A 61,551-nucleotide genomic window follows, 5' to 3' on the forward strand; every position below is an offset into this window, starting at 1 on the left:
CGATATTTATGTATGTATGTATGTAGGTATGTATGTATGTATGTATGTATGTATGTATGTATGTATTACCAGGTGCTGTGAGCTTTTCTTTCTGCAGCTCGGCAGGGGGCGCTATTTCCCCACATATTTCTAAAAATATCCTTGTATCTCCAACTAGATTTTTTTAAATTCTCACACATAGCAACTATGGAGGATATTCCATGCCAAAATTAAAAACAAATAAATAAACAAATAAATAAATAGCTATACTGACATTTATTTGTTTATTTCAATATTTATTTAATTAATTTATGTATTAATAAATAAATATCGAAATAAATAGATACCTAAATAATTATCAAAATAAACAAATAAATAAAGGAATAATTAAATATTGAAATAAGCACATATTATTTGTTGTTGTTAATGTTCTGCGTGTGTGGTGATGTATTGGTGTTTTGTTACTCGCGTGTGAAGTGTAGGTGCTTTGTTGATTATATGAGACTGCTACAGTACTTCAGATTTTCAATGTATTATGGCTGGAGCTGTCCTATGTAACAGGTGCTGAAACCACATTCGTTCATCTTCCAGGGACAGGTTTCCTGTGAGCCATTGATTAAACTGCAGGCAAATGTGCTTAATCACACTCTTAAGAACAGGTTAGAGGCTTCTATACCTGTCCTGTTCTGTGAAAAACAGGGAGTGTTCCACGCTATGGAGCCGACTGGAAACAATTTGGAAGCTACTGCTTTAACTTGCTGGGGTGACGAAACTTTTATTAGGTCATTGAGTCACACAAAGTGGCTCAAAGGACAATATAAATCAATAAGAGTCTCTCAGCCAATTAAAACGCTGAATTCATGAAGATGCCAATACATCTTTTAGGGGAATTGTTCTGATCTTTACTCATTGAAAATATTCACGGTAAGTTGAGTCAGACGAGCCTGTCTCTTATGGCATGAGAATATCTCTTTACAACCTTAAAATGAGAAAACACCAAAGAGATCAAACTGCACTACACTCTGTGACCACAAGAGAGAGAGAGAGAGTAATAAAATGATGCTCTTTAATCCAGAGCAGTGGTTCTTAACCTGGGGTCCTCAGAGACAGTCCAGGGGGTCCACAGGAAAAAAAAATGGAATCTTTTCACTCAACATTAGCAATGTGCAAAATCAAAATGTTTTCTTCTTGAATGGATTTGATTTCACAAAGTTTATGATGGATCTGTTAACCTGCAGCTCTGATTTTAATATTTTACAATTAATAATTATTTATACTGTGTAACAAACCTACATAACCACAGCTGTGACTAAGATTAATTGCTTGAGAGAATGGAGAAGAGAGAGAAATAGCTGTGTTTGAACAAACTCAACACAAAGAAAACTATAAGCTATTTTTTTTGTTGGCCAGATAAAACTGTTTACTGTTTTTTTTTGTTTTGCTTGCAAGAGAAAACTTTTTTTTTCTGTTTTTCTTCTGATTTACAAAGAAACTGCATCAGCTGAAAATGAGTTTAAACTTAAGAGCACTGCTTGACTAGAAGTGGCTGCTGTGCCAAGGAAGACAATTTGCATAGAAAAGACACTTTGCATTGGCAGCACATGCTTCAGTGCTCGGGAGTGTTTATAGCCCTGTGAGTTTAACACTTCATGATTGAGAGCTGCCCTTCATGGCAACAGAATCCAGAACAACAATGACTTTTATCAGCATCTTCATCTGGGCACTTGTCATCTGCACTCAGGGTAAGAATCATTTAGAAAAACACTTTTTTAAAAAAAAATCTATTTGTTGGACAATTTTATAATAAGTATTAAAAGTAAAACATGCAAACAAGTGAAAAAGTCTTGAAATGTAATCTGTTTTCATCATTTATTTCAATCATTTACTATCATTTTCTTTTTCATGAATTATTATTTTCAGAATCCAGTGGACAGTATACTGTGACTCAGACTCCAGCAGTGAAATCTGTTCTCCCAGGAGACACAGTCGCTCTGAGCTGTAAAGTCAGCAGCGCAGTGTACAATAACAACAACCTAGCCTGGTACCAACAGAAACCTGGAGAAGCTCCCAAACTCCTGATCTATGCTGCAAGTACCCTTGAGTCTGGGATCCCAACTCGTTTCAGTGGCAGTGGATCTGGGACTGACTTCACTCTGACCATTAGTGGAGTCCAGGCTGAAGATGCAGGAGATTACTACTGTCAGAGTGCACACTACCCCAGCAGTAGATATGTGTTCACACAGTGCTACACACCCGTACAAAAACCTCCCTCAGCAGGACTGCAGGTGAACATTTTTCATTTTTGGATACTTGAAAACCAGCTTAAAAATAAAGTAAACCAAACATTGTGCTTCTCTTTCAGTAAATATATATAAATAAATAAATTGCATATTTAACTTGAAATTGCATTATTTACTTTTTTTCATTTTACTCTTTTAATGATTCCACTTCATCAGCAACACATTCTATATACAAACAGAATGATGTTTATTTTTTAAAACAATTGAACTGTATGCATATTGAGATTGATTTATTTATGATCCACTGGACAACAAGCCCAGTATTGCAGTGATGTGTAGTTACACTGTCTGTCTCTGTGGAGTCCAGCTGGATATTTTTCATTGTGTCAATCTGATGTGTTTTAATGTATTTTCAAAACTAATATTAATACATAAGTTAATAACATCGAATTTTAACATATTGTTGGGATGAAAATCAAGACACAAATTACAATGAACAAACGATGTCTTCTTTTGAAATAGAATTTTACACTTTATTCTTAATTACTGAAATAAATGTTCATGCTAGATTGATATACCTCAGATTATAACTTATTATAATAAAAAATAATGTATCTAACTTTAAATAAAAATAAATAAATAAATAAATATATACATTTCTGAGTGAATTCTTATTTTTTATTAAGGAGCAGCACATCAGCGTTATTGAAGGCAGTTTATTCTTCATTGTATTGCCTCCTGTGTCATCCTTGTTACCCACCTGGTCTCCTTCATTCCTTATGTGTGCAGCAGCTCCCTGGCAGACATGTCTCAACACTTATGGGCCAGTTCATTCTGAACAGACAGATTTCTAATGCCCCTCTTAGAGAGCAGGAAAGCACTGAGAGGCTAAACATAAAACTACAGGAAGGATAATCTAACTGTACTGTGAGTCACCCAACCCTATCAAGTCCCACCTGTGTTCACAGCTCAGATCTCATAGAACTGTCTGTGACACTTATTGAAACAGAAGTGTAGCGCTTAGAACACATATAGAAATAAAACTAATCCACTCTTCTATTAAACTGTGAATTTAGTGTTTGATTGAATCCCTCTCTGTGTTTGTATAGCCTGGAAACAGGCATCAGTGCCCTGCCAAGCTGCACACACTGCCATCATTCACACTGACCACAAGAGGGAGCCAGAGCACCACTGCTGTCCATAATGTAACAACACAGTAATAAGACAATTGAAATAGGCAGCAGTTACCTCCCCAGTCAGCCCAGTTCTCTCATTGTTAACACAAGGCTCCTCACACCCAATCATCTAAACACTACAGTGTGGTCTGTGTCTGGAAGAAGGAGCTGCTCACAGTGATGCATGCTGGGAAACACTGACTCTAATATCTCAACATCTGCAGCTTCCACCCCTGCCAGTGAATATTAAAGAATGTTAAAATGTCCCTTTAGCAGGCCAGCATTTTAAACACAATTATTCTCCCCTTGCTCTCCTCTCTGAGAGTTGCTGTAAGCTGTCTGTCCCACACCCCAGTTATTCCTGCAGACTCACATCAGTGTGTGTCAGTATTGAGGTTACAGATTTGGTTGATGTTATCTGTAGACATGGTGTCAATTTTCATTGCTATTCAGATGATACTCAATTATATTCATGCCTTAAACAAGGTGACACCTCAATTGTAAATATCCTTACTATCTGTCTTGCCGACATTGGGCAATGGATGTCAAGGAACTATCTGTTGTTGAACTCTGATAAAACAGAGGTAATGTTATTGGGATCAAAAATCAATTCAACAATACAAATTCAGATGTTATTGCAGTTGACAGCTTTCCATTTAAGTTGAGATCTGAAGTGAGAAATCTGGGTGTAAGGTTTTAAAAAAAAAAATTCTAAATTGCCAATTATTTTTACTCCCATTTTTCTCCATATCTGGAATATCCTTTGTTTTTTAAAGCCCTTGTCTCACCGCTGCAACCCCCGCAGTGACTCATGCTCTGTCAAGCTGACCTCTATTTTTCACACTGCAAGCCCATAGCTAAGCAAGCAGACCTATCGCGTCGGAGGACAACGCAGTCCGGTGACAGCACAGCCGGCTCGCAGGCGCCCGGCCACCCACAGGAGGCGCTGGTGCGCTGTGAGACAAGGATTACTCAGCCGACTCGAACCCTCCCCGTCCGGGCGGCGCACAATTTGCCGAGCTGGGTGTAACCTTTGACCCATCTCTCTCATTCGAACCTCATATTAGAAAAATTAACTGAAGTGTCATTTTTTCATTTGAGAAATATTACTAAGCTAAGGCGCTTTCTTTCCATGGAAGATGCAGAGAGGGTGATGCATGCTTTCATAACATCCAGACTAGATTATTGCAATGCTCTTTCCTCTGGTATTCCCAGATCTGTTTTATCCCGACTGCAGCTTGTGCAAAACGCTGCTGCCAGGGTTTGAACAGGAAGTAGAAGACATGACCACAGTACACTGGTATTGCCAGCCCTGCACTGGCTTCCTGTAAGGGTCAGGGTGGATTTTAAGGTCATGCTTATTACTTACAAAACATTAAACAGTTTGGCTCCCTCCTATCTAAATGATATTTTGATCCCATATATACCTAGATGACTACTGCGGTCCCAGGACTGTCCCTCAGATTTTTTAAAGAACGCAGGTGCGAGAGCATTTGGTTTTAGGGCCCCCGAACTATGGAATCGACTGCCTGTTTCTGTAAGGTAGGCACCAACTGTTGCAGTTTCTAAAACCCGATTAAAGACACACTTTTATAATTTATCATTCACATCTTAATATTAATTATTGTCTGTACTGTACTGCATTTTAATTTATCTCTATATTGAATATTTTTATTATTTGTTATTGCCTGTATGATTATTGACTGATTTGATTTATTTATTCATTTATTTATTTATTACTAAACAAAAATGACTGTTTTGTTACACTTTGTTACACACTGCCTTGAGACGATGTATTGTGAAGTGCGCTATATCAAATAAAGATTGATTGATGGATTGATACAGCATGTCATTCCAACAGCATGGGAAGGGATTCCTATTGCAATTCCACAGCAAGAGGCACAGACTGCACTACACTCTGTGACCACAAGAGGGAGAGAGAGAGAGAGAGTAATAAAATGATGCTCTTTAATCCAGAGCAGTGGGGGGTTCTGATTTTCAGGTGAAATATTTTTCTAAATTCCTGTGAATGTTTTTTTATTTTTTATTTAATGAATAACTAATGTGAAATCGGGTAGATTTTGTAATAATTAAGAAAGAATAAATATTCAGGTAGAAATCAGGTAAAAATGTACTTAGCGTAACCAGTGCCAGCTCTTTCTGTATGCACTGCATTAGAATCAAAGACACCTGAGTGTGAGTTTATTCATATACAGTCCTGCCTATTCAGGGAGGTTTCGGGTTTAACCCTAAAGAGGAGATAAGCTTTCAGGGGAGAAGTGGGGTTAAATCGAGTAAAACCCTAAAATCAGAACCCCTATTCTTAACCTGGGGTCCTCAGAGACAGTCCAGGGGGTCCACTGGAAAAAACTGGAAACTTTTCACTCAACATTAGCAATGTGCAAAATCAAAATGTTTGCTTCTTGAATGGATTTGATTTTGATTTTACAAAGTTTATGATGGATCTGTTAACCTGCAGCTCAGATTTTAATATTTTACAATTAATAATTATTTATACTGTGTAACAAAGCTACATAATCACAGCTGTGGCTATGATGAATTGTTTGAGAGAAGAGAGAAGAGAGAGAAATAGCTGTGTTTGTACAAACTCAACAAGAAGAAAACTATAAGATTTCTTGTGCTTGATAGAAAAGACTTATTTTTTCAGTTTTTCTGAAAGGCAAAGAAACTGCATCAGCTGAAAATGAGTTTAAACTTAAGAGCACTGCTTGACTAGAAGTGGCTGCTGTGCCAAGGAAGACAATTTGCATAGAAAAGACACTTTGCATTGGCAGCACATGCTTCAGTGCTCTGGGAGTGTTTATAGCCCGTGAGTTTAACACTTCATGATTGAGAGCTGCCCTTCATGGCAACAGAATCCACAACAACAATGACTTTTATCAGCATCTTCATCTGGGCACTTGTCATCTGCACTCAGGGTAAGAATCATTTAGAAAAATATATTTAAAGAAATATTTGTTTCTGGGACAATTCTTAACCCTTTGCAGTCCATTTATTAACTGCGCGTCAGGCACGCCAGGTCTAATTAATTTTCACACGCGCAGTTAATTTTATACGCGCTGTTTAAAAGTATTTTTTTTCACAGTCAAACGGGTTTAAATGGCCCTGCATATCAACAAAGCACTCACTAGGCATCTCCAGCCCCGCCCCACCCTTTCGTTTGCTATAGCGTTCACCTATGTAAGAAATAAATAATAATAATAATAATAGTCGTACATACCGATCGATCATCTCCGGATCACTCGTTTTATCACCAAACTCCTCAATAATGCGATCCAAGTCATTATTTTATTACTATAGCATCTGAAAAAAGCTCTGCAAATGTCCATGATAGTCTCTGTGCGCTGACGCACTCAGCCAGCTTGTTTACTATGAACGCCCCATTATCTGATACCTGATACCATGTATGACTATTCATGAGATACGCTTTTTTTTTTTTTTTTTTTTTTTTTTTCCCGACTTGTCTCGGCTCCTGTCGCTCCCACTCGGCAATTGAATGGTTTTCTCTGCTTTTTCCGGAGAAAAAACAACTAAACACCCGTTTATTGCATTGCTATAATGATGTCGGACCCAGTCCGACAAAGGACCTGTGAGGAATAATTGCAATGTCGGACCCAGTCCGACAATGGACCGCAAAGGGTTAATACAAAGTAAAACAGTGAAATTAAAAAGATGAAATGAAAATGTGCTGAAATGTAATGCATTTTCATTATTTAATTCACTAATTTATTATAATTGTAAATATTTTTATTTATTGTTTTCAGAATCCAGTGGACAGTATACTGTGACTCAGACTCCAGCAGTGAAATCTGTTCTCCCAGGAGACACAGTCACTCTGAGCTGTAAAGTCAGCAGTGCAGTGTACAATAATGACCGCCTAGCCTGGTACCAACAGAAACCTGGAGAAGCTCCCAAACTCCTGATCTATAGGGCAAGTACCCTTCAGTCTGGGATCCCAACTTGTTTCAGTGGCAGTGGATCTGGGACTGACTTCACTCTGACCATCAGTGGAGTCCAGGCTGAAGATGCAGGAGATTACTACTGTCAGAGTTTCCACTACCCCAGCAGTAGATATGTGTTCACACAGTGCTACACACCCTTACAAAAACCTCCCTCAGCAGGACTGCACAGCGACTGCACTGCTGCAGCTGGGACCTACTGCAGGTGCTGAGGGTGAAGGCAATGAAATGGGACACGGCCTGTGGAGGAGCTCAACTGCACACAAACACACTGAGCTCAATAACAACACACAGTTACATGTAGGTATGGATTCAATATTAGTCTATGTAAACAAACTGATTTTGTTGTGACTACAGGGTCATCTAGTAATGTATTGATGATACCATCTATTCTAAATTCTGAAACATCATTCAGTTATTCCAAGAATTGTAAAAATGTAACTCATGTTTTTCATATCTGATTCTCATATGAAGATGTCCATGAATCCTGGGCTGGGTTGCACCAGCTGTGTGTAAGTTCTTACTTAGCTTAGTTATAGCGTAAGTCTTACTAACTTTAATTTGACACATGACTACATTGACACTAATTGCAGCAGGTCAGATAGTTCTAACACAAGGCTTAGTTGTTGTTTAAAATGTATCCATACCTTTGAGTGGGTGTAATCTATTCGTAGAATCACATTTCCAGACGGCTCTTCAGCTGTTGCTGCTTCTCTTTCATGCTGATTTTAACAGAGTTTTTCGACGTCAGCATATCTTGCGAGGCCGCATACATCCTCTTGACAGTTAAGATATTGACATTGATGCCGTTTTAGATGAGAGAATATTCTGATCACTGATTATGTGTGTGTATATAATAGGTGAAATGTGAATACAAAAAAAAATGTATTTACTGAAATGTACAATTCTTCATTCATATCACTGTCACATGTCATGTATATTTTGAACACATTCATAATATTCACTTGAATTCCCTACATCACAGACTCCCCACTAATTCAGTCTCATTCCAAATGAAAGAAAGCTGGTTTGTTCTAATCTTTCTCAAAACAACATGTCAATACAAGAGCCATGCATTTCTCAGTGAGCTGGGATTGCCATGGCAATGGAGTGTGATCAGTCACTGTGTGCACCCTTTCACACACATCAATCAATCAATCAATAAAGAAATCAATACATGAGTTTTCTACCTTTTCCCCTGGCTTGTTAAATATTAGCATGATTGAAATCATGAAAACGCACTCGTAGCAGTTCAAGGTACATCTTGGAAAGGCCTGTGAAAGACAGTGAAGTAGATGTTCCATTTAGAAGAGTAAGAAGCTGTCAAAATGAGAACAATGAAAAGAAAAATGACAGGTCCATTACTTGTACAGCAGCAGCAACACATGGGAAGGTATAACACTAGGGTTAGGGGTAGGGCACTACATACCCTTTAATTCTCAATAGGATTGAAATAATGACACAAACAGAAACATTATTGTCAGTTTAGACAGACACACAGATTAGACAGCAGTGATATACTGAGAGCTTTGACTGGGGTCAAAATAGAAGAAAACAGTAAAAGTGGCACAACCCTATGAAGCCCCACTGGTGCTCATGGCTCAGATCTCATCTAACTGCCTGGGACAGGATTTGTATAAAGGAAGGTGCTTTGCATACCTGTGCCTGTCTCACTGCTCTACACACCAACTAGAATAACTGCACTGCTCCATTGCTCAGGGTTTTTAAAGCTGACAGTTCAGCCCTTTCACAGTCACTGAGACACACAGAGAACATGGCTTCACTGGGGCTCCTCCTCTGCACACTGACACTCTGTGCTCATGGTAAGAAATCCTCATTATTATGAATTATTATTAATATCAGCGCTTCCTCAGCACACAGTGGAATGCAGTTAATGGACGAGGCTGTTGACTCGGTGGGTTGATGTTCTGTGTTTTTATTTTCAGAATCCAGCGGTCAGATTGTCCTGACTCAGAGTCCCACAGTGGAGTCTGTCTCTATAGGAGGGAGTGTCACTCTGAACTGCAGATACAGTAGCTCTGGTTTTACCAGCAGTCTAGCCTGGTATCTGCAGAAACCCGGAGGAGCTCCTAAACTCCTCTTCTCTTCACTGAATAGCCGAGTCTCTGGAGCTCCAGCTCCATTCACTGACAGCAGGTCAAGAACAAACTTCATGCTGACCATCTGTAGACTCCAGGCTGAAGATGCAGGAGATTACTACTGTCAGCAGCACTATAGCTTCCATTCATTTGACCTCCGGAGACACACTGCAGATATTAACACTAACCACAAGAGGGAGCCAGACCATTAAAATAGGCAGCAGTTGCCTCCCCAGTCAGCCCAGTTCTCCCATTGTTAACACAAGGCTCCTCACACCCAGTCATCTAAACACTACAGTGTGATCTCTGTCTATAGAAAGGAGCTGCTCACAGTGATGCATGCTGGGAAACACTTCTCTAATATCTCAACATCTGTAACTTCCACCCCTGACAGTGAATATTAAAGAATGTTAAAATGTCCCTTTATCAGGCCAGCATTTTAAACACAATGATTCTCCCCTTGCTCTCCTCTCTGAGAGTTGCTGTAAGCTGTCTGTCCCACACCCCAGTTATTCCTGCAGACTCACATCAGTGTGTGTCAGCATAGAGGTTACAGATTTGGGTGATGTTATCTGTAGACATGGCGTCAATTTTCATTGCTATTCAGATGATACTCAATTATATTCATGCCTTAAACAAGGTGACACCTCAATTGTAAATATCCTTACTATCTGTCTTGCCGACATTGGGAAATGGATGTCAAAGAACTGTCTGTTGTTGAACTCCCATAAAACGGAGGTAATGTTATTGGGATCAAAAAATCAATTAAACAATACAAATTCAGATGTTTTTGCAGTTGACAGCTTTCCATTTAAGTTGAGAACTGAAGTGAGAAATCTGGGTGTAAGGTTTTAAAAAAAAAAAATTCTAAATTGCCAATTATTTTTACTCCCATTTTTCTCCCAATTTGGATTATCCTTTGTTTTTTGAAGACCCTGTCTCACCGCTGCAACCCTCGCAGTGACTCATGCTCTGTCAAGCTGACCTCTATTTTTCACACTGCAAGCCCACAGCTAAGCAAGCAGACCTATCGCGTCGGAGGACAACGCAGTCCGGTGACAGCACAGCCGGCTCGCAGGCGCCCGGCCACCCACAGGAGGCGCTGGTGTGCGGTGAGACAAGGATTACCCAGCCGACTCAAGCCCTCCCCGTCCGGGCGGCGCACAATTTGCCGAGCTGGGTGTAACTTTCGACCCATATCTCTCATTCGAACCTCATATTAGAAAAATTAACTGAAATGTCCTTTTTTTCATTTGAGAAATATTGCTAAGCTAAGGCGCTTTCTTTCCGTGGAAGATGCAGAGAGGGTTATGTATGCTTTCATAAGATCCAGACTAGATTATTTCAATGCTCTTTTCTCTGGTATTCCCAGATCTGTGTTATCCCGACTGCAGCTTGTGCAAAACGCTGCTGCCAGGGTTTGAACAGGAAGTAGAAGACATGACCACATTACACTGGTATTGACAGCCCTGCACTGGCTTCCTGTAAGGGTCAGGGTGGATTTTAAGGTCATGCTTATTACTTACAAAGCATTAAACGGTTTGGCTCCCTCCTATCTAAATGATATTTTGATCCCATATATACCTAGATGACCACTGCGGTCCCAGGACTGTCCCTCAGATTTTTTAAAGAACGCAGGTGCTAGATATTTGGATTTAGGGCCCCCGAACTATGGAATCGACTGCCTGTTTCTGTAAGGGAGGCACCAACTGTTGCAGTTTCTAAAACCTGATTAAAGACATACTTTTATAATTTATCATTCACATCTTAATATTAATTATTGTCTGTACTGTACTGCATTTTAATTGATCTCTATATTGAAAATTTGTATTATCTGTTATTGCCTGTATGATTATTGACTGTTTTTATTAATTTATTCATTTATTTATTTATTACTAAACAAAAATGACTGCTTTGTTACACTTTGTTACACACTGCCTTGAGACGATGTATTGTGAAGTGCGCTATATCAAATAAAGATTGATTGATGGATTAATACAGCATGTCATTCCAACAGCATGGGAAGGGATTCCTATTGCAATTCCAAAGCAAGCAGCACAGACTGCACTACACTCTGTGACCACAAGAGGGAGAGAGAGAGAGTAATAAAATGATGCTCTTTAATCCAGAGCAGTGGGGGGTTCTGATTTTCAGGTGAAATATTTTTCTAAATTCGGGTGAATGTTTTTTTTTTTATTTAATGAATAAATAAGGTGAACTCGGGTAGAGTTTGTAATAATTAAGAAAGAATAAATATTCAGGTAGAAATCAGGTAAAAATGTACTTAGCGTCACCAGTGCCAGCTCTTTCTGTATGCACTGCATTTGAATCACAGATACCTGAGCGTGCGTTTATTCATATACAGTCCTGCCTATTCAGGGAGGTTTGGGGTTTAACCCTAATGCAGAGATAAGCTTTCGGGGGAGAAATCGGGTTAAATCGAGTAAAACCCTAAAATCAGAAGCCCTCTTCTTAACCTGGGGTCCTCAGAGACAGTCCAGGGGGTCCACAGGAAAAAAAAACTGGAAACTTTTCACTCAACATTAGCAATGTGCAAAATCAAAATGTTTGCTTCTTGAATGGATTTGATTTCAGAAAGTTTCTGATGTATCTGTTAACCTGCAGGTCTGATTTTAATATTTGACAATTAATAATTATTTATACTGTGTAACAAAGCTACATAATCACAGCTGTGGCTAAGATTAATTGGTTTTTTTTTCTGTTTTTTTTTCCAAGTGGCAAAGAAACTGCATCAGCTGAAAATGAGTTTAAACTTAAGAGCACTGCTTGGCTAGAAGTGGCTTCTGTGCCAAGGAAGACAATTTGCATAGAAAAGACACTTTGCATTGGCAGCACATGCTTCAGTGCTCTGGGAGTGTTTATAGCCCTGTGAGTTTAACACTTCATGATTGAGAGCTGCCCTTCATGGCAACAGAATCCACAACAACAATGACTTTTATCAGCATCTTCATCTGGGCACTTGTCATCTGCACTCAGGGTAAGAACCATTTAGAAAAACACTTTTTTAAAAAAAATCAATTTGTGGGACAATTCGTAATATGTAAGTATTGAAAGTAAAACAGACACATTAAAAAAGGCTTGAAATTTAATGTGATTTAATCATTTAATTCAATCATTTAATTTAATTTTCTATTTTATTATTTTCAGAATCCAGTGGACAGTATACTGTGACTCAGACTCCAGCAGTGAAATCTGTTCTCCCAGGAGACACAGTCGCTCTGAGCTGTAAAGTCAGCAGCGCAGTGTACAATGATGACTTCCTAGCCTGGTACCAACAGAAACCAGGAGAAGCTCCCAAACTCCTGATCTATGATGCAAGTACCCTTCAGTCTGGGATCCTAACTCGTTTCAGTGGCAGTGGATCTGGGACTGACTTCACTCTGACCATCAGTGGAGTCCAGGCTGAAGATGCAGGAGATTACTACTGTCAGAGTTACCACCAACCCAGCAGTAGAGCTGTTTTCACACAGTGCTACACACCCGTACAAAAACCTCCCTCAGCAGGACTGCAGGTGAACATTGTTCATTTTCTGATACTTAAATACAAGCTGAAAATAAAGTAAAGCAAACATTTTTCTTCTCTTTCAGTAAATGTATATAAATAAATAAATTGCATATTTAACTTGAAATTGCATTATTTACTTTTTTTTCATTTTACTCTTTTAATGATTCCACTTCATCAGCAACACATTCTATATACAAACAGAATGATGTTTATTTTTTAAAACAATTGAACTGTATGCATATTGAGATTGATTTATTTCTGATCCACTGGACAACATTAAAAAAGAAGTCCAGCAAACAGCAAAGCCCAGTATTGCAGTGATGTGTAGTTACACTTTCTGACTCTGTTGAGTCCAGCTGGATATTTTTCATTGTGTCAATCTGATGTGTTTTAATGTATTTTCAAAACTAATATTAATACATAAATGAATAACATCGAATTATAACATATTGTTAAGACGAAAATCAAGATACGAATTACTGTTAATTACAATGAACAAACCATGTCTTCTTATGAAATAGAATTTTACACTTTATTCTTAATTACTGAAAAAAACATGTTAATACTAGATTAATATACCTCAGATTATAACTTATTATTATAAAAAATAATGTGTCTAAATTGAAATAAAAATAAATAAATGAGGAATTCATACATTTCTGAGTGAATTCTTATTTTTTTATTAAGGAGCAGCACGTCAGCGTTATTGAAGGCAGTTTATTCTTCATTGTCTTGCCTCCTGTGTCATCCTTGTTACCCACCTGGTCTCCTTCATTCCTTATGTGTGCAGCAGCTCCCTGGCACACATGTCTCAACACTTATGGGCCAGTTCATTCTGAACAGGCAGATTTCTAATGCCCCTCCGAGAGAGCAGGAAAGCACTGAGAGGCTAAACATAAAACTACAGGAAGGATAATCTAACTGTACTGTGAGTCACCCAACCCTATCAAGTCCCACCTGTGTTCACAGCTCAGATCTCATAGAACTGTCTGTGACACTTATTGAAACACAAGTGCAGCACTTAGAACACATATACAAATAGAACTAATCCACTCTTCTATTAAACTGTGAACTTAGTGTTTGATTGAATCCCTCTCTGTGTTTGTATAGCCTGGAAACAGGCATCAGTGCCCTGCCAAGCTGCACACACTGCCATCATTCACACTGGCCACAAGAGGGAGGCAGAGCACCACTGCTGTCCATAATGTAATAACAGTACAGTAATAAGACAATTGAAATAGGCAGCAGTTGCCTCCCCAGTCAGCCCAGTTCTGCCATTGTTAACAAAAGGCTCCTCACACCCAGTCATCTAAACACTACAGTGTGGTCTGTGTCTGGAGGAAGGAGCTGCTCACAGTGATGCATGCTGGGAAACATTCACTCTAATATCTCAAAACTTGGGATTTCTGCTTGATTCCAGCCCTGGCAGTGAAGGATAGAAACAGATCCTCAACTTAACATGAAACTCCTTTAGCCGTTCACTTCATTTTAAACAGAGTAAATCAAACCGTGAGATACAATCCTACTTGACACACAACACAGACTGCAAATATTTACACTGACCAAAAGAGAAAGCTACAACAGCCCTCCTTTTTATAATGTAAAAACACAATAATAAGGTTATTACAGCAGAACCCCAGACTGACAGGAATCCCAGTGCCATCATGTTTTCCTGCCATTCTGACCCTTCCCATCCCAAAGGTGCCAGTGGGGCAGTAGTGCTGCCCTCAGTGCCAGTGAGAGCTCTTCAGTAACACTAGAAGGAACAGTTTGGACTCCAGACACAGTGTCTTCTACTGTTCCTGAAGGCTTTTCCTAAGTTAAAGTGAGTACTAATTATGGGATTATGAAATAGAGCTTTTGTTAAACAAAGCAAGGACCACACCAACTAGTGTTGAATAGTTACCCACAACATAGAAATGTTTGTTAATAACTACACTCGTAAATGCAGCATGGTGGAAAATAAAGCTGCCTCTTTTTGGCTAGCTCATTTCAAACAAGGAAAAATGACATTGTTTCCAGTTCATTCGTATGCACACACATTTACACAGACACAGCACAAGCACAAACATGAGGCTTCCAAATTAAAACACAGACATAACCAAACACCAACAGTGCTCTGCTTTTGACAACAAACCTGCACCCATCAAATGTTTGTACCATCAATACAGAATTAATAAGGCATGACATTTTACAGCTCTGAGATTCTGACAAACTTCCAACATGTGATGTTTATCGGTACCAGATGTTGAAATGTTGATGGTTGTGTGCAATGAGACATGGTTAAGGCTTGGTGCTCGAGGGTCGTCAGTAGGGACATTTGATACCTTGGAGTAGGGGGAGTGACAGACCCTTCACCTTCGGTTCCATGGTGTACTGGTTAGCACTCAGAACTCTGAATCCAGAGATCCCAGTTCGATTCAGGAACTGAAGCGTGCGATCGAACAAGTGAAATGAATGCAGATTTCCATGTCTGAGGTGGGAAATGCATGTTTTGTTTCATTTGCAGAAATGTCCTGTAGTTCATTTTGGAGTGGTGCATGGTATGGGAAATACATTACCATGCTGAAAGCCTCTGCTGCAGGTTTGAAGTGACGCGTGGCACCATGGCTTAGATGGGCAAAGAGTAACTGACGAAACTTAGAGCAGAAAATGTATGTTTCTTGATCTCAAACAGTACAACCTAAAGTGAGATTGGCAAACCACTGTAGTTTTACCCATGGATAATCCTAGCATGCATATATTCAAGTAAATATGACATTAGAAATAATCAGTAAATCATTTTATTAAAACAGAGACATTTTATTTGGTAACTGACGTATCATAAAATTGACATTAACAAAATAAGCCTTGTGAAATAAAGAGGCAATTATATGTTGAACTGCACAAAATAATGAACAGTGTCTGGTCCTCAAATGTAAGGAAACAATTGACACCACTCCTATTCTCCCCTATACTAGAACCCCAAACATGACGTGCCTGACATAACCAGGTCCTGTAACTGACATAGCCACTGTGAAAAATACATGGATGTGAACACAGCGCAAGCTGAAGCGCTCACACAGTGAAGTGTCTGCAGAGTTTGTAATGTTTTCTTGAAAGGCATATACTCCCCGGGTATTCACAGGTACTGGGGCATCAGTCCTTTTGAGAACAGATGAAGCAAGGCACCACGTTACATCCTTTTGTGTCGGACACTTCCAGCCCCCTTTGCATGGATGCAAAACACTGAGGAGCTCCTCTGGCAGGGCCGGTATGGTTTCTTCAGCTGTGCCAGGGGAACACTTGCCTTCATACATAACAATGCAGTACTCATTTACTGACAGTTCAAAGCTTTTGAATGGATACTTTGCCATAGCTGTTGCTTGATCCACAATGCCAAACACACTGACCACTTTCCAGTCAGGCTGAATTTCTTCTACAAATGGACCTACTTCTGCTTTTGCAGAATGCGCCTCCAAACTGCACGCTTTACTTTACCTGCAATTCCAGCAACTGGCCCTTTGCCGTGTGCTGTGGCAAAAAACCTCCAGTCAGCTCGATGCAGACTACAGTGTACATTGCTCGGCATGGTAAGGGTGTACAAGATGAATCTGTTTTTAAATTGGCTCGCAGCACCATCAGAAAAGATGTGCAAGTTAGAGATGTTGGTTGAAGTTGAGGCTTCATCAAGAATAGCCCGATTGTAGTAAACAACTGCAAATGTGTCATGTTGCCGTTCATCACTGAGCACAACATAAGAAGTACTAACAGACTGAGCTGTGAGAACTGCTGGAAACAGAGGCACTCCTTCTGTGATCCAGGGAGCTCACATTATTTCAGCTTGCTGCTTTATAGGGAAGTGTTCTGAGAAATCTTCCTGAAGTATAGCTTCACATTCATTTCAATTCATCTTCAGTGTCTTGATTTGGTGAAGTTGCACCTTGGCAATAAAACTGTGGCGCCGCAGAATGGTCCGATCTGTTTGAGCTCCTCCTTGGCATCGTGTAATGTTGACTCAAGCAGTTCCTTTTTATTGTTAGCCATCTTTTGGTAGTTGTGTACAATTGTATCATCATTATCATTGCCTTGTATTACCTGATTGATAGAGCTAGCAAGGTCTTGGCATGTGTCACACTGGCCAAGGCAGCATTTCATCTGCCAGTTGCAAAGTGACCCAATGACCAGGAGATTTCCTTTGGGGATATTTTGACAAACCTTTTTCAAGCCATCTAGTAGCATCTCTGTGTTGTCATGGTAACGACAGACAGACAGGTTGAACGTGCACAGGGCGCAATGGTGCAGACTTTTTTTGATGTTCTGATTTTTACATCAGGATATTCATTCTTGAAGAGGCGGTGAGCTTCAAGAACCGTCATCAGGAGCACTTTTTTGTGCATTCTTTTTTTTGTGCATCCTCTCTTCTGATAGTGATGCAGTCTTTTCATCCAGGCAGCTGACGGGACACACAATCAATCTCATAGAATGCACAAACCTGACATTCTGTTTCACTAACTTCAGCTCTTTGTGTGGAAGCGTGCTTATCTACCAGAGCCAAACCAGATTGAGTTGCCAGTTTCTTTCCCACGACACTTTTCTTCCTGGGGCTCTTTGGAAGTGCCCAGTTTACTCCACTTACTGCCTTCCCTAGTGACTGAGCTAAAAAGAGAACTTTTGACGGTGAGTTTCTCAAATGATTCTCATTAAGTTGTGGTTCTGGTTCATGTCATTTTGAAAGATTTCTCCTATACTTTCTCATTGTTTCTTTGCTCTTTTCTGCTTCCCTTTTCTTCCTCCCTATACTCCACTTGCATGCTTTCTGCTGCTCTCTGTTCCTCTGTTTCACCCCTACTCTTTTCTCTTCTCACATCCTTGCATGATATGCACGCATTCTTTCTGCTGCAGGTCCTGGAAGCATTTTCCAACTTTAATCTAGATAAAAGAAAAGCAGAGGGCTGATTCAGCCAATTAAAATGTTGTATTCAATATATCTTTTAGAGAAATTTTTCATGATCTTTACTTTATCTAAAATATTCACATGTTGAGACAGCTGAGCGTCTTATGGTATGAGAATTTTTTTCAGCATAGACTGCACTACATTCTGTGACCACAAGAGGGAGAGAGGGTAATAAAATGATGCTCTTTAATCCATAGCAGTGGTTCTAAACCTGGAGTACTCAAAGACAACTTTTCAATCAACATTAGCAATGTGCAAAATCAAAATGTTTGCTTCTTGAATGGATTTGATTTCACAAAGTTCATGATGGATCTGTTAACCTGCAGCTCTGATTTTAATATTTTACAATTAATAATTATTTATACTGTGTAACAAAGCTACATAATCACAGCTGTGGCTAAGATGAATTGTTTGAGAGGAGGGAGAAGAGGGAGAATTAGCTGTGTTTGTACAAACTCAACACAAAGAAAACTATAAGCTATTCTTATTCTTTTTGATTGAAAGAGAAAACATGTTTATTCTAGAATGGCAAAGAAACTGCATCAGCTGAAAATGAGTTTAAACTTAAGAGCACTGCTTGGCTAGAAGTGGCTGCTGTGCTAAGGAAGACAATTTGCATAGAAAAGACACTTTGCATTGGCAGCACATGCTTCAGTGCTCTGGGAGTGTTTATAGCCCTGTGAGTTTAACACTTCATGATTGAGAGCTGCCCTTCATGGCAACAGAATCCACAACAACAATGACTTTTATCAGCATCTTCATCTGGGCACTTGTCATCTGCACTCAGGGTAAGAATCATTTAGAAAAATGCATTTACAAAAAAAATCTGTTTGTTGGATAATTTACAAAAGAGTCAAAAGTAAAACAGGCAAAAAAAGAAAAGAAAACGTCTTGCCATTTAAAGTGTTTTCATAATTAATTCAATCATTACTTATATTCTATATTATTATTTATTGTTTTCAGAATCCAGTGGACAAGTTACTGTGACTCAGACTCCAGCAGTGAAATCTGTTCTCCCAGGAGACACAGTCACTCTGAGCTGTAAAACCAGCAGCGCAGTGTACAGCAATAGTAATGGCAACTGGCTAGCCTGGTACCAACAGAAACCTGGAGAAGCTCCCAAACTCCTGATCTATTATGGAAGTACCCTTCAGTCTGGGATCCCAACTCGTTTCAGTGGCAGTGGATCTGGGACTGACTTCACTCTGACCATCAGTGGAGTCCAGGCTGAAGATGCAGGAGATTACTACTGTCAGAGTTACCACTATCTCAACAGTGTCAATGTGTTCACACAGTGCTACACACCCGTACAAAAACCTCCCTCAGCGGGACTGCAGGTGAACATTGTTCATTTTCTATTACTTAAATACAAGCTGAAAATAAAGTAAACCAAAAATTTTGCTTCTCTTTCAGTAAATGTATATATAAATAAATAAATTGCATATTTAACTTCAAATTGTATTATTTACTTTTTTCATTTTACTCTTTTAATGATTCCACTTCATCAGCAACACATTCTATATACAAACAGAATAATGTTTATTTTTTAAAACAATTGAACTATATGCATATTGAGATTGATTTATTTATGATCCACTGGACAACATATTAAAAAAGAAGTCCAGCAAACAGCAAAGCCCAGTATTGCAGTGATGTGTAGTTACACTGTCTGACTCTGTGGAGTCCAGCTGGATATTTTTCATTGTGTCAATCTGATGTGTTTTAATGTATTTTCAAAACTAATACTAATACATAAATGAATAACATCGAACTTTAACATATTTTTAAGATTAAAATCAAGACACAAATTACTGTTAATTACAATGAACAAACCACGTCTTCTTTTGAAATAGAATTTTACACTTTATTCTTAATTTCTGAAAAAAATGTTAATACTATAATGATATACCTCAGATTATAACTTATTATAATAAAAAATAATGTATCTAAATTTAAATAAAAAAAAAGAAATGATGAATTCATATATTTGAGAGTGAATTCTTATTTTTTATTAAGGAGCAGCACATCAGCGTTATTGAAGGCAGTTTATTCTTCATTGTCTTGCCTCCTGTGTCATCCTTGTTACCCACCTGGTCTCCTTCATTCCTTATGTGTGCAGCAGCTCCCTGGCACACATGTCTCAACACTTATGGGCCAGTTCATTCTGAATAGGCAGATTTCTAATGCCCCTCCGAGAGAGCAGGAAAGCACTGAGAGGCTAAACATAAAACTACAGGAAGGATAATCTAACTGTACTGTGAGTCACCCAACCCTATCAAGTCCCACCTGTGTTCACAGCTCAGATCTCAAAGAACTGTCTGTGACACTTATTGAAACAGAAGTGCAGCACTTAGAACACATATACAAATAGAACTAATCCACTCTTCTATTAAACAGTGAACTTAGTGTTTGATTGAATCCCTCTCTGTGTTTGTATAGCCTAGAAACAGGCATCAGTGCCCTGCCAAGCTGCACACACTGCCATCATCCACACTGACCACAAGAGGGAGCCAGAGCACCACTGCTGTCCATAATGCAATAACACAGTAATAAGACAATTGATATAGGCAGCAGTTACCTCCCCAGTCAGCCCAGTTCTCCCATTAATAACACAAGGCTCCTCACACCCAGTCATCTAAACACTACAGTGCGGTCTGTGTCTGGAGGAAGGAGCTGCTCACAGTGATGCATGCTGGGAAACACTGACTCTAATATCTCAACATCTGCAACTTCCACCCCTGCCAGTGAATATTAAAGAATGTTAAAATGTACCTTTAGCAGGCCAGCATTTTAAACACAATGATTCTCCCCTTGCTCTCCTCTCTGAGAGTCGCTGTAAGCTGTCTGTCCCACACCCCAGTTATTCCTGCAGACTCACATCAGTGTGTGTCAGCATAGAGGTTACAGCATGTCATTCAGTAGCAGTGTGGAGTAGTGGTTAGGGCCCTGGACACCTCACCGGAGTGTTGTGGGTTCAATCCCAGGTGGGGGGACACTGCTGCTGTACCCTTGAGCAAGGTACTTTACCTAGATTGCTCCAGTAAAAACCCAACTGTATAAAATGGGAAATTGTATATAAAAAAATGTGTAAAACATAATGCAGTTGTATGTAAAAATAATGTGATATCTTGAAACAATTGTAATAACAATAAATTCCACCAGCACGGGAAGGGATTCCTATTGCAATTCCACAGCCCAGCAGCACAAACTGCACTACACTCTGCGACCACAAGAGGGAGAGAGAGAGTAATAAAATGATGCTCTTTAATAAAGAGCAGTGGTTCTTAACCTGGGGTCCTCAGAGACAGTCCAGGGGGTCCACAGGAAAAAAACTGGAAACTTTTCACTCAACATCAGCAATGTGCAAAATCAAAATGTTTGCTTCTTGAATTGATTTGATTTCACAACGTTTATGATGGATCTGTTAATCTGCAGCTCTGATTTTAATATTTTACAATTAATAATTATTTATACTGTGTAACAAAGCTACATAATCACAGCTGTGGCTAAGATGAATTGTTTGAGAGAAGGGAGAAGAGAGAGAATTAGCTGTGTTTGTACAAACTCAACACAAAGAAAACTATGAGCTATTTTTTCATTTTGCTTGCAAGATCAAACATTCTTTTCAGTTTTTCTTTTGAATGGCAAAGAGACTGCATCAACTGAAAATGAGTTTAAACTTAAGAGCACTGCTTGTCTAGAAGTGGCTGCTGTGCCAAGGAAGACAATTTGCATAGAAAAGACACATTGCATTGGCAGCACATGCTTCAGTGCTCTGGGAGTGTTTATAGCCCTGTGAGTTTAACACTTCATGATTGAGAGCTGCCCTTCATGGCAACAGAATCCACAACAACAATGACTTTTATCAGCATCTTCATCTGGGCACTTGTCATCTGCACTCAGGGTAAGAATCATTTAGAAAAACACTTTAAAAAAATCTATTTATGGGACATTTCTTAATATACAGTATAAGTGTTGCAATGAAACAGGAAAAACTGAAAAAGGCTTGACATTTCATATGTGTTTTTTTATAATTCAATTCATTTGTTTATGATAATTCCACATTATCTATTATTTTCAGAATCCAGTGGACAGTATACTGTGACTCAGACTCCAGCAGTGAAATCTGTTCTCCCAGGAGACACAGTCGCTCTGAGCTGTAAAATCAGCAGTGCAGTGTACACTTATAGTAATTACCACTACCTAGCCTGGTACCAACAGAAACCTGGAGAAGCTCCCAAACTCCTTATCTATTATGCAAGTACCCTTCAGTCTGGGATCCCAACTCATTTCAGTGGCAGTGGATCTGGGACTGACTTCACTCTGACCATCAGTGGAGTCCAGGCTGAAGATGAAGGAGATTACTACTGTCAGAGTTTCCACTACCCCAGCAGTAGAGCTGTGTTCACACAGTGCTACACACCCGTACAAAAACCTCCCTCAGCAGGACTGCACAGAGACTGCACTGCTGCAGCTGGGACCTACTGCAGGTGCTGAGGGTGAAGGCAATGAAACGGGACACGGCCTGTGGAGGAGCTCAATTGCACACAAACACACTGAGCTCAATAACAAGGGCTCAAAATAAAAGACAAGATCAATCTGGTAAATATCTTGATTATTCATGTATTCTAATACATTGCAGAGGCTGAAGGGCTGTCATTGGATTTATATTTACTAATTTAGTTTCAAATGAAAGGAAAATATTATTCTTAATTTATTTCTAGTAAGGAAAAGATAAAGGTGAACATTGTTAATTTTCTGATAATTAAATACAAACTGAAAATAAACTGAATCAGACACTTTACTCCTCTTAAAGGAAATAAATAAATATTTCCATGCATTCATACATACATACATAGCATATTACTATCCAACATATTTCTATTGCATTTTAAAGCAATCTATGATTTAAAACACATATTAACATATTTCAATATTAATATACAAGATTTTTTTTCTATTTCTTTAGATATCTTCAAAGCAATTTAATATATTTCTAATTGAAACTATAAAATGAATAAATATAGTGAAATAAATATGAATAAAAATCTATTTCTCTAAAGTGTATCAGTAATGCTACAAAATTTAAACCTCACGCTGAAAGTTCAAGCATTTCATTCATTTGTATTTGGTGCGTTGATGCTCAGAAAAGTGTTGATAGTGTGAAAACATGGAGTACGCACACAAACACATTGTTAATTCACCATTGTGCAATTTAAAGAACTATATTAAGGGTGGGGTTTGTTTCTTGTTTCAATTTGCAGATCGTTGATGGTTAGATAATTCATTGTAAATTTCACTTCATTAAGTGTATGTTTGTGGTAATGAGCTGGCTGTTTAACAATACCTGTATCTAATCATCTTGATCAATTGATTAATAACTATTAAGGTTTGTTTGGTTTACAAATTGTAACTTATTTGCCAATCATTGATGTTGGGATATCTGATTGAAAACTTTACTTGATGAAGTGTATGTCTGTGATAATGAATTGTCTGCTTAACAAACCTGTGTTTAATCATGTTCACTAATTGGTAATAACGATATTAAGGGCTGGGTTTGCTTTGTTTCTTTTAAACACTGAGGAGGGCTCTTTGGAGTCGAAACACGTCTGTTGTTTGAAGTTTTGGTCTCTGTTTTTAAAAAAATGTGGAATGTTTGAAATATCACAATGGTGAATTAACCAGTTTTGTTTTTATGCTATAAAGTGTAGCATTGACAGGAACACACCCAGATGTTTAGCTGTGGAAGCTGCTGTATGTGCAAGGACTTGTCACTATCAGTGTGAAGCTCTGTGTGGAATGCATGCTTTCACAGGCTGATACAACCAATGCATCGCATTGAAAGAGGAAGAAACCATTCTGACTTCATTGTCAACCATACAGGACATTGTCAGTCAACGAGCAGACTGGGGTAACAGAGTGATATACTGTAAGCAAGGAGCTAGTCAAGTCTTGTGAGGCTTTTGTCTGCTCCTTGTCTGGTAAATCAGGAGATGATGTTGAATGGGGTTACAGATTGATCTGCAGCAGAAAATGATGCATGCAGCTCTCCCACATCTCCTGCCTGTGTGCACTGCTGTGTTTTGTGTTGTGTGTTGTTTTCAGGGTGGTCATTGTTTATATTTGTATTTTTGTAATGATTGCAATGTTAAATCAATCATTTTTCACAGGTATTTATTGCACCGCACACTTTAGTGTGCTTCTGGTGCTCAACGTTCACTGCTGTGTATTAATCTGCTGATAACATTCCATTTCTTTTTATCTGTAATAAAATAAAAGATTTTTTTTAATTGGAAGAGGCCGTGTTTCTGATCCCATCCTTGATTTGCTTTCAGAATTAAATAACCTGTAACTGTTTTATTTGTCCAGCGTCTTACTCACTAATCTGGCGTAGACCGACTCCAAATGTGATTATGTATTTCAATTCTGTGTAAGCCCTGCCTAGCGGGTGTTACAGTTACATAAAAGGACTCTATAGAGTCCTAATGCAAAAAGAAAGAGCAAAAAGCAAGTTGGGAAAGGGGAGGAGGGTGTCAGTAAATATCCAGAGTGCTCTGAGGTTTAAACACAAAACACACAGCTGATAGGAAAGAGGAAACACTTTCTGAGCCTCCAGCTCAATACAGCAAATCATGGAATAAAGAGATTCAGTGACAGCTAACACAGGAGCTGCTCTGTGTTCAAGTGAATAAAGTGCACTCATTAATGTGACCTCCGAGGGACACACTGCAGATATTAATACTGACCACAAGAGGGAGCCAGAGCACCACTGCTTTTTATAATGTAATAAAAGTGTAATAAGGCAATTGAAATAGGCAGCAGTTACCTCTCCAGTCAGCCCAATTCTCCCATTGTTCACACAAGGCTCCTCACACCCTGTCATCTAAACACTACAGTGTGTTCTGTGTCTGGAGGAAGGAGCTGCTCACAGTGATGCATGCTGCAAAACACTGACTCTAATATCTCAACATCTGCAACTTCCACCCCTGCCAGTGAATATTAAAGAATGTTAAAATGTCCCTTTAGCAGGCCAGCATTTTAAACAAAATGATTCTCCCCTTGTTCTCCTCTCTGAGAGTTGCTGTAAGCTGTCTGTCCCACACCCCAGTTATTCCTGCAGACTCACATCAGTGTATGTCAGCATAGAGGTTACAGCGTGTCATTCCACCAGCATAGGAAGGGATTTCTGTTGCAATTCCATAGCCCAGCAGCACAGACTGCATTACACTCTGTGACCACAAGAGGGAGAGAGTAATTCCACAGCCCAGCAGCACGCTGCTCATGTAGTGAGGATGTTCAGCAGGATTGCTGCACCTTCTTTACACAGGTAATAATTCATTCCACCCCAGATGCTCATATCAGTAACCTGCTTCCCTGGTGCTATAATGGTTAGAATTCAGTTCTCTTACCGCCCCCCCCCCCCCCCCGGGTTTGATTCCCAGTCAGGGAACTTATTTTGATGCTCAAGTCATTTCCTATTAAATCCCGCAACTGCTTCTCGTGAATCACTTTTAATGCCAGGCATTGTGGACCGACTTTATTAAAACAAAATAAGTTATTCACCTGTGCGGTCCCCAGCCCGGCTGGCTCTCCCTCCCACCCAGCCAAAAGGCGATGTTCAATCTTGGGAATATCTTGGTAGTTTTGACCAATCATAGCCCGTGTCACTACCAGGAATGAGAAGGGTATACCTGCAAGACGGACGACACACGCCTCACACCCCAAGCCTGAAACCCCAAACCCTTTAACTCCGCCTCTAACTCCACCTCTACAGTGACGCAAAAAGAAAGACGTCACATTTGAGAAGGAGAAACATATGCACAGTTGTTGCAAGCACAGCTGCATTTCAATTTTGACAGAAGAGAACACACAAGGTATGGGGGCTGACTGGTGGAAGATTTTTTCTTCACTTTAACCAACTGAGCTATTAATTTGTCGTCTTATTTGAGAAAATGCTGTGAACGACAGAAGCAAAGATTCCAAATAGAATCCACTGCACGTTACCAGAAACAGCTTTGATGAGACAAAGTCATATGACACAAACCCTAAGAATGTTATTCCAGATTCATTGTCGCTTAAAACAACTGCAGCCTCCCTGCCTCAATACAAATAATACCAATACAAAAATCGAATTACATGTATTTAAAAATGAATGGTCTCATCCATCTGGAAAGATTGGTTCTGCATTTATACAGTATCAACCTTATTCTGAGTTGAGAGGCACCCAACCTGTGGAGGATTTTAAATGTGAGGGGATGTGAATAGAGTCAAATACATTTGCATCATTCTGTATATATATATATATATATATATATATATATATATATATATATATATATATATTTCAAGTAACTGTAGCTTTATTATCATAATGAAAACACATTACACATGACCACAGTACTGTAACAAAATGACAATAACAAAGACATTCCCATACCGGGAGTCAAACCCAGGCCGCCTGGGTGAAAACCAGGAATCCTAACCGCTAGACCATATGGGAAGCTGATTAGAAGAATCATGGACATGCAACAGTAGCTAGTATACAGTACAATGATTTTGGGGGGGGGGGGAACTACTGAAATTTCATTACAAACACGTTACAAATGAAAGCAAACTTCAAGACATTTATTCTCAATTAACACAAACTCTTCAGTTGCTAAAAAAATATAAAAAATCTACATTTTTCTGGGCGCACTGCAGTTTTTCAGTTTGGGGAATATTACAAATGATCAGACTGCTTTAAAATACCTGTGTAGGGTGGGCGTCTCTGTTACAAAGAATTATCTCACTTTGTATGTATCTCCATAATGCGTTGAGACTACGCAGATAAATTAAAACTATTTGGAGAATGCTAGCATCGTTCCCGCTTTTTCTCGCAGCTTTATATGAGCAATTCAGATTGGGTGAAGCCAACCCAAAAAAGTAAGATTATTTATGTCAATATCGTTGTAGCTATAAAGGATGCACGCATTTGCTATATGACAATACATATATTAAATTGGTAATTGTATGTAAAAATAATGTGAGATCGAGTAACAATTGTAAGTCGCCCTGGATAAGGGTGCCTGCTAAGAAATTAATTAATTATAATAATAATAATAATAATAATGTGAATAGTCAAATACATTTGCATCATTCTGTAAATATATTTTTGTATATATATATATATATATATATATATATATATATATATATATATATATATATATATTTATTTCAAGTAACTGTAGCTTTATTTTTCATTTTATTTTTAATATTTTTATTTTATTTTATTACTGTAGCTTTATTATCATTCACTGGTTGCCTACGAGGGCTTGAGATGAGGCGAAATTGGGAGTGAGATATTGAGAATGAGACAAGACAAGATGAGAGGATTTCTCCGGTTTCTTTTGAGGCTTGAGAGGGGCGAGAGATTTGAGAGTTTAAGAGTGAGACGAGATTGAGAGGGATGGAGTCTGGGAATGGTGCTTAGTAACATTGAGGTTAGATACTGATAGCAGGACGAGATAGGGTGGACGAAGAGTTTTCCCTTCTCGTCGGGTCAGGCAGCATCCTCTGGCTGCTAGGTGCTGTAGAGAGGGAGACACGAGAAGAGCAAAGGATTAGATATAAACACTTTCCACCGGGTCAGGCAGCATCCTCCGACTGCTGGGTGACGTAAAAGTGAGAGAGAGAGAGAGAGAGCAAAGTTTAGACACATAACATACAACAAATCTGACTCTCGCTCCCAACGGGTCAGGCAGCATCCTATGGCTGCTGGGCGTTTAGTGGAACAAGAGACAGGAAGGGGACCAACAGCACAAAAGGACAGATCCTTCGCAACTCAGTGCAGCATCCTCAGGCAGCTAAGCTGTCAGCTGGGCGGTGTGGAGAGCTTAGGAAAAGAGTCTCGGGTCCGTTTAGGAGAGACGAAAACAGAGAAACGATGGAATGCTGTCAGCAGTGTGCAGTGGCCTGCTGTAGAGAGCAGAGAGCTGCTGAATGCAGTGGAAATTGGTATTTGAGAATTAAGGCATTTAAGATGATTTCGGCGATGTGGCTGCCTTTGGGCAGAGATGAAGAATGCATAGATCTGAGGCCGCTGCAGAACCTGAGAGGTTGGGAATGCGTTGCTCGGAGGCTGCTGCAAAAACTATTGATTTGATCAGGAGCAGTCTAAGAGTGTATTATCTATTGCGGGGTAGGAGGACGCTTGACTGAAATGTTGATAATCATAGCACATAGTTTCCGTATGTGACTGGAAGCTCAAATTGAATGAAATGGACTTTAAAAGTTGTATTAAGTGCCTTGATGAAGTTGGGGGCGGAAAGACAATGAACTGCAGGAATTGATAGAAAGTTTGGAGTGTGCGAGATTCGCAGCGATAGCAAATCAGCTTAAATTATGTAGAGCTTGTGGTGTTATGCTGCCATCTAGAGGTTGTGATTGGAATTGAAACTATTGTCATCAGTGAAGCAGGGTAGCATATATTTGGTTACTGCGATTAAAATCCTTGTCTGTTTATAAAACATTTACTTTACAACAGTTAGTGATGATATAAGTAACTTAACGTAGGTCTAGAAGAAGTGCCTGCAGTACAGGCAAAGATTGCAGTCGTGAGGCACAGGCTCTCATTGCCTGTTAAAGTTGCCTGGTCGCCATGGCAATTTACCACTCCCAGTAGTCACTTGATGAGGCGTTGCCGTGGGAACTGCCTGTGAGGCGCCGGTGTGAAGGAGTTGCAGTTCAGCGGTGATGTTGGAACAGTCTTTCTGATGAAAACGCAGATCAAGCTGAGAATGACGCTGCGCTTTGAACGGCGCTGTAGCTGCGCTGGAGACTGGAGGGAGCAGAAAAGACTAACGATGGAGCTCCTGCAGAAAAATACAAAAGCTGAATGATGAAAAGAATCAACTGAGCAGGTAGGAAAATAGCTGATACTGTCTACCAGCGCTGAGCAGAGAAATGGCCTGCAGTGAAAGGAGCGAACAAAAAAACAAACACAGACGAAGGACGGAAGCAGTGCCAGGTGTATAAATAGAAAAGAAGGAGAGATTGACATGCAAGCTACCTAACGGGATTGCCCATACCGCTCTGGTCACGCCCTTTTTACCAGACCAAACAGAGCAGCGCAAACTAATGGCAGAGAGACTGGAACTTCATTGAAACTGAACTGCCCCCCACAGGAAGTAATTTTCATGGCTAATCCCGAGCTCACTGTGAGCTGCCAGGGGGCCAGAGAAGCCAAATACAAACATACAAATTGGAAGCTCAGCGAGGGAGCGCCCTCTACAGCATCAAACAAATTACACCTAAAGGTTAACATTTAAAATCTAATCCTAGCTGCAACCCTGCAATTAATCATATATATCTACTTAAAAACAAGAAAATATCTAATTGCAAGCCTGGTCGAACAAAATAAGTTTAAACAAAGAGCGCTTTCCACGATTTAAGATGCTTTAGAGAGACAGAATATTGGAATTGGCAGCTGAAACTGGGGGATAAAACTGCCTGTGATCAAAGTGGGCAGAAAAGTTGAATACTTTGCATAACGTATTTGGTAAAAAAGAAAACGGATCATCTCTGATTTGCAACTTTTCCATGGTTCGGCCCGGCCACTGCCGTGTGGCTGGTTAAATCGATGAGTTCAGTTTTTTTCTGCTTGGTAATTCAGTCATGAGGCAGCTGTAGCAGAGTGGCGCAGCGGAAGCGTGCTGGGCCCATAACCCAGAGGTCGATGGATCGAAACCATCCTCTGCTAGCTTGTTTTTCTTCTGTTAGCAAAGTAGTAGTAGTAGTAATATTTAATCTCAAAGCGCTATAATTTATTTCAGCTCTTATGAAAGACAAGTATCCTTGCGCATTATATCATCCTTAATTGCTAAATGTAATATTAATTAATTGCCTAAAGTTAATATTTTAGAAAAAACTACTTTGCTAACAGAAGAAAAACAAGCTAGCAGAGACTGGTTTTGACCCATCGACCTCTGGGTTATGGGTCCAGCAGGCTTCCGGCTGTGCCACTCTGCTACAACTGCCTCGTGACTGAATTACCAAGCAGCAGAAAAAACTGAATTTATCGTTTTAAGCAGCCACACGGACCACCAGCCCATTGCAAGCTAGCAAGCCATTATAGAAAGTGTCACATGACAAGTGTTCGTGTGGTGTTTTAGCTGCTGAAATTATCTTCTTTAGAAACGTTATTTTTATTTGTGATGGCGCACATTGTAAGTGATATTCTGGAAGAGGAGACTCCCTTTTCAAAGCGCGTAGAAACAAGCAATCAGCAGCGCCAGTGCTTCCCGGCAGCTTTTGTCGAAATTCTCTTTTTATATTTATTTTCTGTTAACATTAGTTTATGGATAATCTTGTTTGCTTTTAAACCAATTAAATTGTTACAAAAAAAAGACTATTCTATAGTCCGTTCATTTTAATTACGTACATAGTCTTGTTGTACTAGTGCTCAAATACACACTCCCTTTTTTCTTTCTATATTTACCCGAAACCTCGCTTAATATAAGGAAATGACATGTCAGCACTGTGCTTGCATCCAGAGCGCGTCTGCGAAGGAAAATAAAAATACGGCTAAAAACAAAACAGTATTCGGTTCAACAGAGACAGTCAGTATCTTAAAAACAAATAAGCGACGCCCCTGCTAGCTCTGCGACGCCCAGCCAATAGGCAGGGACGGGACGTTGAAAAGAATTGTGGGAAATGTGGGATCAGGTATAGAAGCAAAGGTATATTTCAAGGTCTTAAAACGACATTTCCCACAATTCCTTCAACAAGTAGTGACTTCAACAAGTAGTCTGTTTACAACAAAAATGCAATCTGTGTCAGGAACGCTATTTTAGTCGCATTTAAAATGGAAATTAAAATGGTTTTGAGTGCTGACAAGAGTTTGGTATCAGCTGTTGATTTCCTTGAAACAATCTTTTATAGTAAAATGAACACATTTATTCATTTTAAAAATAAGTAAAACTGAACTGTCAGAAGTGGGATTTAAACCCACGCCTCCACTCGGAGACCAGAACACACAATTCTTCGGAAAGACAGAGTCCTTAAATCTGGCGCCATAGAGCACTCGGCCATCCTTACAAGCTGCGTTTATTACAGCAGAAAACCGCATTATTTATTTCAGCACAGCCTAGGGTTGTCATATCAAGGCCCGATTGGGTTTATAACACACATACCAACTGTTGCTCCATGAAAGATGTCATGACAGTGTAAAAAAAGAAACAGATTGAAGCCAACCCAAAAAAGGATTTTAAATGTGAGGTGATGTGAATAGTCAAATACATTTGCATAATTATATATATATAATTATATATATTTCAAGTAACTGTAGCTTTATTATCATAATGAAAACACATTACACATGTTCTGAAACAATGTGACAATGACATTTCCATACCAGGAATCAAACCCATGGCGCCTGGGTGAAAATCAGGAATCTTAACCGCTAGACCATATGGAAAGCTCGTCTGTAAACTTCTGGACATGCAACAGTAGCTAGTACACAGTACAATGATTGGCAACCACAAAAACTGATATTTCATTACAAACACGTTACAAATGAAAGCAAACTTCAAGCCATTTATATTTATTCTCAATTAACACAAACTCTTCAATTGCTAAAAAAAATATATAAAAAATCTCCCTTTGTGCTTCTGGGGAATATTACAAATTAGGAGACTGCTTTAAAATACACATGTAGGGCGGGCCATCCTGACATGCTGACTTGATTACAGAAGAAAACCGCATTATTTATTTCAGCACAGACTAGGGTTGTCTCACTCCTCCTCGTGGATAACGAGTTTAAAAACTTTAGAAACGCATTTAACAAATCACTATAGAAATGATTCCTGAAAGTAGTGTTTTATGTGCAAGTGGCCGACCGTCTCTCTCCAACTCTGAGTGGCACCGGTAGTGGTGGCGGAGCACCCGATACACATGTCACTTACATGTGCACCCGGTGCACATTGTAAGTGATATTGTGGAAGACAAGACTCCCTTTTCAAAGCGTGTAGAAACAAGCAATCAGCAGCGACAGTGCTTCCCGGCAGGTTTTGTCGAAATTCTCTTTTTATATGTATTTTCACATTCGGAGACCAGAACACACAATTCTTTGGAAAGACAGAGTCCTTAAAACAATGTCATATACGCCGAAATGAACACGGACGGTCTTTGTTAAGGGCTGACTTGTTTAGATGTTCGAGAGATCTTGGTGTACTGGACAAATCTACTGGATTTTTTCCATGTCGTAATGGTGCCGCCTGTGATATTGCATTTAAAACTAAGACAATGTCATACAATGAAAAAAAGAGTACAGTATCTTACAAGTGATTGTCCTTCAACTCATGTCATTTATGTGATTTATTGTCCTAGCCATTTGCAATATGATGGATGTTAATGGACTTTCAATATACACGTTTTAGAGCTAAGCGTTTGTTGAGGCAGTTCAAACGCTGCACTTTCAGGCAGCCAGTTCCAGTGTTTGTCTTTTGGACTTACTCTGGAAGGAATACAAAAAAAAACAGCATTTGCTGAGAACCGCATTTGGGAGAAAACAAAACAGTTTCGAAACGCATTTGTAAAGGCATCAGATTCTATTATGGTGTTGCCGAGCTGTTGAACGTTTCTCATCACAGAGGTTTACTGGATTGACAAAAATGCGATTGCCATAAAGAATGCTATCTCAAAACTTTAATCTTGTCAAGCCGAAATAGCTCAGTTGGGCGAGTGTTAAACTGAAGATTGAAAGGTCCCTGGTTTGAACCCAGGTTTCGGCAAACAACAAGACGATATTTGTGTTGTATTATTTTGAACTAAAAAACAGAGCACATTTTTTCTTCAGCGTAATTGGAAGAAATAACAACGTATCAGAATGTGATTAAGAAATGCAAAAAGCACCATCCCTGGATGGGCTTGAACCACCAACCTTTCAGTTAACAGCCGAACGCGCTAACCGATTGCACCACAAAGACCAACCAATTAAGCTACTAAAGCATACGGGAGTGATGAGCAAGGCGAGATGCTGCAGAACGAGATCGAGGGAGCAGAACTCAGCAGAACCTGAGATCACATCTAAGATGAAAGCAGGATGGGGCAGGAAAGTCTATGTAATCCATTATGGCAGCACAGCATATGTCTTTTTGTTAGATAACACCCTGGGAGACAACACAGCAGTGTGTGTAAATAGCTACAATGGAAACCATATACTTACGACTTAATTTTGATACAGAACTGTGGTCATGTGTAATCTGTCTTCATTATGATAATAAAGCTACAGTTCAGTGGATTATATTTGAAATCTTTGGTTCTGTCGTTCAGTATTTTCTCAAATAAGATGACAAATTAATAGCTCAGTTGGTTAGAGTGAAAGAAACCGCCACCAGTCAGCCCTGCTAGCTCAGTCGGTAGTGCATGAGACTCTTAATCTCAGGGTCGTGGGTTTGAGCCCCACGTTGGGCGTCTTTTTTATATACAAATTGAAGATATTTCTTCGAGGCAATGGAGGAATGTCTGATTCTGTTCATATTGTATACAGTATTGCAACAAAATTACTTATTGGTCATTGTCAAATAGCAATTGCTAATGTAAAAAGCATGCATCGTTTATAGCTATAACGATATTGAAATAAATAATCTTACTTTTTTGGGTTGGCTTCAATCCGTCTCTTTTTTTACAATTGTCATTACATCTTTCATGGAGCAACAGTTGGTATGTGCGTAATAATCCCAATCGGGCCTTGATAGAATAGACAACCCTAGTCTGTACTGAAATAAATAATCTGTTTTTCTACTGTAACAAACACAGCTTGTCAGGATTCTATAATGGTGTTTCCGAGCTGTTGAAAGTTTCTCATAATACACAGGTTTACTGGATTGACAAAAAGGCGATCAACAAAAACCCACCAACCTTTCAGTTAACAGCCAAACACGCTAACCGATTCCGCCACAAAGACCAAACTGTTAGACCGCCAAAGCATACGGGAGTGATTAGCAAGGCGAGATGCTGCAGAATGTGATCGAGGGAGCAGAACTCAGCCGAACCTGAGACCACATCTAAGAAGAAAGCAACACGGGGCAGGAAAGTCTGTGTAAACCATTATGGCAGCACAGCATATGTCGTTTTGTTAGATAACACCCTGGGAGCCCAACAGAGCAGTGTGTGCAAATAGCTACAATGGAAAAAGAATACTTACGATTCAAATGTGAATCTTCAATCAGATCTTAAGAACACATTTGATATAATTTACACTGCAAAGGAGGAAGGCAGGCAATGCAAATGAGACAACTGGCTCGTACTTTTAAATCATATGAGAAACTTGAACCAATTAAGCTTGTAACCATAAAGCAGTCTGGAATGAGTTTGTAATTTATTGTAACACCTCACTGGAGTACAACAATTGCATTATATGAAAGTGCTCCTGTTTATTTGTCACCGGCACCACTACCGGTGCCACTCAGAGTTGGAGGGAGACGGTCGGCCGCTTGCACATAAAACAATACTTTCTGAAATCATTTCTGTAGGTTTGCAACTGCTGAAATGTGTTTCTAAAGTATTTAGTCAGAGAAAATCGACGGGAGAATGGCGAAAGAAAATTTTGAGAGAAGAGTTGGTGCAAAGAATATGGCGAGATTTTGTTGGCGAGGAATCGTGGAAGAGGAGGAGATGCCGATGAGGGAGGAATTCATCGAAAAAATCATCATTGGTCAGCTGGAAGTAAACTTGGAACAGATCCTGGGTATACAGAGGAACAGCAGAGAAAAGTATTTGGACGTGACAATGAAGTGTCAGACCTATTTCAAGAAGCTCATGGTGAAGTATATGGAGAATGAAGAAGTCCACCCAGTAAACAAGTTCAAGGTAAGATCAATGGAGAGAGATAATTACAGACTGATAACCTTGAATATGTTTGATACGAATGTACCAGATGCTGCAGTAAACTGTTTTTTGTGGATTATGTGGAAATTGTAACTGGACCCATGCATAGAAGAGTGTGTGGAACGGTCAGAGGCAGTACGAGGTGTTGCTGAAGGAGGATGAAAATGGTTTTGAAGGATTTCTCCATCCACCTGCTACCTTCAGAATTGGGAGAGTGAAGGGATATATGGTTTACTCAAGGCAACCTCAAATTTGCAGGGTATGTGATGAGGAGGGGCATTCAGAGTTTAGATGTGAGAAGAGGAAATGTCTGAACTGTAAAGAACTAGTGCATTTTGCGCAAGCTTGCCCAAAGCCGAAAGCATGTAACGAATGTGGGTCAACAAACCATCTATTCAGAGCATGCCCAAACAGATCATACGCAAGTGTTGCTAGAGGACAAGAGGAGCGTGGAAGTCTAAGGGCAAAAGATGAGGCCGTGGAGTAGGTAAAGACCCAGAAGGCCATTGTCAGTAATAGTAAGGAGACAAGTAAGATGATTGCCCCCACTAAAGCAGTCGTATTGGAGAGAGATAAAAGAGAGGCGGAAGAACAGGGAGAAGTCAAGGAAGGAGTCTCAATTACAGATTCTGAGCTGGCTAGGGTGTTAACTCCCTATGGAAACGATGAGGAGGGCGAGGAGCCTGAGGGTATGGAAGAAGAGAATAGTGGAGGATCAGAAGGTACGGTGATTCTGGATACCAACATAAATAAAAGTTCCTGGGGGGAGAGAGTGGAAGAGTTGGAAGAAGGAGAACATAGTAAATGGGCTATAATACCAGGAAAAAGGAAATTGATAGACATTGAAGAGGAGATAGTGCCAACGTATAATAGGTTTGAAAGTTTATTATCGGAAATATCGGATGTGACCTCTGGGGATTCGGATGGTTCAGTGGTGTCGGTCATTGGTGGATCCCGGGTGATCGAGGAGTCAGTGGGTTTGGAGATGGAAGGTTCGGAGGTAGAAAGTTCTGAGGCGGAAGGTTATCTGGAAAAAAATAGTGGAGGAGTTCAAAGGATTAATTGGGTTTACAGAGGAAAAGAAAGAAGGAAAAGAAGAGATGGAGAGGAAGAAGAAAAAGGAACCTGAATAAATAGGGTAAAAGCAAATACACTAATATTATCTTTGTGAACATGATGCACCTTAAAGTAATTTCGATGAACACCAGAGGAATGAAGGACTTTAGCAAAAGAGCGTCTTTGTTTTTGTCTTTAATGAATCTGGATTTTGAGATTTGTGTTTTACAGGAGTGCCATTTGAAGAACTTAGAGGACTGTAACAGGTTTTCAAAAGAATGGAAAGCAGGACCCTCGCTATGGAGCATTGGTAATGTGCATGCAGATGGAGTGAGGATGGTTTTTAGGGGATTTGATTGGTTCCTGGAAGAGTCACAAATAATAATACCAGGTAGATTAATGTATGTAGATATAAAATTACATGAGGAAGCATTTAGGGTGATTAATATGTATGCACCAAAGAGTAGGAGTGCTAGGTTGGAAATCTTTAAAAAAATTACCTGAGTTGCTGTGCACGAATAGGAAAGTTATTTTGGGGGGGGATTTTAACACCTCCCTGGATGATTTGATGGTTGTAAATGTAAAGGAAAAAGATTTTTCAGCTAAGTATCTGAAAAAGGAAGTGGAAGACTATGCCTTGGTGGACAGTTATAGAATATTTAATAGACAGAGCAAGGGATTTACTTGGAGAAATTCAAGAGGTGTGAGTAGGAGATTAGACTATATTTTTGTAAATAAAGAGTGTGTAATTAGTGATTGTAAGATTATCCCCACGTGGTGTTCAGATCATGATATTATCTTCAGTTCTATTGAAGTGAAAAGCCCAGACATTGGCCCGGGGTATTGGAAAATGAACATTTCTGTTTTGGAGAATGAGGATTTTAAGAGAGAGTTTAGAGCCTTATATGGTAATTGGAGGAGGATGCAAGATAGTTTTGATAAATTGGTAAAATGGTGGGAGGAAGTAAAAAAGAGAATATCTAAATTCTGTCAACAATTTTGCAAGCAGTTGAGGAAACAGGAGAGATATGAGATGAAGCAGTTGCAAAATAAACTGGAAAAAATGAATTCTGAACTTAATGAGGGGAGGGAGGTGAATGTAAAAGTATATGAACAGGTGAAAAAGGAGATTAGGTGTAAATTTGAAAAAAAGGTTAAGGACTTTACTTTTCTGGCAAGAGTAGAGGAAAATAAAAAGGATGAGAAGTGCTCTAGGTATTTTTTTCAAACAGTGAGGGAGAAACAGAGAAAAAAATTCATTAGTGAACTGACCAGTGAAAATGGGTCAATTAAACAGAATGGAGAGATGTTGAAGTATGCGCAAAGATTTTATCAGGAATTGTTTGGAAAAAGAGGAATTGATAAGGAGAAGGGTGATGTTTTTTTTAAGTAACATTACAAAAAAGTTAAGTCAGGAGGAAAAAGATTTGGACAGGGGGATAAACAAGGAAGAGGTGGAGGCAGCTTTAAAATCATTAAAGAACGGGAAGACACCGGGGTGTGATGGGCTTCCAAAATAATTTTATTTGTGCTTTTGGAAATTTTGGGGGGGAGATTTGATTAAAGTGTATAGTGAGATGCTTAAGAATGGGGTGATGGCCGAATCATTGAGGATGGGGGTAATAAGTTTAATTTTTAAAAAAGGGGATAAAGATTTATTAAAAAGTTGGAGGCCGGTTACTTTGTTATGTGTGGAAAATAAAATTCTAGGTAAAGTAATGGCAAACAGATTAAAAAAGGTAATGCCTAGATTGATAAATGAGGATCAAACATGTGGAGTGGTGGGCAGATACAGTGGTTTGAATTTACAATTAATTAGGGATGTAATTGAATGGGTAAATGGAAGGGAAGTACTATTATGTTTGATGAGTATTGATCAGGAGAAAGCCTTTGATAGGGTTAGTCATGATTTTTTGTTTGAGGTAATGGAAAGAATGAATTTTGGCCAAACTTTTATGGGGTGGATAAAAACTATGTATAAGGAGGCTTTCAGTAGGGTGAAAATTAACAAGTTTTTAAGTGGAAAAATAGAAGAGGAAGGAGGAGTGAGGCAGGGATGTCCTATGTTGCCGCTGTTGTATGTTATTTTTATTAAATCGTTTGCAGAGTTTATAAGGAATGACAGAGGTTTTGAGGGGGTGCACATTCCAGGGAGCAAGGGGACAAGGTTAAAAATTGCTCAATATGCGGATGATACAACATTGTTTTTAACTTCAGACAGGGACATGAATAGAGCATTCCAGGTGATAGATTTATATGGCCAAGGAACAGGTTCAAAGGTGAATCTACAAAAGTCATCTGTTATGTATTGTGGGAAGTGGGATAAGAGAACTGAGGGTAAAGGCGGGGTTGAGGAGTGTCAGCACGGGCTAAAGATCTTGGGGGTTCTATAGGAAGGATGGGGCAAGGAAAAATTGGGAGGAAAAAATTGAAAAGGTAAAGAAAAGAATGAATATACGGAGAAGCAGGAAACTGACCATATCAGGGAAGGTATTGAAAGCACAGATCCTACCTACGTTGGAGTATCTTGCCAATGTGTTTCCGGGTCCGGCAAGATGCAAACAAAGGTTAACAAGGGAGGTGTTTTCTTTTATTTGGGGAGGGAGATACGAGTGAAGAGTGACGAGGGAAGTTATGTACGGGAAAATGGAGGAGGGGAAGGGATGTGCTGTGGTTTCCCTTAAAATTGGATTGTTTATTTGTAAATCAAATGTGTAAGAATTTATTGATGAAAGTGTGTCACAAATCATATTATTTTTTGAGATTATGGTTAGGGATTTCATTGAGAGAGTTTGTTTATTGGGATAATAGGGTGCCCCATTCAGAAACCAGGCCGAGGTTTTATGATCATACAGTGTCCTTTTTGAAAGTGCATAAAAATTTGGTAAATAGGGAAATTTTATTAAATCACAAAAAGATGTATGGGTTGATAAGGGATGAGTGCAGGGTTAAGTTGGATGTGGATTTAAGATCAATTGAATGGGGGAAAATGCAACAAATATCTTTGGAAAATGAAGTGAAGGATTTGGTTTGGTTGGGAGCATTAAATAGGCTTCCTGTAAGGGAGATATTACATAGACACGGATGTGCATCCACGGCAAAGTGTCCAAGAGGTCAATGTAATGATTATAAAACTATTAAACATGTATTCTGGGAGTGCTATTTTGCAAAGCAATTCTGGATGAAATGTGCAGGTTTGCTGAAAATATTTGAGGGGGATTGGGTTTTAGATGGGGATTGTGTTATGTTTGGGGAGGGGGTGTTCAAACTCCCTAAGGAACATTACATACCTGTTTGGACTCTTATAAGTTTGAGAAAGATGACTTTATGGGAAAAAAAGAAAGATAGCACATTATTACATGCAAAAAGCATCATCCCTGCATGGGCTTGAAATACCAACATTTCGGTTAACAGCCGAACGTGCTAACCAATTATAGTGTCTTATTAGATAACACCCTGGATGCTCAACAGAACAGTGTGTATGCATATAGCTAAAATGGAAACCAAATATTTACGATTCAAATGGGAATCGTATTCAGATTTTAAGCACAAATTTGATAGACTTCACAGTGCAAAGGAGGAAGGCAGACAATGCAAATGAGGCAACTGGCTCCTACTTTTTAAATCATACGAGAAACTTGAACCCAATTAAGCTTTTAACCGCCTGCAGTCTGGAATGAGTTTGAAATGTTGTTGTAACACCTCACTGGGCTACAGCAATTGCATTATATGAAAGTGCTCCTGTTAATTTGTCAGCGGCACAGCTACCGGTGCTACTCAGAGTTGGAGGGAGACGGTCGGCGACTTGCCCATGAAACAATACTTTCAGGGATCATTTCTATAGCGATTTGCTAGCGAAATGCGTTTTTAAAGTGTTTGGACTCGCTATCCACGAGGAAGCGTGAGAGTGTTCGTTTTTGAGCGTGAAGGAGACAGCGAGTGTTGTTTTTGGCCAACTGCTCGCTGTTATTGATGACCGCTCCAGTGTTCTTTAGGGGGCTGGAGGAATGTCTGTTACTGGCAGATTGTTTACAAATGTACTCAATTATGTTACAACTTTTTTGTCTACTAAACATATCTGTAACATTTATGTAATGCCTGTGTGTTTTTTTTCATGTAGTTAATTAGTTCTGATTTGTTTTCTAACCGTGAAGCGATCGCTCTGTTTGCCGTATATTTTCTTTCTGTAAGAGGAGTGTCCTTGTGATCCCATATAGAATGCGACCAAACAGGTCGCCCACCTTAATATAAACAGAAAAAGAATAAGTTCACGCACACACCAGGTGATTTACTGCAGCGTCAGACATTGGAGGTTCAGCAGTGTACTGCAGTGTTGTGCAAAGTCGTCGGTGTCAGTCAGGATGGCCGAGCGGTCTAAGGCGCTGTGTTCAGGTCGCAGTCTCTCTGGAGGCGTGGGTTCGAATCCCACTTCTGACAAATCTTTTTGTTCATTTATTTCTTAAAACGTCCACCGAATGCTTGGTAATTTGATTTGTTTTTCTTGGTACTATTCAAATCACAAGGTCGTTAAATGAGAGAAAGTCGCCGCAAGCCTGCACCTCACCACATCCTTCACACTGTTAAACTGCCTCATTATGACGAGGCCTCTAATTATGCCTTTCCGATACTTTGAATGTGTTATTGTTCAGTTTAACATGAGAACATCTTAGTAGAACAATCATAATGTCCGCAGGACTTATTTTCCTCGGGTTCTAGTAACAAGCCTTAAGTTTGTGGCTGGTTAGCTCAGTTGGTTAGAGCGTGATGCTAATAACGCCAAGGTCGCGGGTTCGATCCTCATGGGGCGATCGAGAATTGTTTAGCTAAACCATTTCCCATTTATTCTCTATAGTAGTGATAAACCACTACGGATGTAATACTGCTGCCGCCGCTACACTGTTTTGGCGCTGTTGTGCAGGTCAGTGCCTAAGCAAGAGCTCCCGCCTCGAGCTTTCCAGAGTGAGTACAGTCAGTGAAATTTCAACAGCATAACCAGCTCGCGGAGCTCGGAGTGAAATAGGGGAGAATGTGGTTATTTTTGTTTATTGTTGTTGTTGTTGTACGAGTAAGTAAACGTAAAAAGGAGCGATTCTAACTATGTTTATATAGCGAATAAAAACATAATATATAAAGATATAAATATCCTTAATTTCTGTAAACTGCAGCTTAACCTCCTCTGAAAAAACACTATCTATAAAACATATTCTATATACATTTTATATTATTAAACATCATTCTTCTATAAACATCACAACTTTCTCACGTAGCTCGGAGTGACAGGTAAGAATGTGTTTATTGTTATTGTTAATTATTATAAGAGTGAGTAAATGTAAAAAAGGAGCTATTCTAACTATATTATATAAAACTAATATTGTTTCCAAATACTGTTAATGTGGATTGAATGCGGTTATAACTGATTTTATATTATTATTATTTGTTTGCTTAGCAGGTGCCTTATCCAGGTTGACTTACAGTTACAATTGTAATTGCAATTCTTTACAATAAGTTAAGTGCAAGTATAACCATGTAAATATTGTTAAAGCATTACAGACAGTGTAGTTAAAGTTTTAAAGTGTAAATATAGCTACAAGTAAAAGCAAATGCAATATAATTACAATTAAAGCAAATGCGTCCTGTGCAGATACAAAGAAGTGCCAATCAGACAAGTGCAAGAACAAAACAAATATTTGCTGGCTAGCTTTTCTGTTTGTTTGATTTATAGTAAGTTCATAACTAGTGTGAAGAGAGTTTCTTAATGTACAAGACTTGTCATCTCACATGAGGACCACAAAGCAAAGCTCAACAGTTCTGGCTAAGCAAACAGCGCAATGATATTTCTTATACAAGAGAAAGAATAACTTACACAACTTATATAGTAAACTACATCACGCTGTTTCTGTTTTTTACATTCCTCTACCAGCAAGTCCATCTCCACCAACCCTGCCTCAGGTGTCTACTGGAAAGATTATTGAGCCATGGTGAACAGCTCCTGCATAGATCCAAACAGCCTGCTTCATCCAACAAACAAGCAGCACATATCTAGGTATGTGAAACACCTGGCAAAGATGAAAAACACCAGCTCATCCCTCAACACCAGTCCTGAAAAGCTCCAGGAGACTCAGCTGCTGTGGGATAATTTAACTGAAGGCAGTGCCACTGTACAGGTCCCAGTGGTAACCGTGTCACCTGCAGCTGTCAACCCACCTGCACTGCTGTTAACACCTACTGCTCCATCCACTGCCCTAACACCCGAGTCAAGTGAAAAAAACATGCAAGAAATTATGAACAGACAACATCAGCAGCAACAGCAGTTCAAGAAAACCAAAGAAGGGACCACCAGTACTTTTACAGCTCTACAAAAGTGTTGATGCCACAAAGCAAAGATTAGAGCAGAAAAAGAGGTCTGTCTGACTGTGCAGGTTCTGCAGATTGGCATTAAAACAGGGACCAAACAGAAAAATACATCTATTGTCCTGCCAGGGTGTTTAACCTTTACAAAGATCAGGGGATGACACAGGAAATGACCTGGTCTGAACTCCAAGCATGGAAAAGCAGAGATGGCAGAGAGAAAAGGGAAAATAAAATTGGTTGGACACAATAGTACTATAAATACAGTTGTTACTTCGAAATATCAAAACACTACTGTAGGCTGTTATTTGGACAACATAAAAAATATACTTTAAATATAGTTGTTGTTTGGACAACATATACAATATAGGACTGCAAGTGTTGCAGGTGTGCTTCAGCACCTTATTATTGATTTATTTGTATTATTTTTGTTCACGTGTATTATTGCTTATTTTGCTTTAATCACGATATGATTTTGTATATTCACTCTGCACTATTATTTATAGCACTTCTGTGTCCAGCTGACACCCGTCCCTCTAGAGCTGTTACAGCCTGCTTGAGTCCAAACTGCTTTGGGACACTGAGAATCGGGATTCTGGATATTTGTATTGTTTTAAACAATTATTATTCTGTTCATTCTTGTTGCTGTTTATATATAGCTATATTACTTCTATTGCTACTGCTAACATTGCTGCTATTGATACAACTATCATTTTGAATTCTATTGCTATAGTTTCTGTTACCTTTGCTGCTATTGAATTAGCTATTACTTTTATTGTTAATTGCATATGCAGGGATGGAAATAAGACTCCTAATGCATAGCAGTTTGGTCCATTTCAGGTTTTACTAACTGCAGACCCTTGTATAAACTGTACTGAAGAAGCTGGAAAAAAAAGTCTGCAGGTCAGAAAACCTGAAATGGCTCCTACTGCTATACAATGGGAGTCTTATTTCCACCCATGCTTATGTGCTTAGCCATTTTAATAGTGTGTTTTTGCATAGTTAAATTTGATTGCTTTTAATAGTTTTAGAATACAATTCATTGTATTCTAAAAATTAATTGTACAATTAATAATTAAACCTCCTTTTGATAATTACTTTGTCTGCTTCCTTGTCTGCATTACCAAGGTGTTGTTACCCCAGAATCTCCAACTTATAACTTATCCCAGTGACACACACAACATCAATATAGTTGCTGCTTGGACATATCAAAATACTGTATTGAAAATATATATTTAGTTTACATTTAAATCTATTATATTACACATGGTTTATTCTTTAACTCCTAATAATAAGCATTATAGTTTAACCAGCTTGGTTGTTGTACAATTATAATGTATTCATTTAAAAGTAAAAGCATGTGCTCACTCACTCACAGATAGATTTACAAAAAAAAGTACAAAGGGAGTTTCTACAGAAGTGACTGGAAAGTTCTTGAATTTGCAGGTTTGTTTATTTGAGGTCACACAGGGATAGTGATCAAGTGGGAACTCTTTCAAATGTTTTCAGAACGAAGGATTCTGGCATTTTTATTTTATATTTTACAAAAGCAGACTCTGAAAAGTTGTCTTTGCAGACTGATTGTCTACAAATATTCCATAAACTCTCACAGGTTATTCCACATTGGCCAACTGTGTAACTAAATATATAAATAATATGCCACATGTATAATGCATTATGTTGTTGCTTTTTATATTTGATGTATTTTGCTTAATGTTTTATACTGTAAATAGCTTAATTTGCATAAAAAAATCCTAATGCTTTCTAGATCATTACATTTAAGTATTATAGTCTCTAAGTGTGCTGAGTTATGCCAGTCTCTGCAGTGCTTCAAGTATTACTGTTATTATTATTATCATATGGGTTAAAATGTGAAATGTTATATATACACAAGATAAGCTAAGTAAGAGAAATATAATGATAGGTCACCCTGGATAAGGGCATCTGCTAACAAATAAACAATAATAATAAAAAATAATAATAACAATAATATGTTGTGCAGCAACAAGTTAAATAGTTAACAATGAAGGAGTGTTTATTCCAGTTTCCTAGTGCTAATGAGGTGTAATGCCGAGGGACAAAAAACAAAAAAACAAAAAAAACCTGAAAACAGGCTTCTGCAGCTAGATTCTCTGTTACACCTATTCAAGACTGGCCCCCGCGTGAAAACCAGGAATCCTAACCGCTAGACCATATGGGAAGCTGATTAGCAAATTCATGGACATGCAACAGTAGCTAGTATACAGTACAACGATTGGTAAAAAAAAAAAAAAAAAAAAAAAAAAAAAAAAAAACTGATATTTCATTACAAAAACGTTACAAATTAAAGCAAACTTCAAGCCATTTATATTTATTCTCAATTAACACAAACTCTTCAATTGCTAAAAAAAATAAATAAATAAAAATAATAATAAAAAAAAAAAAAAACAACTATAAAAAGTCTCCTTTTGTGCTTCTCGGAAGGCATACTGCAGTTTTTCAGTCCCGGGAATATTACAAATTAGGAGACTGTGCTTTAAAATACACATGTAGGGCGGGCCTCTGTTACAAAGAATTGTCGCACTTTCTATTTATCTCCATAATGCGTTGGGACTAAATACGCAGATACTTTAAAACTACTTGGAGAATGCGGGTATCAATCCCGCTACTTGTCGCTTGCTAAGCGAGCGCTCTACCATTTGAGCTAATTGTAATGAGGTCTGCCATTTGCAAATTCAAAAAATAAATGAATTAACTAAATAGCAAATATTTCGACAAGAGGTATGTGTTCAATTTCTTCAAAAAGTAGTCTCAGCTCGTTGATTCAGTCGCTTTAAAATCCACCTCTGTGTCCCGATGCAGCAGCGCTGTGTGCTGTGGCTCGAGCATTGTTTGACGAGGCATGCAATGAAAAAGTGCCAAAACTTGCTTTTGTATCACACGACAAACTTAAGGCATGCTTCAAAGCCTTGGCTGTCTCAAGTTAGTTTATATTGTTAATGTAACAGCTCGTTATTGTGCAGTCATTGTATCATATGAAGTAGAGCTTGCCAGTCGGGGGCGACGGTCTGCCAATAAAAGTTAAGACTATATTTGCAAGGATCATTTCTAGAGTGAAACATGTTTTGAAGGGATTGGTCTTGGTATCCACCAGGAGGAGTGCGAGTGTTTTCTTCTCAGCACCGAGCTGACAATGAGTGTTGTTTTCGGGCACCTGCTCGCTGCTAGTGATGACACTCCAATCTTCAGTCGGGGGTTGTTGAAGGAAGGGGACACATTTTGAGTGCGTATCTCATACTGGTAGAAACGCAGAAAAAAGAAACCATCAAGCCTACAATTGTTCAGTTGTTTAAATCAATAAGCAAATTTCAAATTGATCATTGCTAATGTTAAAACAATTTAAGAACACTTTAAATAGGTCTTGACTAATATAAAAATATAGTAATGTGATTTGCACTACGCAGGACTAGATTGAGCTGAAGTAAAGACATTACATCTGAAAATAACTTGCGCTTACCCCCTTACAAGGAAAGTGTCAAACTTTGTATTCATTCTCATAACGTGTTAGAAAATGTAAACAGCAGTTGGAGAATGCCGAAGTCGATCATCCTAGCATGTTAATCGAGGGCATTTCTCATGTAAGCTACTTCCTCTAAAAGATCGTTTATACTGTTCTCAATGGTCCGCATCCCAGGCTGAGACCACGATCCAGTGGCGAACAGAGATGTTTTTTCAAAGTAATATGTTATTTGGAATATTAAAACAATCAAGTTAAATAACATGTTTGGACACAAAATATTTTTCATTGACTTCAACAAGTAGTCTGTTTACAACAAAAATGCAATCTGTGTTAGGAACACTATTTTAGTCCAATTTAAAATGGAAATTAAAATGGTATTTAGTGCTGACAAGTGTTTGGTATCAGCTGTTGATTTCCTTGAAACAATCTTTTATAGTAAAATGAACACATTTATTCCTTATAAAAATAAGTCAAATTAAACTGTCAGGAGTGGGATTTGAACCTCGCCTTCATTCAGAGACCAGAACACACAATTCTTTGGAAAGACAGGAAGTAAGGAAGTGCAAATCCGGGAACAAGAAGGTTGCAGGAATGGCCTGATGCAGGGAAGCTGGAAATTAATGTGACCGTGGATTCTTAACATCTCAGAAAGCTGATAAGCATGGCTTCATGACCAGGTCCTCGTGGGGAGGGGTTTGGATTTGAAAAATTCAAGTTAATATAACGTAGCAAAAGAGGTTGAGGCAGGACGGGACTGAGAATCCATTGGAATGACAATTAACTGCAGGAATTGATAGAAAGTTTGGAGAGTGCGAGATTCGCAGCGAGAGCAAATCAGTTTAAATTATGTAGAGCTTGTGGTGTATGCTGTCATCTAGAGGTTGTGTTTAGAATTGAAACTATTGTCTTTGGTGAAGCAGGGTAGCATATATTTGGTTAATGCGATTTAAATCATTGTCTATGTATAAAACATTTGATTTAGAACAGTTAGTGATGATATGAGTAAGTTAACGTAGGTCTAGAAGAGGAGCCTGCAGTATTTAGATGTCACAATTCGGTGAGATGAAGCTCTCATGTTGCAAAAGTGCAGCAGCAGGAGCCAGAAGATTGCAGTAGTGAGGCACAGGCTCACATTGCCTGTTAAAGCTGCCTGGTCGCCATGGCAACTTACCACTCCCAGGAGTCACTCGATGAGGCGTTGCCGTGGTAACCATGCTCTGTGTGGCGCCGGTGGGAGAGTTGCAGTGCAGCGGTGACGTCGGAACAGTCTTTCTGATGAAAACGCAGAGCAAGCTGAGAATGACGCTGCGCTTTGAACGGCGCAGACTGAGCAGGTAGGAAAATAGCAGATACTATCTTGAGAGCGCTGAGCAGAGAAACGGCCTGCAGTGAAAGAAACGAACAAAAAACAAACACAGACAAGGAAGCGGAAATAGTGCTGGGTTAAAGTAGAAACAGAGAGCGAGAGACAGGAGGAGCAGCCAATAACATACGTGGAGCTGCGCTGGCCATGCCCTAATAATTGACGAGGCGAGCGCTGCATTGTGTGATTGGCTGGAAATACTAAATGAGGCTGTACCGAGATCAACTTCCACCCGGAAGAGATTGTGGACGCTACCGGGCAGGACGCCACGGAGGGAAGGTAAGACAGGCTAAAGAAAAGGATAAAGGATAAGAAAAAAGCAACGCAACGGGAGTGAGCCCTCTACGTCATCCCCGAATTACACCTAAATGCTAACATTTAAACAAAGCCAAGAGTCACTTTATTGATCACCCTGTGGATTAACCGCTATTGGAACACAGATGATTGTGTTAAAGATGTTAATAGTCTTTCAATGTACACGTTTTATAGCTAATCGTTTGTTGAGGCAGTTCAAGCGCTGCACTTTCAGGCAGCCAGTTCCAGTGTTTGCCTTTTGGACTTACTCTGGAAGGAATACAAAAAAAAACATTTGTTGAGAACCACATTTGGGAGAAAAGTTAACAGTTTTGAAACGCATTTGTAAAGGCATCGGATTCTATTATGTTGTTTCTGAACTGTTGAACGTTTCTCATAATACACAGGTTTACTGGAGTGACAAAAAGGCAATTGCCAAAAAGAATGCTATCTCAAAACACCTACCTTCCCTCCGTGGCGTCCTGCCCGGAGTTAAGACACAGGCCCGGTTTTTGGGATGGAACCGCATTCTTATGTATATATGTTTTACCAACTTGGAATAATAGCACTTACAGTGTTCCACCCCCCAATTTTCTATGGGACAGTATAAATCTTACTAAGTGGTTGCATATGCCTTGCATGCATTAACTGCAAGAGCCTGCAACCCACTGACAACTCTTGGTATCTTCATTTCAGATGCTTTGCCAGGCTTTTACTGCCGAAATGTTCAGTTGTTTCTTGTATTGGGGTGTTTCTGACTCTAGCCTCCTCTTCATTAAGTGAAATGTATGCTCAAATGGATATAAATTGTCTTGTTGACCTGGCCTGTCTAAAATATTCCATGCTTAATCTGCTTTTAAGGCATAAGACACTCTGCCCAGTCAGAATACCGGCTTCTGTGTTGTTCATGTTATCCTAATTGGCCTCTCATGGCTATAATGTTGTTTCATTGCAGGATTACAATGGCAATGAGGACTTTGCGCACATTCCAGTCAGACTGTTGACTGTCATCCCTGAAGATACTCCAATCAGCTCTTCGAACATGCTGCACCTTGACTCCGTCTCCACAGCCATCATTGTAGAGGGAGGGTTCGTAATGAAGGATATTCGAGACCTGCCGCTTGCAGTTTGCCTCTTGTTTGGGCTGTCATATGCGCTACACCTGGATTACCCCAACTGCATGAAAAACACATTTAACTTTATTCAACAAGTGATTCTGGAGCTGGGACAGAAAACTCTGAAGCCGAAACTGCAAAGTCTCAAAAACCAACTACTTGCCTAAGGAAGAAAATGTTGTGCTGACTTCAAAGCATGTTATTGTTTCTTGTTTTGGGGTTTCCTTTGTCATTTTTATACTTCCTTTGACATTTGACAAATCTATGCCTGTGTCAACTTAAATGTACATTTACTGAGTCCAAGCTCAACAATGTTTTGGAATGAAAAGTCATATTTTCACGGTAGTTTAAGTTGATACTTTTCCAGTTCTTCATTTGCAAAGTTTCCAGCAGCACTTTACTTGCTGCAGTGGTTTAGTTCCACACTTTTCAAAGAGCCTGTTTTGAGAAGATAAATGGCACAAAAGTGACAAGCATGGTTAACCTGTTCGCTAAGCGTTACAAAAAGGTTTGAAACCTGACATTATTTTAGTGCCAATACATGTTTCTTTTTTCTACTGTTTTCTACTAAATGTGTTTTCTTGTTGTATATAGATTATCTTAGAGACCAGGCACTTTACCTCCATATTGAGCTGAGGTTAAACACATACAGTGGATTGCATATAAGTATTCACCCCCCTTGGACTTTTCTACATTTTATTGTGTTACAACATGGAATTAAATTGGATTTAATTAGGAGTTTTTGCCACTGATCAACACAAAAAAGTCCATAATGTCAAACTGAAAAATAAAATCTACAAATTGTTCTAAATTAATTACAAATATAAAACAGAAAATAATTGATTGCATAAGTATCCCCCCCCCCCTTTGCTATGACACATTTAAATAAGCTCTGGTGCAATTGTCACTAGAAGTCACATCATTAGTTGAATGGAGTCCACCTGGGTGCAATTAAGGTGTTTCACATGATTTCAGGTTAAATACACCTGTCTCTTTTTTTGTTTTATTTTTCAGTTGCAATCCACTGTATTTGAAAGGAGAAGGAACCAAGTTACGTTTTCAATTCAGTACTTCAATTGCTTAGTGGCACTTATCTTTCTATATATCAATAGCACTTTATTTGTAGTTTCTATCATATTTTGGCATTACTCCTTCAAACAAGTAATAGATAACTTACTGTACGTGAATAGCATTACAAAAAGATTTGAAACCTGGTGTTTTTCTTGTGCTAATCCATCAGTTCATTTGTTTCTTTGCAGGCTTGAAAATAGAAATACTTGGCGACTCATGATCTGTTGATTAACATTGAATGGGTTTTTTTCCTGCTTATTCAATGTTCAAAGGACATGCAACTTTGCAAAATAAATATGCTGTTAAATGTTATCAAACCAAATCTATCTCTTTCTTGATTCCCTGCAGGAACTCTCTTTTAATTTCAAGTGTTTGATATTGAATGTTTTACGATATGCTTTATTTTAGAGGTAAATCAATGTCTAATAATTACTTGTGTAGGAATGGCAGTATTATGTAGTACTGGTAATTAAGTTTTACAAGTAGTATGCACTCAGTTATTTCAAGGCAATGAGTTTGCATGGTTTGATCAAGTTATTATGACAAATGATGGAGTGAGTAGAACTTAAAATGGTGAAGTGAGTAGAACTGAAGAAAGTGGAGTCTTTTTACTTTACTGAGTAAGTGTGGTGTAATCAGAATAGGAAAGTTATTCAAACTCATCGTCTAAAGTAATATTACCTTGAGCCTACTAAGATCCTTCACTTGATTGTTTCAAGGCAATGAGTTTGCATGATTTTTTCAAGTAAAAGCAACAAATTAGATTTTACAGTGTATGCTGACCAATGTATCACCAACGGGGGAAAGCTGGCAGTACTGAGTAACACAGAAGACAGATTCTTTCAGCGCGTCTCCTCTGAATGCGCACTGGCACAAAGGGGCTTTGATCTTCTAATGACGTGGCAGAATGCAATAATGTATTGGGTTAATTTACCAACAAAAGAAACATAAATAAAAGTGTATGTATTGTGAGTTGTGAATCAACTATCTTGGTTCTACGATGGGACCAGGGACCTCACATCAGCAATCTAATGATAGGCCAACCCCAAAGAGACTTTGTCTTGACCAGGGATTAATATAATTTAAAAACAAATTGCAATGGTTCTACTGGGGATCGAAACCAGGGCCTTCTGCGTGTAAAGCAGACGTGATAACCACTACACTATGGAACCTTATCTGAACGAGAGTGGTGCTCCTACATTATTGTCTACATGCAGCATCTCAAATAATTACAATCATTTATCAGGTCCTTCGGCGGCGTCTTTTTAAGAATTAAACCTTGCAGACTGAACACAGGCTAACACTCAATCAATCAATTAATCATATATATTTTTTATTGCGCCCCTTATGCGCTTCAAAAAATCTATTTGAAAACAAGAAAATATCTAATTGTAAGCCTGGTCGAACAAAAGAAGTCTTCAGTGTAATTTTAAACAAAGAGCGCTTTCCCCAATTTAAGATGCTTTAGAGACTGAATATTGGAATTGGCAGCCGAAACTGGGGGATAAAACTGCTTGATCAAAGTGGGCAGAAAAGTTGCATACTTTGCATAACATGTTTGGGAGAAAAGAAAACGGATCAACTCTGATTTACAACGTTTCCATGGTTCGGCCCGGCCACTGCCATGTGGCTGGTTAAAACGATAAGTTCAGTTTTTTTTTTTTTTCTGCTGCTTGGTAATTGAGTTATGCAGCAACAGCAGCAGAGTGGCGCAGCGGAAGCGTGCTGGGCCCCTAACCCAGAGGTCGATGGATTGAAACCATCCTCTGCTAGCTTGTTTTTCATCTGTTAGCAAAGTAGATTTTCTAAAATATTAACTGAAGGCAAGACTTTGTGTTATTACATTTCAGTTTAGTGTGTGTATTTCGTAAATGTTAATGTGTAGAAACGGCAAGTATGCAGCTTATCTGCCTCTACCCATAGAGGACCCATACATTAAAAAAATTTAAAAAAAAGAGTCTGAACACAAGGTGTGTTTATGTAATCCGATACGTTACATCTAGACTTAACTCTTACGGTTAACAAAATTAGAGTAAGTTATCATAATAGAGTTAAAAGAACATTCAAATAAGATGCCAGTTAAAAATGCGCCAAAAATTGACAAAGTAGCCTCAGATTAGGACAATGGCACTAAAAGGGTAAGAAACACATTTGCAGCAAAACCCTTGAAATCACCAGAGCCTTCCTCCTCCTGAATACTATGCAGGTGGGCGGGGACTGAAACCTCCCCCGGCTAGATAGATTGGTGATTGGTTGTTTCTTTAAATAATTCATAGAGAGGTGCACCCTGGGTGTTACTTAACTTCTCTTGTATTACATTATACTTTAATTGAGTGGTTATTTCATTATGTGAATTTTGTGTTTGAAACGCATTGGCAATTATTAACATTACTATGAACAAGTGTTATACTAGAAAGGAACCTGAATCAGACACCATCACTGCAGTGATATATGCTGGGAGTAGGGAAGTTGTTTTCCCCTGTATTTGTTAAGACTATACTTTCAGAGAGCAGTTCTATAGTGATTTTTGAAGTGTGTGTGTGCAAGGGAAAACATTTGGCTTCTGAGTGGGTTTTGAAGAGGCTAATATCAGGAGCTGGAAGTATGGCGGCGACAGCAGGCGTGCGCAGATTTAACGTGCTTCGTTTCAACTGGAGCGACAAGAAAGATGTGTCTTTGTCTAGATTGGATTTCAGTAGACAGATCCTGCAGCGGCTGTTGGAAGTGAAACCGGAGGATTTGAACTGTCTGATCAAGCATCCAGGAATTGCTGTGAGCTTCGACGTAAGCTTTGTGAGTAATGGAGCAATGGAAAAATGTTTGGAAGTGTATAATAAGAAGAAAAAAGATGCATCATTAAGTCAGTTTTTAGTTGAACCTTTGTCGGACAGAGAAATAAAAGTCGTTACAATTCAATTTTATAGTGAGGTTGTAAACGACTATGATATTGAAACCTGGCTACATAGACATTGTAAAGTCAAGTCCAGTAGCAGAAAAGTAAAGGACGCTGACGGTGTGTGGAACGGAGCGAGACAGTGGCTCATCCAACTCCACGAAGACCCGAATGGGATTAATGGTGTGAGACATTTGCCAAGTAACTTTTCTCTGGGGACTACTCGGGGTTTTGTTATGTACTATGGAATGCCAAAGCTATGCCGCAACTGTGGGGGGTGGGGACACTTAGCAGTTGCGTGCAAGGTTGTGAAATGCAAGAACTGCGGTGGGGCTCTTATCAGCTCTTTGTGCACTGAAGAAAAGAAATGCAACTTGTGCGGCAAAGAAGGTCATGTTTTTAAAATGTGCCCGGACTTGTTCACTAATGTTGTGAAAATGCAGCGAGTGCCAAGGCCAACGGTGGCGGAGGAGGAGGCAGGAGCAGAGGGGCAGCAAGCGGCGGGACTTGCGGTGGTGGAGAAAGAGGCAGAAGCGGAGAGCCCGGAAAACAAAGCGCCGCAGTTTGGTAACGAAGAGGAGAGCTTGGAGGAAGGTTCTTCGTCGTCGAGCTCTAGTGAGTTTGAGTTTGAGGAGGAGGGGGTTGTAGATCAAAGGAAGCGACCTGTGAAACGCAAGCCTGAAGAAGAGGAGGGGTTTGATATAAAAAAGAAAGTCGGGGGGGTATCGGCTTCTCAGACAGCAGAATTAAGCTCAGGCAGTACACCTGAGTCAGAGACAATGGAGGAGAGTGGAGATTACGTTGATAGCCCTGCTTCTTCCAGTAGGGGACAGGACGTAGTCAGATATGACATCAAAGGGGTAGCCTTTTTGCAGGAAAATGACGTTGCGTCTTTTGTTGATGCTTCGGCTGTTCTAACGCCGGCAGAGGACAAAACACCGGCAGAAGAGGAGCAACAACCAGATGACGGAAACACTGGGGAGAGCATTGCTGGTGTGGACACTGATAAGGTGGAGGGGGAGGGTGTCACAGAAGGTAAATGGGAGGAGGGTAGGCGAAAGAAAAATGGAAATAGAAAGAAGGATAAGTCTGATGTAAAAAAATGAGGGGAAAGAAGGGTTTATAGGTTTTTTTCCTTTTGTTGACATTAGTCATGTTGCTCAATATTGTTTCAGTAAATGTTAGAGGGTTTCAGGGTTCGAACAAACGCAAAAGTGTATTTGGTTGTTTAAAATCAATTGAGACAGATATTTTTTGTTTGCAAGAGTGTGGGATCCCGTACTCTGATTATTATTATAAGCTTAAACAGGAATGGAACGTGGGAGAATCGGTGTGGTCTGGGTCAAATACAGAGAGAGCTGCAGGGCTTGGTTTTTTATTTAAAAACCCAAATATTATGGTAGTGGAAATACACGAAGTATTCCCGGGACGTTTATTAGTTGTAGATATTAAATACAGAGACGCAGAATTGCGGCTAGTAAATGTATATGGGTCTCAGTTGAGGGTTGAGAGAGTAAAATTGTTTGAACAGTTAAGGGTATTTTTAGTTACTAATAAAATATTGCTTGTAGCGGGGGATTTTAATTGTGGCATATTAATTGAAGACCAGAAAAAAGAAAAAATAGATGTATCTGGTAATCTTTTGAAAATTGTGATAAATGACGTGGGTTTAATAGATGTTGCAAAAAGTTTTTGTCCCTCTGACCCAGGGTACACGTGGTCTAATAGTTCCACTAGTTCAAGGATAGATTTTTGTTTTGTTCCAAGCTCTGTAAATATTAAGAATTTTAGTTTAGAACCTGTTTTTTTTTCAGACCATAGAATGTTAAAGATTTCAGTAGAATTAACGGGGGGAACTGAGTATGGAAGAGGGGTGTGGAAGTTAAACTGTAATTTATTAAATGATGAAAAATTGATTAAATCGTATAAGAAAAGGTATTTGGAATGGAGAGAGTTGAAGGTTTGTTTTGACTCTATAAGTGAATGGTGGGAGATGGTAAAGTCTCGTACTAAGGGTTATTTTATAACATTGGGGAGGAAACAAGCACAAAGGAATAAAAATAGATATTTGAAACTTCAAAAAAGAGTGCAAAATCTAATAAAATTACAAGGGGAAGGCTTTGATTTTGGCGACGAAATTAAAGAAATTAATCACAAACTCTCTGATTTATTTAGAGAGATGGAAAAGAAAGTGCGCTTTAGAGCTAGGGTGAATCATTTAGAGAAGGATGAGACGTGTAGCCGTTTCTTCTTTCGTGAATTAGGGAAGAAAAAAAAGTTTTGTGCAAAGTTTAAGAGATGGGGAGGGGGACGTGGTAACAGAAATGAATGACATCTTAAATGTTACAAAAAAGTTTAATTAAGATCTGTATAGAAAGAGGGAAACAGAAAGTGATGTGCAAGATTTGTTTTTGAGAGAGCTGGAGTGTCAAATTAGCAAGGAAGATAATATTAATCTAATTCATAAATTAAGTATGGAAGAAGTGAAACAGGTGGTTTTTTTCATTTGGAAAGGGGAAGACGCCAGGTCTAGATGGTCTTCCCATTGAATTTTATCAGGTTTTCTGGGAAGAGATTAAATATGATTTAATGGAAATGCTTAAGGAATGCTTTGAGGGGGAAAGTTTAGGCAAGTCTATGAGAGGTGGTGTAATAACAATTTTATTTAAAAACAAAGGGGATAGAAAAGACTTGAAAAATTGGAGGCCAATTACGCTGTTAAATTGTGATTACAAAATTTTATCCAAGACTATAATGGGCAGATTACAAAAAGTAACAGATAAATTAATTAATCTGGACCAGGTGTGTGGTGTCCCGGGAAGAATGATAGGAGATAATCTGAATTTAATAAGAGATGCATGCTTATATGCAAAGGAGAGGGGACTCCCTTTATGCCTTATTAACATAGATCAGGAGAAAGCATTTGACAAGGTGACCAAGAATATCTGTTTAAAGTCTTTGAATATATGGGATTTAATTCAGTATTTATTAAATGGATTAAAATGCTTTTCCAAGAGGTCAGGGGTAGGGTGGTGGTCAATGGGTTATTGTCACCGACATTTCAAGTAAATTCTGGAGTAAGACAGGGGTGCCCTTTGTCTCCGCTGTTGTATATATTTGCATTAGAACCGGTATTAGCAAAAATAGGGAAATCAAAACAGATAACAGGGGTGATAATTCCAGGTTCAGGACAACAAGATGTGAAATTAGTAGCCTACATGGACGATGTAACTCTGATGTGCAGAGATAACTATTCTGTTCACAAAGCTTTAGATATGATGAGGCTATTTGGGAGAGCTTCTGGTTCTAAAATTAATACAGAGAAGAGCCATGCCATGTGTATGGGGGAGTGGGAAGGAAAAGAGGAAATTGAGAGGGTGTTAATAGTGGAGGAGGAGGAGGGGGTAAAGATTTTAGGGGTGGTGTTTGATAGAGAAATTAACGGTATAAAGAATTGGGTGGAAGTTTTAAGAAAACTAAAACTTAAAACTGAATATTGGAAATTGAGAAATTTGACACTAGAGGGGAAACTATTGATTGTTAAAATGATATTGATGCCAATTTTATTATATGTGGCAAGGGTGTTCCCACCCAACTTGGTGACGAGTAGAACAATAATTAGGCACTTGTTCCAATTTTTCTGGGGAGGGAGATTTGAAAAGGTGAAAAGGGAAACGGTAATGGTGCAGAGAAACCAGGGTGGAAAAGGTTTTCCAAATGTTATTTATGTTTTATGGGTGTATTTTGTATGTTACACAATTAATGCAGCATTGGAGATGAATAAAAAATACAGCTTCTTTGCTAGGTTTTATTTTGGTCAGTCTTTGAGGAAAATGGGTTTAATGAAACTGACACATACAGTGCCTTATAGTGATCAAATGCCTTTTTTATACAGGGAAACAATGAGCTTTATAGTGCAAAATGGCCTGTGTGAGAAGATGCAAGGGAATTGGTCAGCAAAAGAATTAATAAAAAAGAAAGAGATAAGTGGAAAACTGTGCAGAGTCGGGCTCTTGAATGACAGTGCCTCAGAAACCATATGGAAAAATGTAAATTATTCAAGGCTAAATAATAGACCAAAAGATTTGGCATGGTTATCAGCGCATGGGAGGTTGCCATGTAAGGAACATTTGTATAAAAAGCATATGGTAAAGTCAGACAAATGTGTAAAAAATGGGTGTACAGCTGCAGAAACAATCCAACATGTGTTTTTTGAATGTGTGTATGCAAAAGAATGTTGGAAAAGAGTGACGAGATTGTTAAAGAAATTTGTTAGAGATCAGGATATGTGTGTGAACTTGATACTGTATGGGCCAAAAAAGGGGATTAAAACAAATGCCAGTGAAAAAGGGTGGATTATTATTAACTGTGTAAAAGAGGCATTGTGGATAGTGAGAAATCGGAATGTGTATAACTTGAAAATTGAGGTTACTGTTGATGATTTTTGTAAAATTGTAATTGTAAAAAATAAGAGATTATGTTTGGCTAGACATGGTGGCTTTGGGTAAAGCTGTGGCTTTAAAAAAATGGAAAATTAATTCACTTGGTGATTTGTTTCTCTAAACTGATTTAGAATGTCAGGATTTGTTTTGTAACCAAGCCTGTAAAGGATTATGACTTGTATTTAGTTTCTTTTGTTTTGTGATTGATTATAATGTGTTTTGAATTTTTTTAATAAATTTTTGTATAAAAATTAGTGAAATGCGTTTCTAAAGTGTCTGGTCTCGCTAACCATGATGAGGAGTTACAGTGTTTTCTTCTGAGCGCAAAGCGGGTCTTGAATGCTGCTTCACTGTAGCTGTTCTTGATCATTGATGACCGTTCCGCTCTCTTTTGAGAGTGGAGGAAGAAAACACAGTCTGCGTGGTTTGTGCCCTTTTATAAACGGTGAACAAAAGATAACAAATAAATTTGTATTTGTTAACCTCTTACGCCCTCCTGTCCCGCGGGTCCCATATGGTCCCTAGCGGTTAGGATTCCTGGTTTTTATCCAGGCGGCACGGGTTCGACTCCCGGTATTGGAACGTCTTTGTTATTGTCATTTTGTTACAGAAGTGTGGTCATGTGTAATGTGTTTTCATTATGATAATAAAGCTACAGTTACTTGAAATATATACAGAATGATGCAAATGTATTTGACTCTATTCACATCCCCTCACATTTAAAATCCTGCACAGGTTGGGTGACTCTCAACTCAGATTAAGGTTGATCCTGTATAAATGCAGAACCAATCGTTCCAGATGGATGAAACCATTCATTTTTAAATACATGTAATTCCATTTTTCATTTGGTATTATTTGTATTGAGGCAGTGAGGCTGCAGTTGTTTCTAAGCGACAATGAATGTGGAATAACATTCTTAGGGTTCGAGTCGTACGACTTTGTCTCATCAAAGCTGTTTCTGGTGACGTTCCGTGGATTATATTTGGAATCTTTGGGTTCTGTCGTTGTCACTTACAGTATTTTCTCAAATAACACAAATTAATAGCTCAGTTGGTTAGAGTGAAAGAAACTTGCACTAGTCAGCCCGGCTAGCTCAGTCGGTAGAGCATGAAATTCTTAATCTCGGGGTCGTGGGTTACTGGGCACTGTCATATAGCAATTGCTATTGTGAAATGCATGCATCGTTTATAGCTATAGCTATAGTATACTTGCTTTTAATCTATACCTAATCCTTACCCGCCATACCATATTTACAGTATTTGTTGTGCTTGACTCTGTATTATTGCAGCAATTGCTGATTGTCCCTTTTAAATGTTTGAAATATGAGATTTATCAATACATTTTTTCAGAGTATGATTATTATTATTATTATTCTTATTATTATTATTATTATTATTTATTTCTTAGCAGACGCCCTTATCCAGGGCGACTTACAATCGTAAGCAAATACATTTCAAGTGTGATGCTTATGAAACCACAGTGATTGCTTTGCAAGTTACTATTTCTTTTAAATAAGTAAAATAAGCAGAATAATGTATCATGTACACAAATTCTTTCAGGACCTTCATGGTGGTTAAGGACCTGAAACTAATAAAATCAATAAAAGAAGTCTTCCCTCAATCAAGCATTCTGCTGTGCTGGTTCCATGTAACACAGGTAATGTATATTGTGACACGTTCTGAGAGTTTAACATGGAAGTTTAATGTGATAACACTTGAATTTACATGGCCAGCTGAAGTGAAGTACAATAGCCTACTGCCCACCACTCATCCCGGTCCAAAAAAGCTTGTTTAAAACATTTCACATTTAAGGATAAGAGTGCCTGCATTGCGCCCAACATGTCTGGTGATTAAGGGGTTTGTTGTTCAGGCTGCCTCGAAACGTTTTTGAAATTCTAATGCTCTCGATTTTTTTCAACTAAGAGTAATGGCATGCACTGTCTGTTTGTGCCATAACTGTTTAGGCAGTTCAGAGATGGATAACGAAGAAAGATTCAGAGATAAGTGGGCCAAGTTTGAAGGAGGAGCGGAATAAAGTAATGGCCTTAATGTTTCAGTTGTTGCACTGCACTACAGTAAGTTTGCACATGCTTTTAAACCAATATTTTCACCAGCAGTAGACTACCACTAATTACATCCTAAAGTTGACATCCAACAATAACATGTATTGTGTGAATGTTTATCCTGAAAGGTAACTGAATGAATGTCACAGGTGTACAGTGATTTCCTTTTTCCCTGCAGGAGTCACAGTTTCAGGAGGTTTTTTTCATCAGCTGGACGTTTGACCAACCAAAGGGCAGAGAAGGAGTCAACAGGTCTGAGGGCAGCTGAGGAACTTCTACAAAAGGGCTGGATAGAGCGATGTCACTGGATGGATGACTACAGATGCCTTGTACCGTCAACCAGCAGAGAAACCTGGTGGTACCCTGTGGTTCTTCCAGAGTACACTTGTGAATGTGTTGCAGCTTCTAATGGAGGTATTTTGTTTCTTCGAATCTGCATATTATTGACATACATTAGTTTTATGAAGTGTGTCCATGTGAATACAGCCTTGTATATTTACAGTATATATACACAGTATGTATATAATTTTATTATTTTCATTTTCATGTTACACAAAAATGTAATTGTAGCATTGTTCATAGGTCTTTGCAAACACCTCCACATTGCTTTGGAAGCTGCAAAACAAAAGGGTCTTGATGTGGACTCTATGCAGAAGGGACTTGTCCAGGAGCTGCTTCAGGGGGGAAAGACTTCCCAGTGCAAAGACATGGTCTTAGTTGAGAGTTTTTTTTCAAATGTGTTTAGCTGCATTGATGTTAAATACAAGAAATGGTCTTGCATTGCAGCTAGCCATGGGAGATTGTGCATCTGTATTCAAGTTTTTAATAGAATCTTTGCAGACACTGATGTACAGGACCTAGAAGAGCAGACCCCACATGACCTTTAGAAGCTTGCCAGAGCAATGCCACACAGCAAATTATTGAAAGACTTTACTTATGGTCCAAGTGTACAGACTTTCATGAAACAGCAGAATTAAAACAAACCTTGGAAAAAGCACAACAAATTGCTTTTGGAAATTTTGATTCAAAATATAGTCAGAGAAGGATCCATGTATTGCACTGTCACAAAGACGGCCGGAGTGGGTGGCGTCAGACCAGAGCCAGGAAATAAGAGAGATGTGGTTTGGTGAAGCTGGGCGCGTGATCGCGGTCAGCATTTAATAAACAGCGCAGAAAACAAAAGGTTTGAACACAAAACAAAACAGGACACGGCACTTGCGCCAAAATAAATAGACAAACAAAACGTACTAAACACTTAACAAACGGTGCACGGAGACAAACAAACACGTTGAGTACAAAACACTTATAATTATTATTATTATTATTATTATTATTATTATTATTATTATTATTACTTCTTTTAACTCCTTTCTCTCTCCCGTTCTCCACTCTCGAACACCCAACCCTGACTGAATGAAACGTGCATCTATATATACTGTTGTGCTGGGATTCAATTACTAATTAATTATTCACTTGAATCCCAGCACGTGAATTAATTAAAGTGCAATTCCCCGTGCTCACATATTATTACTTTTTACTTGCACGTGATGTGATGTGCCATCCCCGTGCCTAAATACAAATATACAATTTACACACACGTGAAACACAGACCCGCTTATATCCCGTGTACCAATCTCTATACACCAACATTAACACACGCACGCAACATACAACATATAACACACAAATGCACACAGGGGCGGGGCACATTGCCACATGCACCCATGGAGAAAAAACAAGCAAAATTGATTTGCAATGAAATATCACAATTATTGTAAGTCCAAAAATACCAAACATTTTGAAAACTGAGAACATCGACAGGAATTTTACCATTAGCAGCCGTAAGAGGAAAAGGCAGACATGAAATGTCTGTTGTCAGAAGGCCATGTACTGATGTTTTTCAGCTCTGCACTCAAGATGCTCTCTGCTGTGTCTTTGTTCTTATTGGACACCAGAAGAGCAGAGTCATCAGCGTAAAGAAAAAGTTGGCAGGAGAAAACTGATTTTATATCATTAACATGAAACAGCAAGAACAGCAACGGATCCAGCACACTTCCTTGGGGAACTCCACATGTTATGGCTTTATCTACTGAAGGTGAAGGAATCTAACTGGACCCCTTTGTCTTCATAGAAATTATGTTCTTGAGTACTCCAGAATTGGCTGGAAGTGTGGTAACTAGGTTGTTTGCAACTGTAGTAAACTATATTAAATTCATTGGCTACCTGTTCTCTATCAAATACGTTACCCTCCAATCAAATGCTCCTGGCTTTATTTATACTACTGCCAGTAGAACCCATTTCTCTGAGCGATTGCCACAACTTTTGTTTCTTTAACATTCCATTTTTTATTGCTCTCCATAAATACTGTTCCTGGAGTCTGCTCCCATTCATGTGCCTAAATAATAAAAATCACCATCACAAAGAAAGCAAAAGTAATTGAGAATCATCAAATGTGCATAGAGTGATAATCTACTTAGATTCTAATGGTCTGTATATAAACATGATGAGCACAAACAATAAATGTTATCTTGTGAATATTGTTTATTTTCAGTCTTTGTGAGTTGTTTAACACATTCTAAAAACATCCAATTTTGTAATACACAT

General features: G+C 38.9%; 7 non-coding genes, 1 pseudogene and 3 gene segments (V, D, J or C); 8 read left to right on the top strand and 3 right to left on the bottom strand.

Moving 5' to 3' along the window:
• Positions 1 to 12,347: 12,347 nt before the first annotated feature.
• On the top strand, positions 12,348 to 14,438 carry LOC131705162 (Ig kappa chain V region K29-213-like). The segment is given in 3 exon segments: positions 12,348 to 12,471; positions 12,642 to 13,041; positions 14,420 to 14,438. Coding segments are annotated over 3 exon segments (492 nt in total).
• Positions 14,439 to 18,613: 4,175 nt separating this feature from the next.
• LOC117965113 (Ig kappa chain V region K29-213-like) lies at positions 18,614 to 19,856 on the top strand. The segment is given in 3 exon segments: positions 18,614 to 18,723; positions 18,899 to 19,229; positions 19,850 to 19,856. Coding segments are annotated over 3 exon segments (411 nt in total).
• Positions 19,857 to 21,707: 1,851 nt separating this feature from the next.
• Positions 21,708 to 22,446, top strand: LOC131705360 (immunoglobulin kappa variable 4-1-like). The segment is given in 2 exon segments: positions 21,708 to 21,839; positions 22,017 to 22,446. Coding segments are annotated over 2 exon segments (489 nt in total).
• A 3,917-nt stretch (positions 22,447 to 26,363) lies between these two features.
• Positions 26,364 to 26,435, bottom strand: trnae-uuc (transfer RNA glutamic acid (anticodon UUC)). Its single transcript has one exon. It is a non-coding gene; the product is annotated as a tRNA-Glu (tRNA).
• Positions 26,436 to 29,603: 3,168 nt separating this feature from the next.
• trnam-cau (transfer RNA methionine (anticodon CAU)) lies at positions 29,604 to 29,675 on the top strand. The gene has a single exon. It is a non-coding gene; the product is annotated as a tRNA-Met (tRNA).
• Positions 29,676 to 31,686: 2,011 nt separating this feature from the next.
• Positions 31,687 to 31,795, bottom strand: LOC131705578 (small nucleolar RNA U3; annotated as a pseudogene).
• A 7,878-nt stretch (positions 31,796 to 39,673) lies between these two features.
• LOC131705483 (small nucleolar RNA U3) lies at positions 39,674 to 39,890 on the top strand. The gene has a single exon (XR_009310436.1). It is a non-coding gene; the product is annotated as a small nucleolar RNA U3 (small nucleolar RNA).
• Positions 39,891 to 40,215: 325 nt separating this feature from the next.
• trnal-cag (transfer RNA leucine (anticodon CAG)) lies at positions 40,216 to 40,297 on the top strand. The gene has a single exon. It is a non-coding gene; the product is annotated as a tRNA-Leu (tRNA).
• A 4,973-nt stretch (positions 40,298 to 45,270) lies between these two features.
• LOC131705495 (small nucleolar RNA U3) lies at positions 45,271 to 45,475 on the top strand. Its single transcript, XR_009310448.1, has one exon. It is a non-coding gene; the product is annotated as a small nucleolar RNA U3 (small nucleolar RNA).
• A 5,174-nt stretch (positions 45,476 to 50,649) lies between these two features.
• On the bottom strand, positions 50,650 to 50,722 carry trnav-uac (transfer RNA valine (anticodon UAC)). Its single transcript has one exon. It is a non-coding gene; the product is annotated as a tRNA-Val (tRNA).
• A 6,382-nt stretch (positions 50,723 to 57,104) lies between these two features.
• On the top strand, positions 57,105 to 57,311 carry LOC131705405 (small nucleolar RNA U3). The gene has a single exon (XR_009310361.1). It is a non-coding gene; the product is annotated as a small nucleolar RNA U3 (small nucleolar RNA).
• The last annotated feature ends 4,240 nt before the right edge of the window (positions 57,312 to 61,551 follow it).

Source organism: Acipenser ruthenus, chromosome 35 (genome assembly GCF_902713425.1).
Source record: "Acipenser ruthenus chromosome 35, fAciRut3.2 maternal haplotype, whole genome shotgun sequence".
Lineage (NCBI taxonomy): Eukaryota > Metazoa > Chordata > Actinopteri > Acipenseriformes > Acipenseridae > Acipenser > Acipenser ruthenus.